General features: G+C 37.3%; 5 protein-coding genes and 1 pseudogene across 9 annotated transcripts; 3 read left to right on the top strand and 3 right to left on the bottom strand.

The window, feature by feature from the left end:
• Positions 1-2,506: 2,506 nt before the first annotated feature.
• LOC112004464 (24-methylenesterol C-methyltransferase 2) lies at positions 2,507-3,875 on the bottom strand. The gene has a single exon (XM_024036717.2). It carries the CDS (start codon positions 3,803-3,805, stop codon positions 2,723-2,725), a length of 1,083 nt encoding a protein of 360 aa, XP_023892485.1. The 5' UTR covers positions 3,806-3,875; the 3' UTR covers positions 2,507-2,722.
• An 11,476-nt stretch (positions 3,876-15,351) lies between these two features.
• On the top strand, positions 15,352-20,672 carry LOC136068207 (uncharacterized; annotated as a pseudogene).
• A 13,557-nt stretch (positions 20,673-34,229) lies between these two features.
• On the top strand, positions 34,230-45,652 carry LOC112004452 (uncharacterized). 5 transcript variants are annotated; one of them, XM_065775081.1, is made up of 14 exons: positions 34,230-34,701; positions 38,221-38,332; positions 39,827-39,939; positions 41,966-42,088; positions 42,164-42,375; positions 42,659-42,734; positions 43,066-43,152; positions 43,302-43,382; positions 43,555-43,587; positions 43,771-43,824; positions 43,905-43,946; positions 44,229-44,307; positions 44,385-44,455; positions 45,019-45,652. In XM_065775081.1, the coding sequence occupies exons 1-14, from the start codon at positions 34,537-34,539 to the stop codon at positions 45,106-45,108; spliced, it is 1,338 nt and encodes a 445-aa protein (XP_065631153.1). In that variant the 5' UTR covers positions 34,230-34,536; the 3' UTR covers positions 45,109-45,652. The 5 variants fall into 5 exon arrangements, with proteins under 5 accessions (XP_065631153.1, XP_065631157.1, XP_065631156.1 ...); XM_065775085.1 differs by lacking the exon at positions 34,230-34,701 and adding an exon at positions 36,690-36,971; XM_065775084.1 differs by lacking the exon at positions 34,230-34,701 and adding an exon at positions 37,402-37,693.
• A 4,033-nt stretch (positions 45,653-49,685) lies between these two features.
• LOC112004455 (phospholipase D delta) lies at positions 49,686-58,388 on the top strand. Its single transcript, XM_065775079.1, has 10 exons — positions 49,686-50,866; positions 50,983-51,099; positions 51,544-51,738; positions 52,102-52,383; positions 52,481-52,549; positions 52,716-52,863; positions 53,297-53,445; positions 54,641-54,811; positions 57,327-57,527; positions 57,820-58,388. The coding sequence occupies exons 1-10, from the start codon at positions 49,931-49,933 to the stop codon at positions 58,111-58,113; spliced, it is 2,562 nt and encodes an 853-aa protein (XP_065631151.1). The 5' UTR covers positions 49,686-49,930; the 3' UTR covers positions 58,114-58,388.
• Positions 58,389-59,037: 649 nt separating this feature from the next.
• On the bottom strand, positions 59,038-60,045 carry LOC112004456 (plastocyanin). The gene has a single exon (XM_024036705.2). The coding sequence runs from the start codon at positions 59,700-59,702 to the stop codon at positions 59,199-59,201; it is 504 nt and encodes a 167-aa protein (XP_023892473.1). The 5' UTR covers positions 59,703-60,045; the 3' UTR covers positions 59,038-59,198.
• A 3,412-nt stretch (positions 60,046-63,457) lies between these two features.
• Positions 63,458-64,786, bottom strand: LOC112004470 (uncharacterized). The gene is made up of 4 exons (XM_024036725.2): positions 64,435-64,786; positions 64,247-64,335; positions 63,906-64,166; positions 63,458-63,787 (listed from the first exon to the last, which is right to left on the bottom strand). The coding sequence occupies exons 1-4, from the start codon at positions 64,553-64,555 to the stop codon at positions 63,620-63,622; spliced, it is 639 nt and encodes a 212-aa protein (XP_023892493.1). The 5' UTR covers positions 64,556-64,786; the 3' UTR covers positions 63,458-63,619.
• Between the last annotated feature and the right edge of the window lie 6,997 nt (positions 64,787-71,783).

The raw sequence follows: 71,783 nt of genomic DNA, 5'->3' as shown, positions 1-71,783 counted from the left end.
TTACTGTAGCTTTGCATTTAATATTTTACTATTTTTTCCTCTCTCCTTCTCCTCACTCTCTCTTTTTCTCTCTAGTCCTTCTCACTCTCGCCTCACTCTAGTCATGCCACTGATCTCCGCTGCTCTCTCACCATAGTCGTGCCATTGCCGATTGCCTCACTCACTGAAGTTCTCGCCAATCGCTGTTGCTCTCGCTAATCGCCACTGCTCTCTTTTTTCTTTGTTTGATGGTTTTGGGATTTTGATAAGTGGTTTTGGGATTTTGATGGGTGGGTTTTGATGATTTTGATTAGTGGTTTTGGGACGAACCCTTCTAGTTGAACAAAACGAAGTAGAAGCTCCAAAGGAACACATAAACACAGGTTCAAAAGCACAAGATCATGGATTTCAAAAACGTTACACAAGGTCATTGAGTGCCCTTGTATTTTAATTAGTGGGTTGTGATGCTTTTGATTAATGGTTTTGCAATTTTGATGGGTGGGTTGATGATATGGCTGAATGGGTTGATGATGGCGGCTGGGTGGGTTGATGGTGGGTGTAGATTGATCGGTGATAGTGGGTAGATGTTGGTTATTTTGGGTAGTGTTGGGTCTATGAGAGAAAAAAGTATTGAGTGAGATAATAATATTTTATTAAATAAATGTGTAGAATAGACAAACTGAAGTGAGTATTTTATAAAAGTGAGCGTATAAAAAAGATATTTTTTTTACAAAATGGAATGAAATTTTGCATCCCCTTACGCGGATGCCCTTACAATTGGCAAGTGAGTTGTGTTGTGTTTATGCATTTTAAATAATGGTACTAGATTTTTTGCGAAACTAGTGGCACCGTACTGGCGGCAATCGTTGACAGATCCAAAGTGAGTGTAGTGTCTGTGTGGCTCATATGCGTTGCCCAAAGTTGTAGCTAATCAGAAGCTGAGAGACATAAAAACCCAAGACAAAGAAAAAAATAAAATAAAACAAAAAGGTTAAGATAGATTTTGGCGGGATTATGTGACTTTGTCCAGAACATGACAACACAGCATGCGTAAAGATCCAGCAAACTAGCAATGGTTTCAATTTAACCCCATGTGCGCCTCGGTTACCACTCCACCCACCAAGTACTAACTACTAGAAACTAGAAACCCTCACTCACTCTAGAGGAAGTTTCGCCTGTACTCACGCTCTCCAAATGTTTGTCCCGCCTTTTAATGTAATTTTTTTTTAATTACTTATTAAAGAGAAAAGATTCCTTTTTTTTTTTTTTTAGGAAAAGATTCTATTCTCATGGTAAACAACGTCTTATAAGATTTTTATGATGAACTGATTCTAACGGTGAACCAAGTCATTTTTATTCCCTATTTTACTAAAAATTATTTCCCATTTTACTAAAAAAAACTCCAACATGTTTAAAATTGTTGTTGTTGAATGAATTGCTGAGTGAATGTTATCAATTTATCAAGAAATTATACCATTTTTATAATGGACCAAGTCACATATCTATTATTAAAAGCAGCATATGTTCTATTAAAAGCCACAGATGTTTAAAATTGCAAAGCCGCAGATGTTTAAAATTGCTTATTAAAGTCAATTTCTGTTTTAAATTTTTTTTTAACCATAAACTGATTTAGCAACTTCAAATGGGCGAGAAGACCAAGTCCCTTTTTCACTATTCTATTAAAACTCTCATATGTCTAAAATTGTTAAGTAAAAGCCAATTTCTGTTTTTTTTTTTTTTTTCAGCAACTGATGGGAAATCTTATATTGAAATAATAGACATTTTTCGACCTGTACCGTTGATGTGGTGGTCACTTTACAAATGTAAATGTTTGCTTGTGGGGTATGAGAGAACAAAGACCGGAGTTTAAGTCTCCAGAATGAAGAGAACTCTTATATTGAAATAATAGACATTTTTCTACCAAAGGTGGATGTTGTAGTCACCCTGTAAATATAAATGCTTATGTAGATATAAATGCTTATGGAGGGTGTGAGATCAAAAACTGAGGTCACCCACACACATATAGTCCAAGATTTAATATAATTTCTACCACTTATCCTGTTAACTAAAATGCAAAGCAGATACCGAAACTTTCTTTGACGGAAAAACCGAGGAAGAGATTCTTCACATTAGATATTATCATATTAGATATTACATAAAATAAAATTAAGTGGGCAGAGATAATTAGGAAAAATTATAGAATATTTTCAGGTGGGCAGAGATAATTTCTATTATGGATAGGTCTCTCACCAGTGAAAGACCTATCACCTATCCATACGTGAGAGTGTGTGAACGTGAATTTAATTAGTGACATTCACGATTAATATGCGAGAGAAGAACATAAGTATTTAATTTTATAATCAACAGATAATTTATAGAGCTCCTTTGTTTTTATTTTTTTTTAATAATGTCTTTTCACTATCTTCTACAGTTGAGCTTGTCACTGAAAAGACACAGCTACAACGAGGACTCCACTACTAAACTAGCCCTTCAGTTAAGCCACAGCACACAAACAAGAAAACTAGAATAGAAACCGAAATCCAACCACGAGATTTAATTTAAAATTCAGAAACAAAAAATACAAATAAAGGAAGGAGTAGAAAATTGAAATTAGGGGCAAAAAAGAAAAGAAAAGAAAAGAAAAGAGAGAAAACTAAGAAAATAAAATTTAAAAAACTAAAGTAACAGGCGGTTGGCACAGGGGGTTCTTGAACCGAGTCCGAGGTGTTACCTCACCATTGGCTTAGGACGATGCTGGTGAGTCAGGCTTTCGGCAGAGAATCATGTGCATCGGACTGAAAATCCCAGAGTCACCGCCTCGAGTCAAAAAGTCAGCGGTGTTGAAAAGCATCTCGTGCACATCGAGAGTACCCTTTGGTGCGATTCCCAAAGCAGAGAGGACCATCACAAGAATGTGGTTCCTCCAGTAGGCAATCCTACCCATTTTCAACCTGGTCCACCAAGGTAGCGCCGGAGGCTGAGCCAGATCTCGCTCCTTAACAACCTCGAACCCTACTTTCCTAGCTGTCTCCGCTATGTCCAGGTAGTTTCTGAGACCAGGCAAGGCGTCACCTCGCTCGATACCTTGGATGATGTCCACGTGTTCTGGGTTGTCACCTCTGTACTTCTCTGTGGTGACCCATTCGTACGACACGTACATAGATCCGGGCTTCAAAACCCTGAAGATCTCGGCGTAGACCTCCTCGAGCTTCGGCGCGTGGCAGGTGGCCTCGATCGAGTACGCGCCGTCGAAGCTGTTGTCCGGGAACGGCATCTCGAGGAAGTTCCCGCACACGACCTCGCAGAGCGAGTCGAGCCCGGCTTTCTTGTTGTGAATACGGGCTCGTTTCACTTGATAATCGTTGATCGTGATGCCCACGACCTTCGCGCGCGAGTGCGCCGCGATGGCTCGCATGGGCCCACCGACTCCGCACCCGACGTCGAGGATTCGATCTCCGGGCTTCACGTCGATCAGATCCACGGCCATTTCTTCGTGGATGCGCGTGGCCTCGCGGTTGGACTTTCCGGCGATCGACGGTGAGAAATGGAAGGACTGGCCCCAACCCCACTCGTAAATGTCGGTGACTAAGTTGTAGAAAGTGTCGACAAAGTCTGGGACTTTCTCGGCGGTTTCGATCTCTTTTGGGCGGCGGAAGAAGGACCAGTATTGGTTGTAATTGTCTCGAACTTTCTCCGATGAGATTGAACCGCCGGAGAGATCGACGGCCCTTTTGCCCTTTTGTTCAGCGGAGCCAAGTACGCAAACGAACCAGTAGACTCCACCGGCCAGTAAAGCCCCAGTGCAGAAGAGAGCAACAGTGTCCATTGTGATAGAGAGAGAGAAAGGATAGAGAGGCTATTGGTGAGGGTAAAGAAAGCTGGAAAATGTGTCTCTCTTATATTCTCATCTTGTTTGGAAAAAAAAAATAAATAAATAAAAAAGTCATCGACTTTAATAGACCGTTTGATCAATGCACGCGCAAGGCGCGTGAATCGAGTTGATGAGTTTAAAGTTTAAACACGTGGATCAGGAGTAGAAGACAAAAAGACCTGGCCAAAATTTCGGGTTTCCGTTTTAATTTTGATTTTCTTTTTTCTTTAAACTAAACAAATATAATAAGAAAATAATCAAAATAACGAAACCAATTAAATGAACGAATACTTTTTCTTTTGATGGCTTTTATTTTATTTTTTTAATTAATGTCAATTGAAAAGAAATACTGTAATTAGAGTTGTCACAAATCTATATATAGCAGACCAGGTAATACAAGTTTGGCCGGTTGACCTTACTACCACGTAAGTTTTTATTTTATAAAAACAATAAATTTTCAAATTATGTAGTCCGTTACATGATAATTAATTTGTATCATCAGGTTAATATACGTGCCCTTAGAATATTTATTAATAATTTATTTTATGAAAGTTTTGACATTACTTTTACTCTTTTTTTTATAAAAATTTTCTTTAAATAGATTATTAACAAAAAAAAATTAACAATAATAGAACTCTATATTAATTGGTTTTGATGTAGACAATAATAGAACTCTATATCTCTTATTTAACAACAAAAATTTAGTTTCTCAAAAAAAAAAAAAAAAAACAACAACAACAAATTTTTATAAGTTGAATTATGCTCTGTTTGTTTTAACAATAATGTTTACTAGAAAATTAGTCATTTTTCAAAAAAGTATTTTCTATAAAACTATATTATTTTCCTATTTTTGGTAGCAACCTTAAATAAGTAGGAAAACAATCTTTTATCTTCCTTTATTTAGCTTACTGTGAAATATAATTATTTTCCACACAAAAAATAGTAGAAAATAATTTCTAAAAATAAGTCATACTTTTTAGTTGACCAAATATTGTTTTCCTTTGATCTTCCTTTTTTTTTTTTTTTTTTTTTTGTACTATCAAAAAATGGAAAACAAAGAAAATTATATTTACACATGATTTTACATCGAAAAAGATGGGGCATAATTGGAACTTACACCATGTGAGCTTTTCAAGGCCTTGTAATTATACATGATATTAAGCTCTTATATTCTTAACTAATTTTGAATTCTATTCTATATTTAAACCCTTCATTAGAGAGTTGTCTTCATTAGATAGTTGTACTTTTAGTCATGTTAATTGAGAATGTGACTTGTCCACTCCCTTGCCAGAAGAGCTGCTTCAATGTTTTATATGCAATTTTAGATGTTTGGGTAGAAAAACTACCTTCTAATTTGGAAATTGTATTCCAAATGGACTTTATTTAGCAATAAAACTCTACTTACCTTTTTCTAAAACGCAAGCACATGTGCGCGTGCACACACACACACACACACATTTAAATCCCTCATTAAAATCTTACCAAATCCTATTTTCTTTAAATTCTAGAATATATAGTCCTGATTAAAATCTTCTAGAGTTCCTAGGTTACTCTACCATGTAGAGTTCTTTAAATTCTCACAATCCACTTAAAATGAAATGCTAAAATTATGTCACATCATGAATCCACTAACATATTGGTTTAACTAGCATGTTTGTTCATATTTTTTTTTTAGAAAAAATTGTTCATTTATTTTTTAATCACCCATGGACATACCTAAAAATCTATATATGTTTAGCTTTTTGTAGTACTAGAGCCCAAAAACTGAAAACTTGGGGCTAGATCCACAATTAATTTGTTATTTGGTGATGTTCTTGGCCCATAATGGGAGATCCCATGAGTAGTTGGCTACTGCAATGGATTGGGTCTTTGTATTGGTTTGGATACAGCGTTTTGTAGCGTTGCGTTTTTAGTTTTTTTTTTTTTTTTTGCTTTCACGCGGTTCAAAGACAAAATTTACTGTTCATGAGACAAATGCTATTGTTCACGCACTGTAGCAATACTGTTCATGCACTGTTCATGGGACCCACAATCACTTTATTCAGGAATAAAAATATTAAAAATGGGTCCCATGACACTATTCATACATTTAAAAATTATTTTGCTACAGTATTTTCAGCAACAATCAGTTTTTAGCAAAAATAAGTTGTATCCAAACGGACCCTTTATGTTAACCCTTACTTGTTCCCTAGGGGTTGGGTCGAGGATATTATCCTCCTACCAAGCTTACCCTTTGAGTCTTGAGTTGTACCCCAGTTCCCTGGTGTTTTAACCTGTCCTTACTCTTGTGTTTCGCACTCTAATTTTTCCAACCCCCTACACCTTAACCCCCTTTCCCCTTTATACTCTCCTGTTGATGGAGTTCTCATGATGACAGAATCGCTTACACATGCGTGAGATTACCGAATTAGGGATTCAAATGATTATCCGGGTCTGTGATACTGTTTCCGCTTGTCTAATCAATTAACATTAGTGGGACCCATCTTTCTGATGTTGGGGGAGTACTTGATAACTTGTGTCTGATGCCAATTTAGGTGCTTGGGCATACATTAGTCTCTAGATGGGGCCATGGGTTTGAAGTCCGGGCCTTTTTATAACTTGCTTATCCTCGGGCCGAGCACGTTCTCTAGATTGGGTCTCCCAACATCTTTGCCCCAACTCCGAAATGGGCTTTAAAACCTATCCCACTACCGTGTTAATTTTTAATTGGATTACAACACTTATACATAGGACCACTATTACATGCTTGGAGAAAAAATAGATTTTGAATGCACCAATTACAAGTTGACTGATGTTATATGTTCACATTCTTTACATTTTTTTATATGCTTGAATATGTGTAAATTTGTAATGAAAATGTGAGAGAGTTTTTTGTTAAGTCAATTAGAGTTTTAGAATTTATGATAGCATTTGTGAGATTGTTTTCTTTGCAATGTAAATAAAGCATGGGCGGCGCTAGATGTATTTCAAGGGTTCAAATGAACCCCTGACTTTTTATTAAAAAAAATATATATATATATAATTTTTTTTATCGTTTAATTTATCATTAAAAATATTTTTGCATACCGTGGCTCAAATCTTGCACACTCTGATCACATATCAACTTTACTATTTTTTTTTCCTCAAATCACTAACTTTATAACAAAAAATTATTATAACATGATAACAATACACATACATGTATCAAACTCTCTGTATTTCCTGAATATTAGATTATATTAAGTTATATTATATTTACACTATACCTATATATATCACACACATATGCATATATCATACTCATACACATCACAATTCATACAAATTACTTTATAACAAAATAATAATAATAATGCACATATCATACACATACGCATAACTAACAAACACTCATTCTTTACTCTTAAAATTAGAGATATCGAGATAGTCAAATAGAGAAGAGAGATGAGATGAGATTCATGCGAGAGATTCAAGCATTTGATTAGTTAAATATACCTTAGTGTATTATTGATGTGTGGATGTGTGTGGTTGTGTTAGTTAATAATTCATACAATGCAAGTGAGATGAGTTTTGCCATTTAGTTTAAAATATTTTATAAAAACAATGACAAATAGATAGTGACAATTGCATTAAAATTAAAAATGTTATATAAACTCAATAAAATAAAATGGTCATATCTACCCACATTGACAATAGATAATAACGATTGATAATGAACTATCATGTAATGATTTTAAAATATGAAAACTTATAGAAGGATGTTGTAACATTTTATGTATTTGCGACCTTTTTTTTTTTTTGGTCGATAACTAAATATATTTAAGTTTTCTTTTTATTAAATTTTCTTTAATTTAACTTTCTAAATGACCCCCTAAAAAATATTTTTGGAGCCGCCACTAAAATAAAGGTAGTGGAAATTATAAAAAGAAAGCTTAAAAATGTAAGAGATGAACCCGGAATGATACTAACTGTTCTATGAACTTTTTTCCCCTAATAACATATTTGTTCACTCTATTAAGAACCAAATATATATATATATATATATGTTTAATATATATGGGTTCGGCGACACCTTGAAGATATATCTAATTAATTTACATTATATGTATGTTGGAATGCAATTTTATCATTTGAAACACAAAAAAAACAAGAATGCCATTGATTTTTTTTTTTTAAGAGGACTACATTAAAAAAAAAAAAAAAAAAAAAAAAGAAAGAAAGGGAGCACACACGTGACAGGTGCAATGAGACTAGTCTATAATTTCAATATTGCGCCATATTTTCAATCACATGTGCCCACATCTAACGAGTGTCCAATACTCAATTAACATTTTTTTTTTGGGTTCTAATAATGGGCTACCATGATCTCATTGGTCTACCTTATCTTAGATTCCACACAAATTATGAGTTTAATATTGGACCCCAATCTTAAATCTTTTAAAAATGACCACAAGGATATTAATTACTTGTCATTGATTTGCGGTAGTTCCCAAAAAGCCTAAAAAATTATTGCCATCATAAATGAAGTTCTTAACTTTTGAGATGCAGTGATGCACACTATCGCACATTTTTATTTGGTAGTACTCTATAAGTATAAATGCTTATAAAATGTTAAGATTAAGAATTAGAGTTCAAGTATTTAAGAAGGAGTTTTATATATATATATACACCTAGATTAAAATAGAGTATAAATTTTACCTTGTAAAAAAAAAAAAAAAAACGTTTGAGATGCATTAATTGTTAAAACATAGTACAGTATGTAATAATTCTGAAATTCTTTTACTAGGGTCTATTTTTAACAACGTGGACTAGTCTATAAAACCTCGTTTTTGCTCAAAATATGACTTATATTAATCTTTTTGAGAAAAAAAAAAAGTAATTTGGTGTCATTTCATGAAATACCCTTTTCTATTTGAGACTATCCAAAAAAAGATGACAACTATTGAATTCTATGAATTACTTTCAAAACTCAGAAGTCAAAACGACCCATGATTCCTAAGTTTAAACAAAAAAACCGTCTTAGCCGAGGGAGCTACACTAAAATAGATTTTTATTTTTATTTTATTATAAAATATTAAGTAATTTAACACATACATAAAGAGAGGGATAATGTCTTAAAAAAACTGACAATAATGTATATTATGTGTTCTACTGATACCTTTTATTATTATTATTATTATTATTGTTATTATTGTGGGGATAAAAGCTTAAATGTACATATTGGGCCTTAGGCCCTATTTGAAGATGTGAGTACATCCGAAGAGAAGTGAATTATTGGGAAAGGTTTTGGCCTGGAGAACCGCGCAAGGAAATGGTAGAGGAATGTAGTCCGAGGAGTATGTCCTCCTCGGATATGAAGAATATCGGTCAAACGAATACCTGGGTGGTTTTGGTGACCTCCCTGGAAGTTTTAACGATTAGGATAAACTTCAGGTACGTGGAAAAATGATAAGAACAAATAAATATCTAAAGGAAAAGCTGCTACCACCACATTAAATGCACTGTAGCAACTTTTCTGGTCGCATTTATGTGAAGAAGACCCTTGAACAGTTCAGTCTTAGCAACATAGCTCGTTGAGAACCAAAGAAGGTACCTGATGGGACATGTACTCAAGTGCATGCTTAGATGAAGAACAAGTGGACAATCAAGATGGTCTAAAAAGAAAACTATATAAATGTAAGAGACCTCTCATAAAAGGGGAATCGAAAAAAGAGAGAAAGGAAGAGAGAAATAAGGTTTACTGTAGCTCTAAGAAGTATATAAACAAAAGTTGGTCTCCTCGGACAACAATTTATTCAAGTTTCAAGTTTGTTCTTGCACTTATTTATCTATTAAACCTTGATTAACTGTTGTTTAGTTCACAAACCGCCTAGTTCTTTCATCCACTCTTTACAAATTCATTGTATTGGGCTTGTTGGGATCATATTACATACCTCTTGGGTTTGAGCCATAAATATAGACCCTACAATTATTATTATTAATTGTGTTCTAATGATACTTGTTTCCAAGTCATTGTGATTAAAATATACTTTTTGTTATGCAAAGCTCCATCATATTTGTTTAAATTATAAAAAAAAAAAAAAAAACATCTACAATATTTTTATAACAAATTTTAGGTGATAAGTTATCATTATTCAATAGTTCTAATTTAAATTTATCACTAGAATTACTTTTTTAACACACCATTAATTGCCGATAACAAATTAACAACTTATCATTTAAAATTTATTGTGAAAGTGTTGTAAAAATATTATGAACATAACATTTATTAAAAAAATATAATATAAAACTTTACCAATGGTATTGAAGTTTTTATTATCGCCCATAACTTTATTTTATAGTGTCCATTTGGTTAAATTTAAACTTGTTAATAAGTTCTAATATTAAAAAAAAAAGTGTGATGGTTGTTAAAATCTGAATAAGCACACACTTTTTTTTTAATGGGATAAGCGGTAAGCACACACTTATGGGAGGAAAATGCGAAAAAGGATGTAGTAGGTTGCATGATGATGATCTATCAGTGTTTGATTGGTTGTATTATATATTTTAAAAAATCTAGCTGTACAAAGCTGAGGGCCATGCATATGAATTAGTTTATCTTAATTTTTTGTATAATTAAATATCAAGGAAATAAAATATATTTTGAGTTAGCTGATTCCACTTTTTTTTTTAGATGGCAGAGCCAATACCTCCTTTTTACATTTTAGTGGGAAGAAAAGTTTGAGATGTGTTGCATTGCTGTTTCGGATTTAATATTATAAGATGACGAAAATTTTTACAATTTTTTGTCATAATTGTATAATGTGATAGTGTAATTGATAAATAAAAAATAATAACTATATATATAAGCGATGATTAACTACTCATAATTTATTATGTCTAATTTATAACAAAAAAATTGTTGAATAATTTATAGTTTTAAAATTATTTTATTGTTAATTCGCAGCAAGAATCTTACGATTTAGTATTTTACTTTTTTTCACGTGTTTTCGATTTAATATTTGAGTTCTATTAACTGGCGGTGGGCAAGGCCAAGATCCGACTCATAGCAAGTTTGCAACTCAGATTGGAACGGCTTGCGGGTGCTTTTTCCTATGCCATCAACCCTTTTTTTTTTTTTTTTTTTTTTTTTTTTCAGTCTGAAACCTTTTTACTTTGTGGTTGTCTTTTTATCTTTATCATTTTTAATACCTAACTTTAGTTTCTTTGTTTAGTCAAAATAAACAACAAGCTAGATAATTACAACCTTCTCAAAAAAAAAAAAAAAAAAAAAAGAAGAAGAAGAAGAAGAAGAAGAAGAATAAGAAGAAGCTATACAATTACTATACAATTACAATAATCTCCTACTTTTGTCGGCTAATTATGTTAGCAGCTCCACTTCCTACCTTATATCGTGTAGTTATTATTATTATTATTTTTTTTTATAAGAAACTTGTAATTTTATTAAAAATAAGATAAATTTAATACATCATGAGCAACAATTGATTCAATCAGCGATAAATTTTCTTCTATCCATGTTACATAACTATCAATATTATCTATTACTCTGGCATGTTTTGCCAAAAGATGAGTAAGTTTATTACCTTGTTGCTTCACATGGGAGACTTGTACTGATCGAAAATCTTGAAACTTGAGCTACACCTGTCAGAATATTGGAGACAACCACAAGAGAAGTACATAAACCCAGTAGAGTATCAGTCACTACATTGGAATCACTCTCAATTACCACATCTCTTATACCAATATCCCACATAAAAGACACCTGATTTCCATAGCTTTGGCCTCATTCTCCAACAGACCCAAAGGTTGAAAGAGCTTCTTACTCAATGTTGCTGTGACCCTTCTTTCATGATCACGAATTACCACCCCAACCCCAGACCCCCTTAAATTTGAGTAAAAATTGTCCATCCACATTTACCTTGTAGTTTGGAAACGTCAGCAGTGACCATGAATCATTCAACTCTATCTTTGGCTGGGCAATAACGTGGTTTGCAACCTGAAATTCAGCAAGCGTGGTTCGAGCTTTTTGCATCACCATTGGTGTCGACTGACAAGCACTCCCATATTCTATTGCAAATCTGTGATACCACATGCACCAAGCTACCAGAAAAATCATTTCCATCGTGCCATCTCTAGCATCTTGGACGAAAAGCAAGTACCAAACTAGGTCCACGAATTCCTGATACTGGACTCCTTGAGTTTAAACACAATACCTATTAGACCCCACACACCTGTTCTTCCCCACACTCCCAAAAAACATGCCACTAGTTTCTTCCCCAGATCGCAAGCTTCACACCTATCTTCATCAATGACTTGTCGATGATGCACGTTTGCTTTTATAGGGATGATATTACGACAAACTCTCTAGGCAAAAGACTTAATTTTATTTGGCAGATTCAACCCCCATGTTCTCCTTCAAAACATCTTGTGTGTTTTAGCATCTGAAACTCCTACTGTATCCTCCGCCAGATTCTCAACCACCGCGAGTTTTTAGGCACTACAAACTGTAAACTGTCCCTTTGATGTATAAGCCCACACTAGCCTATCATATGGGAGATAACACTTAAAGGATACTAAGAATGGAATGGACATCAACTGGAATAAAAATTTGACGTACTAGCTCTTCATGCCATGCACTTATTTAGGGATCAATGAGAGCACTCATAGTCGAATTAGCGGTACAGTTTTGACTGGGAGAACACTCTTAGAGAGCCTAAATCATTAGGCCATATATTTGTCCAAATTCCTATTGATTTCCCATCACCCACATGCCACTTACACCCTTTTTGAACGATATTTTGTGCTGCAATAATGCTACACCATGCAAAGGATGGTCAAGAGCCCAATTCAGCACCAAGAAAATCACTATCCAGGAAATACCTCGCCTTTAAGACTCTATAGACCAAGAAATGTATTTGTTTGGAGCCGCCACCCTTGTTTGGCTAAAAGTGCATGATTAAAAGTTTTAAGATTGTGAAAGCCCAAGCCAACCTCCTCCTTTGGATTACAAAATTTATCCCAACTAAGCCATGCCATCTTAGTTTTTCATTAGTTTGCCCCCACCAAAATTTGCAGACCATGCTTGTCAACTCATCACATAATGTGTTTGGTGGTTTAAAGACACTCATAGTATATGTTGGTATTGCCCATGCAATTGCCTTACTAAGAATCTCATTTCCAGCTTATGATAACATCTTTTCGTTCCAACCTGATAATTTATAATCTAGCCTCTCCATTAGTTGATGAAATGTATTGCATTTAGATTTGCCCACTAAAGATGGTAATCCCAAATATGCTTGTGTTTTTTTAATAACTTTAGCTCCAAAGTAGAATTTTATATCATCTTGAATGTCCTGTGGTGTATTATTGTTGGAAAAACAAAGAAGTGTTGTCCTTGTTTAGTTGCTAACCCAAAGCTTCCTTATAGGTTTCTAAGACATTTTCCAAGCTAGTGTAATCTTCCCTCGTGGCTCGGAAAAAAATAAGGCTGTCATCTGCAAAAAACAAGCGAGATATTGTTGGTCCTCTTGGGCATGTTGCTACACCTTTTAGTAAGCCTTCCTCCAAAGATTTCTTTAAAAAAGCGGATAGAGCCTTTGCACAAATAAAAAATAAATAGGGAGAGAGGGGATCCCTTTGGTGCTATCCCTGTGTGGGGGTAATGTGGCTTCGAGGTCTTCCATTAATTTTGATAGAGTAGGAGACAAAGCTTACACATCTCATCATAATAGTAATCCACTTCACATGGAAACCCATCTTAAACATAATTTTTTCTAGACAACCCCACTCAACCCGATTATAAGCCTTACTCATATCAAGTTTCACCACTATCTCTCCAACCTTCCCCGTTCTCTTTTGACTGATATGGTGCATTGTTTCAAAAGCAACCAGTACATTATCAATAATAAGACATTCAGACATAAAAGCACTTTAATTCTCACTAATATTGTGTGGAAAAATATGTTTTAACCTGTTGGCTAGAACCTTAGAGGCTAATCTGGAGACTCCATTACTAAAACTAATGAGTCTAAATTGGGTGATCTTTGTGGGTTTTTTAATTTTAGGTATGAGCACCACATGCGTTTCATTGAATTTTGGAGGACTAATACCATGATTCAAAAAGTCAAGGATAGTCTAAGTGGCATAGTTATCAACAAAAGACCAATAATGCTGATAAAACAAATGGGGCATATCGTTAGGACCCAAAGCTTTTTTAGGATGCATTTGTTTCAAAGCCTTGATCTGCTGCTGGAACTCTTGAATTAAACCAATATTCATAGAAAAAGATATTCAATTTTCAAATAAGAAATTTGGTATTAAATTTCACCTACATACAATATACATATACACACACTGGTGGAGCTAAGGTCCCCCCTGACTTTTATAAATTTTTTATTACAACCTTAAAAATTACTTACCAAATCTTAAATAATCTTAATATTTACATATTCCCCCCCCCCCCCCCCAAGTGGATTTTAAGGAAAATAAAACCTATTAGATTAATCCTCCAAAAATTCAATTTGAACTCACTCAAAATTAAAAAAATGGTTAGGAATTAAGATATACCCAAATAAAAATTACAATTAACCCATAAAAAATAGCATTTTATAGCTAATCAAACTAACTTTGCCAAATCAGTTTCTCAAAAAAAAAAAAAAAAATTAAGATTTTGAGGGGCTATGTGGGGGGAAAAGCCCAAAGCTACTTAATGGGCCGGAACCCCCTGTTAGGGGCCATGGTGTCTCCAGGATTAATAGATAGGTTGGGGCGGCCCATCTAAAGCAGGAGCAAGAAGCAGAAGGGGAGTGTCGTCCGAAAGGCCACCATTTGTCCGAGGTTGCCTTTCTCCTCGGCTGTGATGAGCCTAGATCAAACGAACGTGTGGAGGGTCCGACTAATCTTCCCAACGATCCCAACGTGATGATAGGTCCTGAGTGGATCCGGAAATGATCAGAACTAAAAAATATCTGAAGGAAAAGCTAGTACCACCGCATTTAATGCGCTGCAACAGCTTTTCTGGCCGCATTTATGTGGAGAAGACCCCTGAACAGTGCAACCTCAGCTACCGCCACTCACAAAGAGTTAAAGTAGACACACGACATGAATGCACTCGAGTGGATGCGTGGATGAAGAACAAGTGGACGATGGAGATGATAGGAAGGGATGCTATATAAAGAAGAAGGGTCCCTGATAATAGGGGATCGAAAAAAGAGGAGAGAGAGAGAGAAAGCTTTACTATAGCTCTGAACGTTGTAATCGCTGTTCATTCAATAAAACACCTCTTCGGACATTCATTCTTGGAGTTATTGAGCTTTAGCTCATGCTATCATTATTGCATGTGACCTAGCCAACTTTCTGTGCTCATAACCAGCCCAGCTTTTTCGCCCACTCTTACAAATTCATTGTTCTGGGTTCGTTGGGCCTCCAACCCATATCCTTTGGGCTTGGGTGACAAAAACTGACCATACAATTGGCGCCGTCTGTGGGGAGAGCTTGTGCAGGGGTGGAGACAACAGTAGGTGATGGCTGAACACGGTGAACAAGAAGCGGAGTCTAGGGCGCCTCAGCACGAGGACCCTTTCCTTAACCTAGAGCGAAGGCAGGACCGCGAGATTAGCGTGCACACCGTACCCCTTGGTCAGAGCCAATCACATGGCGGAAGCCACATGTCCCATGCAGAGAAGAACCGAGATTTGCAGCGGGAGGTTGAAAAACTAAAAAGGGAATTACGCTATGCAAAGAGGAAACGGGCTCCCTCGTATTCTGAAGAGGACCCTGATGATGAGCCGGACGTCACTTATCAACCCAAATCCAGGACACCGGCCAGCGAGACCTATACCTACGAACAGGAGTCTCCTCACAAGGGGCAACGCAGAAGTCCATCACGCAGAGACGTCGGAAGCGATGCCATGAGCAAGGCTCTAAGCCAGATTTCCAGGTCACCCTTCACGTGCAGGATCGAAGAGGCTAGACTTCCTAGGCGCTTTAACCAACCAGCATTCACCATCTACAACGGCAAAACAGACCCCGTGGAACACGTGAGTCACTTTAACCAGAGGATGGCTGTCCACTCTAGGGACGAAACACTTATGTGCAAGGTTTTCCCTTCCAGTCTTGGGCCAGTCGCCATGAGGTGGTTTGATGGGCTGAGCCCAAATTCCATCAGTTCCTTCAAAGAGCTCACCCAAGCATTTGGTTCACGGTTTGTTACATGCCGAAGAGTGGCCCGACCTCTATCCTCTCTGCTGTCTTTGACCATGAAGGAAGGAGAATCCCTGAGGCGTATTCGGATAGATACTGGGAAATGTTCAACGACATGGAAGGCAACTTTGACGCAATGGCCTTGGAAACGTTTAAGCTCGGCCTCCCTACCGATCATGGTTTAAGGACATCCCTGTCTGGTAAACCCGTTACTAGCATTCGCCAGCTAATGGACCGGATTGAGAAGTACAAAAGAGTTGAAGAAGACCAACAACAAGGGAAAGGCAAGGAAAAGGTCGTCCCCCAGGAAAGGAGGGATTTCAGGTCGGATCGATACACCAGCAGCAAGCCGAGGAGAGACTTTCCTGCGCAGTCAGGAACAACTAATCCCCAGACCGTCAACACCGTATTCAGAGACCCAGTCCACCAAGTTTTGGCAAAGGTCAAGAACGAGCCGTTCTTCAAGTGGCCGAACAAGATGGCAGGGAATCCTGACAGACGTAATCGCAATCTGTACTGCCAATACCATCAGGATCATAGGCACACGACTGAGGACTGCAGGGACTTGTGGATTCATCTGGAACAACTAGTCAGTGAAGGGAAATTGTGACATCTCCTACATCACGCCAGTGGCCGAGGAGGTCCGACGAGCGCGGACTCCCGAAGGGATGACACTCTGAAACCCTCTCTGGGAACTATCAACGTTATCTTTGCGGCCCTAAGGAGAATAGGATCCTGGCCGTCCAAGGTCTTGTTTGTGGATCGGTTACCTGCGGGGGAATCTGGCCAGGGTTCGAAGAAATGCAAACTTGATGATCAGCTGATTTTAGGCTTCTCGGACGCCGACAAGGTAGGTACTGTCCAGCCTCATGATGATGCGTTGGTCGTCACCCTTAGAATTGGGGGGTACGATGTGAAACGGGTGATGGTTGACCAAGGAAGTGCTGCAGAGATAATGTACCCTGATCTTTACAGGGGGTTGAACCTCAAACTTAGTGACCTAACACCATATCATTCTTCACTGATCAGTTTTGAAGGAAAAGTTGTTACCCCGAAGGGCTAAATACGACTGCCTGTGCAGACTGGCTCAGAGGTGGTGGAGGTGGATTTCATAGTCGTAGACGTCTTTTCACCCTACACGGCAATTGTAGCCAGACCTTGGCTTCATGCGCTGGGGGCGGTCTCTTCCACCCTGCATCAAAAAATCAAATATCCTTCCGAAGACTGAGTTTGCGAAATCCGGGGGGATCAATTCGTAGCAAGACAATGCTTAGTGGCTGCCATTCAACACGAGCCGGGAGCTGGGTCATCAACCATGGGTTTATAGCAACCAAAGCACCGGTCATCGCCCATTGAAGATCCGGGCCAGGGTGTGGGGTGCGAAGATTTGACGAAAGTCATTATCAGGGATGATCCCGAGAAATTCTTTCAACTCGGATTCCAATTGCCGTTGCAGGAAAAAGAGGAGTTAGTGCAACTCCTTAAGGAAAACCTCGACGTATTCACTTGGGATGCTTACGAAGCCCCGGGGGTGGATCCGGAATTTATATGCCACCATTTGAAAGTAAACCCCATGATCACCCCTAAGAAGCAGCCTCCTCGGCGTCCGTCTAAGGAACACGCTGAGACAATCAGAGAAGAAGTGGCAAAGCTCAAACAGGCTGGGGCTATTAAAGAGGTCTTCTACCCAGAGTGGTTGGCGAATACTGTGGTGGTGAAGAAAAAGATCGGAAAATGGCGAGTATGCGTAGATTTCATCGACTTAAACAAGGCATGCCCTAAAGATCCATTCCCCATGCCTAAAATCGATCGGCTAGTAGATGCCACCGTCGGACACCCCCGAATGAGCTTGTTAGACGCATTCCAAGGCTATCATCAGATACCCTTAGCCTTGGAAGACCAGGAGAAGACTGCTTTTGTGACCCCCACGGGTAACTACCACTACAAGGTGATGCCATTCGGTTTAAAAAATGCAGGGTCTACTTACCAAAGGATGATGACGAGGATGTTTGAACCACAGCTGGGGAAAAATATCGAGATTTACATAAACGACATGGTTGTGAAGAGAAAAGTGGTGTCCGAGCACGTAAAGGACCTGGAAAGCACCTTCGAAGTTCTCAGGAAGTACAAACTACGCTTGAACGCTGCTAAGTGCTTGTTTGGCGTGGGGTCAGGCAAGTTTCTGGGATATATGGTGACTCACAGGGGAATTGAGGTCAACCCTGACCAGATAAGGGCCATTAATGAGTTACAACCTCCTCGGAACCCCAAAGAGGTTCAGAAACTGACGGGGATGACGGCAGCCCTAAATCGATTTATCTCTCGATCGGCGGATAGGTGCCGGCCTTTCTTTTCCTTGATTAACAAGTGGAAAGGGTTCGAATGGACAGAGGAGTGCGCTGTGGCCTTCCAACAATTGAAAGATTATCTAGCTCGACCACCAATCATGTCCAGCCCTGAGCCCGACGAGGTCTTGTTTGCGTATATCGCGGTAGCTACCCATGCCGTAAGCTTGGTCCTGATCCGAGCAGATGGCGGCGTGCAGAAGCCCGTTTATTGTGTAAGCAAGTCGCTTCATGAAGCTGAGGTCCGTTACTTACCGTTGGAGAAGGCTATCTTAGCAGTGGTGCACGGCACGCGAAAGCTCCCACATTATTTCCAAGCCCATACGGTCATTGTCCTCACCCAGCTTCCGCTCAGAACTATACTCCGAAGTGCAGACTACACCAGGAGAATTGCAAAATGGGGGACGATCCTAGGGGCTTTTGACATCAGGTATATGCCACGCACCTCGGTCAAGGGCCAGGTGCTTGCTGATTTAGTAGCTGAGTTCACAGAGCCCCGACTAGAAGAAGTGAAGCTGACATTGGACATGGATGAAAAATCGGTTGGCGTGATTTCTCAACAAGAGCCCTCCCTTTGGGAGGCGTACGTGGATGGTGCTGCAAACCAGAGAGGCTCCGGAGTGGGGCTAGTGCTGATATCCCCCGAAGGAATCGTTATCGAAAAAGCCTTAAGATTGGGCTTCTCGGGGACGAATAACGAGGCGGAATACGAAGCCCTGTTGATGGGGATGAGTATGGTCCAAAGGATGGGAGGAAAGGCAATAAAAGTATTCTCGGACTCAAGGCTGGTCGTGGGTCAAGTCCAGGGAGTGTTTGAGGCAAAGGACGAAAGAATGCAGGGGTACCTGAGCCGAGCTAAGCGTCTGCAGTCAGGGTTCGAGTCTTTCAGCCTGCTGCATATTCCTAGGAGTGGCAACTCACATGCCGACTCTTTGGCCACTCTAGCCACCTCTTCGGCACAAGATTTGCAGAGGGTTATCCACGTTGAGGACCTGCATGAGCCTACCGAAGCGGAAAAAGGAGTGCTCCAAGTACATTAGGTCAGGGCTGGACCCAGTTGGATGGACTCGCTGGTTAAGTTTCTGAAGGAAGATATCCTGCCCGAAGAGAAGGGAAAAGCCGATAAGATTCGGAGGAAGGCAGCCAAGTTCTAGTTGTCCGAGGATCAGAAACTATACAAACGTTCCTATTCAAGGCCGTACTTGTTGTGCGTACATCCTGAAGAGGCTGAGCTGTTATTAGAGGAACTGCATGAAGGAATCTGTGGAAGCCACACCGGAGGAAGATCCTTGGCTCACCGAGCCATCACTCAGGGTTATTGGTGGCCGAACATGCGAAAGGAAGCCCTGGATTATGCCAAAAAATGTGATCAGTGTCAGCGATTTGCTCCGCATATATATCAGCCAGGGGGGACTCTCAACCCACTATCCAGCCCATGGCCTTTCGCCCAATGGGGCCTGGATATCGTGGGACCATTCCCTAAGGCTGCAAGAAACAAGAAATATCTGCTAGTCGACACTGATTACTTCACCAAGTGGGTCGAAGCAGAGCCTCTTGCGAATATCCGAGATGTAGACGTGCAAAAGTTTGTGTGGAAGAATATAGTTACTCGATTCGGAGTCCCATATGCTCTTATCTCGGACAATGGCCTGCAGTTTGATAGCAAAACATTTAGGAGCTATTGTAGCGAGCTGGGGATCATAAATAGGTACTCCACCCCTGCTTATCCCCAGGGTAATGGCCAGGCCGAAGCTGTCAACAAGGTCATTGTGAATGGCTTGAAAAAGAGATTAGACGACGCGAAGGGTAAATGGCTAGAAGAATTACCACATGTGCTTTGGGCTTACAGAACCACTCCCCGCAGGTCTACTGGAGAGACCCCCTTCTCGATGACCTACGGGGCTGAAGCTGTCATACCTTTGGAGACCGGATTCCCGACACTGAGAACTAGCTCGTTTAGTCCAGCGGGTAATGACGAGCTGCTAGAGAAGAGCTTGGATCTCATCTACGAAAGGAGGGAAAACACAATGGTCCGATTAGCACATTACCAACAAAAGCTCAGGCAGGGCTACGATGCCAACGTAAGGCTCAGGCCTCTGGAACCTGGCGATCTCGTACTAAGAAAGGTGGTTGGCACTGCAAAGAACCCAGCGTGGGGAAAGCTAGGGCCTAATTGGGAAGGACCATATCGTATTACTTCAGGAGCTGGCATTGGGGCATACTTCCTCGAAGACTTAGACAATCACGTGATACCACGCCCGTGGAATGTAAATAACCTCAAAAGGTATTATTATTAATCAAGCTCTTCTTTTAGTCAGCATATCGATTTGTCACGATCCCTTTAAGTGTTTAAACTTAAATCCATTCATGCCTGTAGTCCTCGGACCAGATGATTTGGGTTAGTTAACACTGTTACGATTCCTTTAAGTGTTTAAACTTAAATCCATTCATGCCTGTAGTCCTCGGACTAGATGATTTGGGTTAGTTAACACTATGTCACGATTCCTTTAAGTGTTTAAACTTAAATCCATTCATGCCTGTAGTCCTCGGACCAGATGATTTGGGTTAGTTAACACTGTTACGATTCCTTTAAGTGTTTAAACTTAAATCCATTCATACCTGTAGTCCTCAGACCAGATGATTTGGGTTAGTTAACACTATGTCACGATTCCTTTAAGTGTTTAAACTTAAATCCATTCATGCCTGTATTCCTCAGACCAGATGATTTGGGTTAGTTAACACTATGTCACGATTCCTTTAAGTGTTTAAACTTAAATCCATTCATGCCTGTAGTCCTCGGACCAGATGATTTGGGTTAGTTAACACTATGTCACGATTCCTTTAAGTGTTTAAGCTTAAATCCATTCATGCCTGCAGTCCTCGGACCAGATGATTTGCGATTAATTAGCACTGTTCCAATTGCATTGAATTTTTAAACTTAGTCTTTTAGGTAAACATTCTATCACAGCCCCCATACATTCTGCCTCTTTTCTAATATTAATCTCAGTCAGGCGAGTTGTTAACATGATATCAGGATCACAATAAATTTAAGGCACAGAACTTTAATAGTCATAATGAGTCACATTATATAGCAAAGAAAATGAATACAAAGGAAAAACTGCTTCATTAATCAGGAAAGTAGGCTACAAATCTCTTACAAAAAGAAAAACACAAAGAAGAGGGAGGCCCCATGTGTCTACTCTTGAGCTGAAGGAACCACAGCGTCGGCAACCTGGCCTGTCTGAACAGCAGCTCCTGGGGCTTGGCTCTGGGACTCAGCAGGAGTCTCCTCTTCGTCCAACCCTTGACCTTTGTCTTCGGCCGGTTCAATTGGCAGACCAGCCTCTTGGGGTGCATCAAGGGCGGATGGGGAAGCTACACTGACTAAGCTCTGTTCCGTGGCCTCCAAAAGCTGGGGAGCAGGAGGAGAGTCAGTCTCTGGGAGCTCTCGGATTTCTGGATGGTAGTATATGCTCCCAGGTAGCCTCAGGGGAGAGTCTGAAGGGACCCCAGCAACGTCTAGCGCTTTTTGCCAGGTTACGTCGCAGTAATCGCGAGCAACCAGAGTGAATTGTTCCATAAGCTGCTTACCAATCTCGTCCACCCCTAGCTGATATGCCGCTTTTCTCTCAGCTTCGACTGACTCCTTGGACAGTTGAACTGCCTGCTCAGCTGCTCGGGCGCCCTCCCGGGCTTTCTGGAGTTCAGCCCTGAGACCCTTCACCAGTTCCCTTTCAGTCGCCAGGTTGGTCTCTGACGCGCGCAATCGTTTGCGCTGCTCCTCGGCCTGGGTCTCGGCGCTTCGAAGGCCGGCCTTGTAGTTGTCCCTCTCCCGGGTCACGGCCTTAAGCTACTCAAATGCGCGAGCATAATCTCCCTTCAGCAAACCAAGAGCCTTCTCTGCCTCGGATTGGGACTGGGCTATTACTTGAGCCTCGAGGGAGGACTTCCTGTTCCATTCCTCAGCCACATAGATCTGCTGAGTAATTTGCATGACCACATTTTCAGCACAAGACGAGGAAGGGAAGCAATGCAAGTTAAAAATAGAATCTAAATTAAGGGAGCAAGTTCTTTTACCATGGCCATGTCCCTCTTAAGGGATAAGAAGAGCTCCTGCTGGCTGAAGCGCCTGAAGGACTCCATATCATAAGGGAGGAGGAGTGGCTGCTGCAGGGCCTCAGTAACGTATCCCACCCTTCCCCCATCATAATTCCTAAGGGACGTATCCCAAAGAATGGGGGCGCCATCCAGCTCAAGCCTTGGGGACCATGTGCGAGGCCCTACCCCTCGGCGGACCTCGGCCGCAACGTTTTCGTCGCGGTTCTCGGTGGAAAAGGCCCTCTTGCTTCGGTCCGTCGCCGTCCTCTGCTGCTTGTTCACCTTGGGTGGCACCCCTACCTCCCTCTTTTCGGGCTCATGGGGCCTTTTCTTCTGGTGGTTCGGCACGGTTTTCAGATCGACTCCAGGAGCCGCGGGAGGCGCTGGAGGCAGGATTTCTGCTGGTTGGGAGGTCGCAGCACCTTTCTGCTCGGCCTTCTTGCCTCTATTCTTCATCAAGAGTTTCAGATCCGCCATATCTTCGTCCGAAGAGTCGTCGGGAAGGGTAGTTACCAAAAACGGGTGGACACTGGAATGCCTGTCACCTCCTTCCTCGGCGTCCGAGGCCTCTACTACTTGGTTCGCCCTTGAAGCCTCCCCTCCGAAAGGAAACTTGTCTATTTGTTCTTCTAACGAGGAGGTGGAGGAGCCAACCTTTTCGCCCTCAACCTCTGGTCCGAGGGGAACTTGCGGTAGTGGCCGGACAAGAGGGGGTATAGCCCGGGGGTTCGGATATGGTAGGGTGGAAGGTCGTGCGGTGCCAAAAAGCCCCTGAATGAAACGTCAATACGGTTAAGACGTTCGTCTCCCTGGACTATTGCGTTGCCGACCGGTTGGAGGTCCTTTTGCCTCGTTTCGTACCCTAGGATATGGGGAGCCGATTGGAGTTGTTCGTCCTCGCTCACGAAGATCTCGGACCGCAACAAATAGTTGAGCGCGGCGAAGTTAGTGAGGCTGAGCTGAGGGGATATATTTCTTCTATCTGTGACAAGTTACAGCAGAGCTTTGTTAGAAGAAAAAAAAAACTGTTGAAAAGCGAAGGTCCTGAGCCTACGGTTAGTATGCCTAAGTCTAACGGGTCCCACCTGGCTCTCCTGCTCTGGTCGGACAGTGAGGACCGTCATACCACGCGCCCGAGATGATCATGTAGTCATCCTTCATCACTTTATTAGATTTGGGGAGGCAGGAAATGAGCCTAACGATGTCGGACCGGGACTTCAAATAATATCCCACCCCTTGCTGGCTGTGGAACTCATACATGTGCACCACGTCGTGCCAAGTGAGCCCCAATCCTAGGAGGCGGTTAAGGTCCTCAATGGCCCCTAAGATCCTAAACATGTTAGGCGCACACTGCCAATGGGTAATCCTATGGTTTACAAGATAGCTAGTGGTGATAGGGCCCATAGGAATCGTCATTCCCCCTTCTAGGAAGGCGATGAGAGGGATCACCACCTCACCCGTTTCCCGATCAGTTAGTATTTTCTCCGGAGGGCAATACTTTACCCCCACGTTTGGAGGTATATGGTATGTGGCCCTGAACTTCTCCAGCTGGGGGGGCTGTCTACCAGATACTCTAGTTTACCCATCACTCAACGGAAAAACAGAGGCACAATGTAGCAGTGAGGAAATGTTCGCCCAAACTGAAAGACAGACGGCCGAAGAGAAAACTGAAGGATTGAGATGGTGAAAACTTACAGGAGCGGAGCTAAAGACTGATCTCTGAACTCGTAGAAGGATTCCTGAGGACTCGGGGAAGAAGCAAAATCGGCGATTGGAAAGAGCTCTGAGCGTTTGTGTGCTTGCTCTGGCGAGGTGATTTGAAAGTTGCAAAGTGAGGAGAAGTGTCCACCTCTAGGATTTTATACCAAGTCAAACGAAAGGGCAGAAGTTATTTCTGCCAAAATCCCGAGGAAGAACCCTGTCTGTTCGATCAACAGCCCACCGTTGGATGCGATGGACAGGGCGCCCCCTGGCGTAATTAATGCAGCGCTTCGAGAATCAGGAATACAACGGCATTAATGATGGAACGCGCGCATCTATGCCTACACGCGTGCCAGGCCGAACTTTTGTCCGTTTCCAAGCTTTTACCCCGTAACAAGTCAAAATCCAATTTTTTCCCTTCGGATGCGAAGGAAAAATTAAGATTTTGAGGGGCTATTGTGGGGGGAAAAGCCCAAAGCTACTTAATGGGCCCGGAACCTCCTGTTAGGGGCCATGGTGTCTCCAAGGATTAATAGATAGGTTGGGGCGGCCCATCTAAAGCAGGAAGCCCAGAAGCAGAAGGGGAGTGTCGTCCGAAAAGGCCACCATTTGTCCGAGGTTGTCTTTCTCCTCGGCTGTGATGAGCCTAGATCAAACGAACGTGTGGAGGGTCCGACTAATCTTCCCAACGATCCCAACGGTGATGATAGGTCCTGAGTGGATCCGGAAATGATCAGAACTAAAAAATATCTGAAGGAAAAGCTAGTACCACCGCATTTAATGCGCTGCAACAGCTTTTCTGGCCGCATTTATGTGGAGAAGACCCCTGAACAGTGCAACCTCAGCTACCGTCACTCACAAAGAGCTAAAGTAGACACACGACATGATATGCACTCGAGTGGATGCGTGGATGAAGAACAAGTGGACGATGGAGATGATAGGAATGGATGCTATATAAAGAAGAAGGGTCCCTGATAATAGGGGATCGAAAAAAAGAGGAAGAGAGAGAGAAAAGCTTTACTATAGCTCTGAACGTTGTAATCGCTGTTCATTCAATAAAACACCTCTTCGGACATTCATTCTTGGAGTTATTTGAGCTTTAGCTCATGCTATCATTACTGCATGTGACCTAGCCAACTGTTCTGTGCTCCATAACCAGTCCAGCTCTTTCGCCCACTCTTTACAAATTCATTGTTCTGGGTTCGTTGGGCCTCCAACCCATATCCTTTGGGCTTGGGTGACAAAAACTGACCCTACAAGTCATACTGCCAAAATAAATACACACAATACATTCCAAATCTAATTCCTCTTCAATGCTCCTCAAAAAAAAAAAAAAACTATTTTATGCCACCAATCCACTACAACCATGCTGCCGGCCATTCTTTTCTGGTCCTTGTGACCATATTTTTGATGATTGGCTCTAGTGATGGCAGTTTTTCCCCACCCTACTTAACTCGCCCTTCCCTGCTTCATCCTGTGCAGGTTTTCCTCTGCAAAGGTGGCGGGGCGGGGATGGGGTAAGATTTTAGCCCTGCACCATAGGGTAGGACGGGGATGAGTTTAGATTTTTTAGACCCACCCCGCCCCACCCCTCCCCGTCCTCGCCCTATCTCGCGTTGTTAAGGGTTATAATTGTAAAATTTTCATACCCTAAAACCCTACTATTTAAACAAATATTTCGATATTAACTTATTTTATTTTACCCAATATGGTTCTCCGCCTTTATTTTGTTATGTGTTATACTATGAGTTTTTTTTTTTGGTTTTGTTTTGTTGTGATTGTCTTGTTAAACACTTGGATTTTATTATTCAATTTTTTCTAAAAATTGAATTGATTTGATGGGATAAATTTAATTGTAATTTCAAGTATATTTTTATAATGAAATAGGTTTCATTAAAAAAATTGTACTAGTTGTAGGGCAAATTAACAAAAAGTAGAGTTTTATGGGATGGGGTGGGGCTCTGCAGGGCCCCGAGGGGCGAGGATGGGGTGAGAAAATTTCCCCGTCATACGAGGCAGGGTAGGGATAGGGTAAAACAAAACCATGCGGGACGGGAACGAAAACCTCACCCTTTGGCCTCGCCCACCCTTCAGCCTCACCTCGTCCTATTGCCATCCCTAATCGGCGCTGCTGCTTAATGTTTATTCTCCCTCTAGATCTGAGTCATCTAATTAGTGAGTTATTTTTCTACAATGGTATTTGTGCGCGCCCAATTTTCCTCACTGGATGGGACCTAGTGTTGGGCTCATAATTTATTTATATGGTGGGTTATGGGTTTCCTACTACAAGTAGCTCCCAATCAGACTACTTAGCTGCATTCCTTTGCCCTCACGAAACTCCCCTTCTCATCTTAGCTCCCCGCTGTGGTTAGTATTATCTCTTTTTATCTTTCTCTTTTCGCTCCTAATGTCCAACCCCCTCTCTCTACTCACTTCCCTTATTTATAGCTTAAGGTTGGTGGAGTGTTCATGATTATGTTCTAGTCTCACTCGTGTGGGTGGTGTTCGATTTGATTATTCCTGACATTGAATATGCTTCTTTGGAAATGGTGGAGATGACTTTGGAACTGGTTCTTGCGTCCAAAAGGTTGCTCGGCAGAGATATTCCCAATGCAATACTAGGCTGCCGAGGTTATGGGTTGTTCCAGGTAAATACAGCCCAACCAACCCATACATGATCGGTATGGGACTATCTATCTTGTGATCAGTTGAACGAGCCTATTATTGAATTTGGGCTTGAGAATGTTTTAGTAGTGCGCTTAGGCCGAAGCCCGATGCCCAATGGGCTCAAGGTCTACGCCGTACAATATCTTTCTCATTTTCCCTCTCTCTAGCCCTCTTTCTATATTGTGTAGTGTAGATGTTTGATAAAACCTCATACTGAGTCTAAAGTGTGTATGATAACTTTAGCCATTGTAGCGTACCAGGTGTAGTGATGTACTGTTGTTTGGCTAATATTTTTTATTTTATTTTATTATTATTTATTAAAATGTCAGAAAGTGGTTTCCAGCTCGCATATTGCTAGTTGCATCTGTAATAATTTAATATATTTTTAGTTAAATATACTGATATAATGAATCTTTTTATTATAGTGATATGCTATTTTTTTTTTGGGTAAACATTATATGCCCTTATTTGTTTAGAATCAATTATAAATAATTTTAATACAATAAAAGAACATGAGACATAACTTTATTGAGTTAAAATTCAATCAGTAAAATAATGCATTTTTTTTGGGTGACAATTTTTTTTTGATACTTGGTTTGGCCCCCTATATTAATTTCCTAGCTCTGCCACTATATATATAATAATAGGCTAATAGCAAAACAATTATTATGACATAGAGCACGCCCACGTGGCCTATGGCAGCAATGTGGGAGCCACAAGGCATGCGTGGGATACGGGGACAGCTTTGAGGTCCTGTTGACACCTCGCAAGGAGCATCGGCTAGGAAGGAATCAATTAGAGAGGTGAATACCTTTGAGCAGGTATGCAACACAGGGACCTAGATTGCGACGTTAATTTAGATCATTTCATATCCATACAATTTTTTTTTTCAATAATACGAATTTATATTGCTAATATGGGAAACATCTATATTGAAAACTACACGTTGATATGTCAACAACCATTGTGCAAGGAACTTGGCTTGTGTCTAGTACTTAGTTCCGCTAGACACGTTAGAATGCAGACATGTATTCAAAAAATGGACACATGTTCGCATCTCAACATTTTCGGTAAAATTGGACACTGGACACAAGCTCATCCCTTATGCATGCCTTTCATCAATTAAACAATGGTAAAATTAATGAATCTTTGATTGTTTAGTTTACATATGCATGTTTGTAAAAATAATCGATTCAACTTATATATATATATTAAATTGATTGGGCCATTTGGGGTTTTTTTTTTTTTTAGTTTAATATGGAAGGCTGTCTTGGATGACCAATAGTTTCAAATTAGGGATTGAAAGGTACAATTCATGGCATCTAAAGAGCATCCGCATCCTTAATTTCAATTGAACTCTATTTTACCATCTTAAAAAGTCACTTTATCAATTATACAATCCAATTTTACAATACTTCCACATCTCAACTTTTATTTTCCTATTCTACTCATTAAAATAATATATTTACACATTAAAATATATTAACCAACAAAATGTACTCCTCCACAACCAAACTCAGAATCCACCTTGCCACCACCATGCCACCGGCCAGCAACCACCACCATAATCGAACTCACCACCATCAACAACCATAAGAATCAACGCCAACTTGCCGATCGCCACAAGCCACTGAGAGAAAAAAAACCAGGCTGCCGGTCTCTGATCTCCAAAACTTCCAGAAACACACCAAGAGAAAAAACCACTTCAAACCCACCACACCGACTCGTCGATCTCCACAGGCCATCGAGAGAAAAAACTAGGCCGACGATCTCTAATCTCCAAAATTGCCAGAAACGCACCAAGAGAAAAAACCACTTCAAACCCACCATGTCGACTTGGCGATCTCCACATGCGAACGATCAGTAACCCCAAGCCACTGATTAGCAAACCCATGTTGTCGATTTGAAACCCACACCATCACCGCCGAGAGAAACGCCATCACTGATCAGCAAATATCACTGCCTCGCCTTCGTTGGACCTTGTTTCGACCAAATACGAGTCAGAGAGTGAGAGAGGGTAGATGAGAAAACAGAAGGAGAGAATTGAGAAAGAAAGAAAATGTCTCAACCCAGAGAAAAGAGAAAGAGAAGACAGAGGAGAGAGAGAGAGAGAATAAAAGTGATTACAAAATTTATACAATAGTGCTACAGTGCCATTCTATATGTAGAATGGCACTGTAGCACAATTCTAAAATTTTTTACAATTCCTCAGTTTTACAATCCCAGATGCTAGCTTTTTCAGGTTTGAAATGCCAAAACTTCTTTCAATTTGGCATTTACAATTGCCAGTGTGGATGCTCTAAGGGTTTGTGTTTTGTGTGATATTCTAATGTTTTGCAATTTATAATATTGATATGCAGTTAGTGGGACTTGAAATTTGTTTTAGCGTACTATTTTGAATGCTTGCTGACATATGGGATATTGGATTTACAACCAAAAAAGAAAGAAAAAATTATGAGAGTTATTGGGTGTATTTTAATCCCGAACCAGTTCCCAAAAGAGACTATCAAAGCCAAATTCCTATAGAAACGTTTTTTTTCCTTCCAAAATCCAAACCTATTATTTGTTGTATCCAAGTGAATTTACATATGGCTCAAAAGAGTTGAAAGATTTTTCTTTCGGAGTCCAATAATATTGGAGAATGATAGATGAAGTTATAGTAACTTATCCCCTCTCCAAAACAACAATGTAAGAAATAGATGAGGGTTGTTATGAGAGTGACAAACGAAAATGACATCTTATAAAAGTTTGGAAGTATGTTCGATTTTCTTTAAAAATCAATAAATTGGATGTAATAAGCTTTAATATTTGATTTAGATGTTGCCACTTGTCAATGTCTTGATTTGAGGTCCTTTGAGTTTATTATCCCATTTCTTCTACTTCTTAAGAGAGTTATGTTATGAGTTATTGGTAAGTTACAACATGACTTGAAAAACTTATATTGCATTAAAATGTTTTGATAAGAAGAAAGTGACGCACATGGTTTAACTTGAAGCTTATCCACATGTTTGAAAAATGTCGTGGGTTCTAGTGAACTTAACTATTAAAATCTTTAATGGTTGTATAAGATATTTGAGGTTCAATCTCTACCTACACAAAAAATTAATTGATGTTTTGGTCTAATGATAAAAAGATATTACCAGGAATGGACGTTATATGTTAAAACTCTCTTAAAAAAAAAAAATTCTTTTGATTAATTTACATGGTTTATCTTGAAGCATATCCACAACAAGTTTGAAAAATGCTTTTGGTTTACATGAATTCATGCGTTCTTAGTAAATTCTCTCGCCATATAACTTCTATTCAGTTCTGTTAGCTCACCGTATTTTAAAAACTTCCTTTGAGCAGGTTTTATCCAAGCTTAGTGGAGTTTAGGAGGAGCTGATTTTAGTCTTGAATAGAATCGCTTTTCTACTTTGGTAGATTTTTTCTTAATTCTGTTGGGATTTTTTTTTATTTAAAATTTAATTGTTGATAGTTGAACTTTTGATGTTATCAAATATTTTTCGCCCTTTCGTGAACTTGTGTTATTTTTATATTTGGTAGATTATATAATTTCCTTATAATTTGTGGTGATTTCAAATTGAATCCTAAAATTTTAATTAAAACAATAAACTGTTTAAATCTTTCAATCCATGCTCTCAATGAGTCATTATCAACTAAAAGCAAATTAAAAAAAAAAAAATTATGTAAAATTATAGAGAAATGCTATATCCACAACATTTTCACAATAAATTATATGTGACATAATGTTATTGGTTGTTATTGTTGGGGCAAAAAACTAATCTTAGTAGTAAGTTTAAATTTGAACCAATAATAACGAACCACCTATGATTTGTTGTGAAAATATTGTGGATGTAGCACTTTTCAAAATTATATGATATTTGGTACACTATCTATCTTTTAGCTATTATCACTAAAAAATTCATAATAAAATTAATATCATATAAGCTTATGTCATAGTAAAACCATATCATATCATGTTGTTATACACGCCAAGGTTATCAAGATCAGGATCTTACGTAAGATCATGGAAGGTAGGTGGGATCGTGGATCGTAAGATCATACATATTTTTAGATTTAAAGCCAAAAAATAAAAAATAAAAAAATTGATAGTGATTTTGTATGTTGAATAATCAAGTAAATTATGAATTCATCCATAAAACAACAAAGATTTGCATCATATAATGTAATTTGCATCTTATACATCACTATATCTATACTAACCAAACAACTATATTTAAGTTTTGATCCTATGTATCTAAAAAGTTCAATAAATGTTTAACTAACAATCTAGTACAAAAATATTTATTTATCAACTCATATAGAAAATATTTTCCAAGTTCTAAGTTTCAAGTTTAAAATTCTAAATAAGTTAGCAAATGGAAACTAGCTAATGTAATATGAAATTCAAAAGCAAGATGAATATTAACGTGAAGTGAATATTTAATCATTCCCATTCTAAGGTTCTTATAACCATTGTTACTAATCATCATCATTCATTTCATCATATATTTGTATACTAGAGCTGCAAAAGACAATAAGATATAGCTTTACACTTAACTATTCAAATTATAACACTTAGCAACAATTACAGAGTATGCTAAAAAAAAAAATCAATCAATATACAAATATAAGTATAATTGATAAAAATATATATAAAAGCACTTTAGTAATATTAGAATATAAATTAGTCTATTGATATAAAAAAAAAATTAACAACATTATATCTTAAAAGGCAGCAAAGCCAACATTAGATTCTTCATTTAAAAATGACGAAGCATTCCTTATTTTTGATTACAAGTGAACTAGAAACTAGAAAGCATTTGCCCATGTTAACATAATTTTATAGAAAAAAATAAAAAGCCATGGAAAAATAAAAACCCTTAAAACTTCATCAAAATAAAAAATATATCCCTAAGAAAAAATCAAAAGTTTATGTTTTGGTAGGATTCCATACGATCCTACAATTCTATATGATCCTATGTACGATCCTATAATTTTTACAACTCTAAATGTTTTGATGAGGTGAGATTGTAAAATTATGCGATCCTATGATCCAGATTGCAATTTTCATAATCATGATACACGTTATGGATGCACCTAGTAATATTTTTTAATCATGCATTAAAAGTAATTAATATAATTACTTTAAGTGAAATTCTAGGTCAAAATTTAAAAAACTACTCTAATTATAGTTAGCGTGTCAAGAATCAAGATTTCATAGAAATTCAAAGGAGGTATCATTATTCTTTTTAGTATAACTCTATGACCAAATAAAATACCACTCCAATTAAAACTTGAAATTAAAATCGTTTATCAAAAGTCTCAAAAAATTTAAAAGTAGTTATATTTTTTAGTTTAAATTATTTTATGATCTATAGTAATATTTGATTTTTGATTAAAAAAATTGGTCTTATACAACAGGCATTCATGATTCGTCATATAGGTTAAAGTAATTTTTGTTATTATATTTTAATTATTTATTTTATTAGTCAATTTCAATTATATTATGGAAAATTCGAAATATGTTCTTTAGTTTACATAAGATTATTGATTAAGTTGTATATTGTACAAGCATAATACTAGTTTTAATATATTTATAGCGAACTACATAATAGAAACACACACACGCACTCGCGCACGCGCGCGCGCACACACACACACACATATATATCATATTAGATGTGTAAAGTTTATGTTAAGTATATATATATATACTAGCCTCATTACATTCGCTTTGCACGTGTGATGAGGCTCCTTTTTTTTAGTCTAGTGTATGTGAGAATAGGAATTAAGGAAACCGGAAAAAAAAGAAGATAAATTAAATAAAAGAAACCGGTGTAAGTAGAAAAAAGAAAAAGAAAAAGAAAGTTAAATCGTGGTCTTGAGGGAAATATCAAAGTGGATTGAGAAGTTTTTTTTTTTTTTTTTTTAAATAATTTTTTAATAATTTTTTAATTTTTGGATAAATTTGTTTTGAGAACATGGATTAGTAGGAGAGTGTCTAATTTTGTAAACATTTTATATGGAGTTGGAGATATATTTTTACTGAGTTGTCCTCAAGTTTTGTCCATATTAAACATAGGGTCTAAGATATTTTTGAATCACATAAAAGTCCAATCCAAAGAGGAGAATCCTATTATAGATAGTGTTTATATATATATATATATATATATTCAAATAGAAAACATCATGAGATGCCGCATGTTCAGTAAGCATTGGCTCTCTTCCAAACAGTAACAAAACCATCTTGAGAAGCAGTAAGAGTACTCTTGAACTCATGACTGGCCGCCAAGGGCGGAACTACACGCTGAAAAATTTTAAAAATATTTTTATACTATATATGAATATATAACATTTTAATAATTAGCCTACAAAAATGGGACTTAACCCCTCAATATTTTAGTTAGTCCAATGATGCTCTTACAAAAATTGTCAAATTGATCTAGTAGTTATTGAGAAATTTTTTTTTCCTCACATTAATTTTTTATTGTAAAATGTGTTTTTGTATTTGTTAAAATTTTGGACCATTCATGTCTTTGAAGTTTGAACACTTCATTAGTTCAATTAAATTTTTTTTCTCGTTTTGATAAACAATTTGTTAACTTATATTAAAAATGAAAATTTTAAAGATTCACTATAGAGGATACTATGTTATGTATGAGTATAGATGTCTTTGTTTTTGCATGTATACGAAAGTTTGTATACGCTAACAAATTAGTATCACAAGTTAGCTCCCAAACAAAAATTTCTGACTGTGCTGCTGAAATACCATAGATAACATAACAGAGACTATGAATGTAGGAGGGAATGTTTCCTAACAGTGAGTTTAACTACTGTCAAGCAATCACCTTCCAACATGGCATCAAGGATGTCAATGTGTCTAGCAAAAGACAATCCTTCTTCGAAAGCCTTATAGCTTCGCATTCATTTTCTTGTTCAAATCTCCAACAACTTTTCCAAGTGAGTCTCTAATAAGAACACCAATACCAGAAAGCCCAATTACACGTATTTTTATATGTATGGGCCAAGCCCAATTTGGAGCTATTGGGCCTGGGTTAACTATTCATTGCGGTGATAACCTACCTTAGATCTCGCTTACACGCTATTTAATGATTAATCCTACACGCGACAAAAATGGGCCCTAGATTTTCGTTACTTTGAGGTTTTTTTTTTCCTTGCATGAACTACAAGCTACGCATTGTTCACCTTCGGCACTTTGTAGTGTACACTTTATGGCTTTCAAAAACAAAAGTGTGGCTCGAGTGACAGTCCACGACGTTACAAACTTTGTATCTTATGGAAGAAACTGCCGAATCAACTTTCATTGGACCACAGACTGGGTTTTGGTTGGTCTGTCATTGCCAAAAATCTACTCGTGTGGTCACCCTATACGTACTGGCGCTAACACTAGCGAAGCTGACATGAATTGTATATATGTATGTATGCAACATAAGGAACAGCGAGAGCAATAATCAACATAAATATGTATAGACATTGCATTTGCAGTACTATTCCTTTAAAACTGAGTCTTTTTTATTTTTATTTTTTTTTGCTGCTGCTTTATAAGTGTTTTTTCTTGTAGTAGCTTAATTGGCAAGGTTGGCTTTTGCTTTAGCTGTTGTCTTTAGTTTTGGTCTAAAGAGAAAAAAAAAAAAAGATTGTGAGAGCGTGAGAAAGAGAGAGAGAGAGATGGAAAAGTTGTCTGGGTTGAGTCACCTCTTCATGACAATCTTTCTTCATAACTTCTCAACATTCATGGTGATACCAGCCATCACCGACGTTACTATGACTGCACTTTGTCCTGGATTAGACGAATGCTCACTCGCAATTTACCTCACTGGTTTTCAACAGGCGGTAATTTATTTCTTTAACCCATATATGCTTTTACTTATTTACTAGCTGTGCATGTCTAGCTCTTTCTATCTTAGTTTTTTCATTCTTTCTATTTACATTACCAGATTTTACTAGCTATTACGATTAATTAAGTTGCGTGCTATCTCTTGCTCTACGTTTAAGCTTTAAGGTAAGACGTCCTAGACAATGTTCTTGTGAATTCACCAACCAACCAACTTTCTATTTTGTTTTAGCAATTCTTCTTCTTCTTCTTTTAATGCACGTTTTCTTTTCTTTTCTTTTTTGGTGCTTGTTTTTGTTTTTGTTTTGAGGGATACGCAGCCTTAATGCTAGTTTGGATAGTTTGGATGGAGGGGTAGGGGGTGAGTAGAGTAATGTTGACAGAAAATTAGACTAATTTTCAGATTTTATTTTATTTCCCTTTACTCTCATTCCATTCAAACGGAGTATAACCTCATAAGTATTTTTCATTTGATAATCATGAATAAGGTGCATGTTAATAGTTCTTATAATTGAAAATCAGTTAATTCGAGAATGTGCAATTCAACTTACATGGTATTTCTAAAAAACACATTTAGGGTTCAAATTCTCATTCCCTGACTAGTGAATTATTAAAAACAAAAAATATTAGTTAACAAACAGAACTTTTAAAAAGCAGCTTGGCGCTCGCTGCAGGTGAACACAGTCTCTCTCTCATACAACGAAATTTCCCTTCAGCTTCATGAGGCTTCCTTAACTTGGATTTTAGGCAACCTCGCAAACTTCCAATTGAGATGACCCACACTCTATTTAATTTTCTGTCTTACTCTATTGGAAAATTCGTTAATTTGTCTAATGCACCATCTTTTCAAATAAATCCAGTCTCTTATAAACCGTACATAGTACATTTGTCTAATTACAATAATGATAATTAATGGCACAATCCTATTCTTTTGGCCCAATGTGGCACCTGCGGCTTCCAGCACTGGAGACCTCATTCTATCTTTAGGATATTCCAAAAAAATCTATTCTATTTTTATTTTTGTCATTACTTACTATGAGATTTCAGGCATCAAAGGACAAGTACTGTTTACAAACTATGGGAAATTATACCAAGTATATTCAATTGTTTGAAGGGAAAAAAAGTGAAAATTTGTATGCTAGATAATGTTGATTGAATGATTGTTAACAAGATTAACATCTCTCTCTCTCTCTCTCTCTCTCTCTCTCAAAAGGTTTTTATTTTATTTATCTAGCTTAAAAATCCTAATAGCCTAAACCCCACCCAAAACCCACTCCAGGCTCGAATGAACAAACATGAGCCCATAGCAAGCTCTCATGGCAATGGGAGATATCACTTCGCCTAACATGAGCGGTGGTACACAAAAGGTTTCTTTGCATCTATTTCCAGTGAAGGATTAAAAATCACAATCCTCTTACCATTAGTATCACATGTTGCAACACTCGTAGTAGCTCATGACCCCTGCATCCATAGACCATTCCACAGCCTCTGCCTTAGCCCTGCTTAATACACCAGCGCATCTTTGTGGCCTTGAAAGTGTCCAAGCCGAGGCCCTAATCATGTTTATAGTATAGTAATCATGGAAGGTCTGGCCCAATCCAACTATTCCAATATGCGTTTTTGTGGTTTATATTTATTTATTTGGTTAGTTATGATTTAAATTTAGCACATTGGACATTGCCAAGCCTAAGAGGACTACATTTTGGTTGTAAGGAGTGATCAATATTATTGGCTAGAGCCAGTGGCGGTTGTCAGTGTTACCAAAAAAATACATTTAAAAAAAGTGATGAGGTTTAAAAAGCTGTATTTTAATGTTTAAATATGTAGGATTTCAAAACGGGATGTCAAAGAGGCAAAGAAATATGGCTCCACGAGCAAATAAAATTACTGCATTCCTCTTCCCTTTTTTTTTTTTTTTGGGTGACAAATTACTGCTTTCCTCTTGAGGCTTATACACAAATCATATACTCATAACATATTCTTTAACGGACGTTAAGAGCTGCTTATAAGTATCTCTTTTAGCTTCTTAGGGGTGGCTTTGATTCGGGTTGCCCTTGAAATTGCTTTTGATTTTGTTCAAAGGCTTAATCTCTAGGGAGAGTGATCATGAAAAACCTGTTAGGGTTGAGATGCCTCTTCGTGACAGTGTTTCTCTATAGCTTCTCAATGTTCATGGGCTCCAGCCATCCCCGATGTTACGTTGTCAGCACTTTGTCCTGGAAAAGACAAATGCTCACTGGCCATTTACCTCACCGGATTTCAACAGTGGGTATATATATTTTTCTGTATAACTTAAGCTTTGCTTTCTTTCATTATTCCTACTTTCTTTTCAATTCTTCACCCACCATGACCATTGCCTCTCTTTTTCTTTCTTATTATTGTTTTTTAAGTAGATTTTTTGTTTGTGTTTTTTAGAAACAAACACTGTTTTTTTAAGAGGCCTATAGTTTTCTAAATTCTGAATCACAAATAGTCAAATAGATAGATAATCGTTGAGCGTTAAAAGTTGTTCTGTGAATTGCCTATTTGGTAAGTGTACCAGACGAGCCTCTCTCTTTCTCTCTGTCTCTGTCTCTGTCTCTCTGTTGGTAGTAGAAAATTAAGGTTGTCCATGCAATGTCTTTTTGGTTTGCCAAAAAGCCAAAACTTCAAGCTTGAGTACAGAATTCCCATCAAACGAAATTTCCTTTCGGTTTCCCAAGAAAGCCTTTTGGATTTTTCAATTTCAAGTAATCTAACTCCCAAACTCCAGGACCCACAATCACATTCTTACTCACCCGTGAAGTCCAATGCGTTTTGTGCATAGTTCCTGTTTAATTTCATTAGAATCCCGATTGTCTTTTTTATGATCCAATTCAATTCTCTGATCTTATTCTTTCATAGAATCAAGTATAGACACATTACAGAAAGTTATTTGGCCTTCTCTGCCCAAAGTCCCCATCCACCCACTACTCCCCAAGGCTTGAGGCAGCTAGGCCAAATGGAAGTGTGGTAATGAGTAGATATATATTATCACGGCTTATGCTGATTGCGTATGTAATCTTGTTAGTATTTCCAAAAGAGATATTCCAGATTTAAATTTTTCTTTTTTTAACCATTGAAAAAGTATTGGTTCCTTCGTGCACATATAATCAAACTTAACTAGTAATATGTATTACATTTTCTTTAGCTGGAAAATCAAATATAATTTTCCATAGAAAAAGAATTTGTTTGACAAAAGGCAATTAGGTTTTTCCTTTTATAATTAATCCTAATTCAGGTAAAATTCACGTCATTCAATTTGGAATTACACTGCACAAAATGGGGGGTAATAGTCCGAATCTCTCTATCTCTTCCTTTTTCAATCACAATTAATTTTGTAAATACCTTTTCTTAATTAAAGGAAAAGATAAGAATTTGTCCCAATTATATATAAATACCTTAATTTTTTTCAATTTAAAGGCAAGGATGGTAATTTGACACAATTGGTGTTCGAATTTGTGCGCAAATGGCATTACTTATGTTTGTGATTTATGCAGATCATAGGGCTGGGAACATTGGTGATGACACCTCTGGTGGGTAATCTCTCTGACAAGTATGGTCGGAAAACTTTGCTCACAGTTCCAATGATTCTCACCATCATACCTCTAGGTATGCCGTATGCATGCATTCTTTAATTTTACTGAAAATGGATTGGCCAGATAGGGATTTGTCATCAAATATTAATCATTGGACTTTCTCTGAATTGGGACCTTTCTATTAATTTCACTCAAAATAAAAAGAGAGTCAATATTAAGTTAATAAAGCAAGATTAACTTGCTTTACGTACATATTAAATTAAAGTAAGATTGAGGAAAAGAATCCTCTCCATTTCACTTGAAATAAATAGAATCTATTTCATTATCCATATTAAATATTATGAATCTAAAAGTGTACAAACAATTAACTTATAAAGGAGTTCATTAATTGTTGACTAATCTTTGTATTCTATTTTAGGTTCCACCAGTGCAGAATGTCATATTGATTTTTCTTTTTCTTCTTTTCCATCTTATACTTAGATGACTTTATAAAGTAAAAGAAAAAAAGAAAAATAGGGCTTGGCAAGTATAAAGTGGAATGCTCAGATTAGGATTAAGGATTTTTGTTCTTCTCAGCTATTTAGACTTCTATTTGCATTGAGATCTATTTTTATTGTTGAATTTAATTATCACTAAGAGAAGATATCAAATGTAAAAAATAGAGAATCTATTTCATGATCCATATTTAATATCAAAAGATGTAATCCACCCATCAAATATACTTTTTATTTGAGAAGAGGATGTAGTACCCTCTTTTGATGTCACCATGATGGATTTGTCTGAGTAGTAGGTCTCAATTAATGGAATCAGTGTTAGAATAAGTATCATTGTTAATGTTAATTTCAACAATAGATTTGGCAGTTGGCACTACCCACTGAAATTGGAATAAGTTGAAAATAAATCATTCCTCATTTTAGAGCTTTATACGAATATTAAGGAGTCAAAAAAGAAAAAAGGAAAAAATTAAATTAAAAATAAAGGAACTCACTTTTCTAAAAGAAAAAAATAGTAGGAGAATAAATCAAAAGCCCATAAAAGTCTTACAATATCGGATGTGAAGAGATGCAGGTCCCATTCAATACCATAAATTCACTTGATATGTCTCTCTTTATTTGGGACTTCCAGTTGGATTGGTCCAAAATTATTGCATGGTGGGAACTGGGAAGCAACAAAAATTTCCAATTGATGGGGCCTATAGTGGCCTATAATTTCTAAAGATGCTAACTTCTAATTTCTAAAGAAATATTCCTGATGCCTCATTGTATAATATATAGTATTTTTGTTTTCTCAGTTTCATACTAGGAAATTGAAAATTGAAACACCTGATTGAAAGCCATACCATTTGTATATGCCAAAAAGAAAAAAAGCTTATATGAGTGATAGTATCTTATGTCTGATACATGTCACAGAACTGATGCAGTGATTTATTTTATCTCAAAATGACTTCCAGGTGTTCAACTACATGACTACAATGACCACTAATGCTGATTCTTATTTTTAATTCAAATCACTTACAAGGATAATCATATTTTAATTAAATGATAACATTTGGGTTAAATTAATACAGGCATATTGGCCTACAGCAGAGCGAGGACCTTCTTCTATGTGTACTATGTGTTCAAGACCCTCACGGCAATGATTTGTGAAGGAAGCGTTCACTGCCTTTCCCTTGCTTATGTGGTAAATCCTTCTGAGCTCAATTCCAATTATGACAATTGAGATGGAACCAATTATGACAATTGAGATGGAACATAGTTACAGTAAAAACTTTAGCCAAACACTAGGTGTTAGAACATTCACCATTAGATTTTTAGAGTGTCTCATGAGTTTCAGAGTGTCTCATGAGTAGGGAGTGAAATAATTCAACCAAAGACTGAAACACCACTTCCTTATATAATAATAATAATAATAAATCTTATATATCAATTCATAATCCTTGCTTAGCCAAAAACTAACATTAAAAAATCATAATCCTAGAGTTATTATCAATTTCTGGTTTTGATCTTCCCGGATTTTATATTTTTTCCCTTAGGATAACTTAGACGGTGGGATAATGTGCATGTAGAACCTGATTTCACTTTATTTCATTTTCTTTTGGGCCAGAAACCCAGAAAAAATATATAGCTAACCTTAAAGCCCGTTCTACTTAGGGAAGGGAATCATGCACAAGCCGTTTTGTAGTTTGTATAGTGTACATTGAAAATTTTGTAATGATGGGCTTGGACTCACCCGAATTAGATGTTAAACTAACCTTTTATGGGCCTGGAGAAACTAAAAGACTAAATATATGGACTGAGCGTCAACAATTCACACCACCAAACTGTAATTGTTGATTCTGTTAGACCCAGCTTGATGACCCACATGCAATTTTAAGGTCTAGTTTTTATTTTTTATTATTTTTTTTTATTTTAAAAGAGAGTTTCAATTTATGACGTCTGCCCTTGATGATTGCTCATCATCAAACCAAAACATCAATTAATTTTTGGTATAGGCGGGGATTGAACACCAATCAATAGAAGAAAAGTCTGTTGCTAAATATTTATTTATAGAACAAACACTATTCTGATTTTTTGTCACTAAAGTTTCCCCCATTTTGCAATATGGTACCTAATCTCAAGGGTGGCAAAATTGGACATGACCCGCAAACTCGATATGACATGACACGAAATTAACAAATTATGAGTTGAGGCTTAATGAGTTCGTCTCATATTCAGGTTGACACGCCTAACTCGTTTAATAAATGGGTTGGGTTATTGTTTAACATATGGAACCCGTTTGACCTATTTAATTGAATGACATTTTACCAATATACTCTTCAAAGTTCAAACCCTAAGTATATATACTTATTAGTTGTTGTGGTTTATTTTCTTTGACATGTTGTGATTAATTATTTGTGATATTGAAATATGCTTTAATTTTGAATTATTACTTGTGATATAGTTATTCATTAGTTTTGAATTTTATATTAAAAATATTTATTTGCTTGTTTATATATATATATATATATATTATTTTGATAAAATCTAATAAATAAGTTGACATGACTGACCCGTTTAATAAATGAGTTGTGTTAGGGTTGATGAATCATAACTTGTTTAATAAATATGTCTGATTAGTGTTGACCATATAGTAAGATATTCATGAATTGATATGATATGAACCCGAAATGCAAACACGAATTGCCACCCTTACCTAGTCTTTCAAAACTAATCAAATTCTTAAAAGTTTATAAAATGACTCAATGTGGTCCCTACGAGAATTTGATACAATGAGGGAGAGGGATTCAATCCATGCTTCAAGGCTCTTGGCAAAAAGGACATATCTTGAATTGTGCATCAAATTTCAATTTCATTTTAAGCCATTGATTATGCCAATTTACTAATTAGAGTTGTGAAAGTGATTTACTTATATTTTTTTCCCTGCTTATTCTCAAATTTTGGACATGTGCCTGTAGCCTACCATGTTCAGTGCACTGGACACAATCTTCACCTTAACTTTTATTGCAAACATCATACACATCATTTTTTTGTTTGAAACTTTAAATTCTTTGATCAGTCGATCTGAAAAAACAAGTGTACAGATATTCCCTCCACAATCCAGTAGAAACTAGAAAGCAAGTACACTTAACTTCTACATATCGTATAAACAAGTAACAATACAACGTTGTAATTTAAGTTTGAATGTGAATTGTGCTTTGAATCTTCAGGCAGATAATGTTCCAGAAGGACAACGAGCTTCGTCATTCGGAATTTTATCAGGGATCGGATCAGCTGCATTCGTTTGTGGAACCCTGTCCACTCGTTTTCTTTCCACTGCTTCTACTTTCCAGGTTCACATTTATCTTTTTCTCTATCAAAATAACCTCATTATAGTGTGTGCACATATTGAACTTCCTTGTTATCAGGTTGCGGCCTCCGTGGCAGTAATGGCAGCTGTGTACATGAGAATTTTCCTCCCTGATTCAATCGCAGACGACGCTCTTTCTGTCCCAATACTCTCAAAGGAAAAACTCAATGTTGTAAAATCAAAATCAGATGGAGATTCAGCTCCCAAGACTGTGCAGATTTTCAAACCAATGCCTTCTTTTGAGGATATGCTCTCCTTGCTCAAGACTAGGTCTGTTAATTCAGTTACTCTTTTATTAGTAGGGGTTTGAACACAGTGAAACATATAGTGATTTTATGCCTAAAGCTGTTAGGAAATTGTGAACTTAATTATGGGACAATGTGAAGTCAAGAATTGAACTTAGGATCTCCTGTTCTAACAATTTAACATGGAATTAGAGCTAGTGGTCTTAAGTTTGATCATTGTCTTCTTCACTTTAAAACAAGCGCTTTAACTTTTCTTTTTTGAGATAATTTTACTTATATATATATATATATATGTATTTGATTTGCAGCTCGATATTTTCCCAAGCTGCAATTGTAGCGTTTTTCAGCAGTCTTGCAGATGTTGGACTTCATGCTTCTATGATGGTAATTCTCCAATTCCATGAATTAACTATGTGTTTAGATTGACTTATTTGCTAAAAGTGGGTAAAAGTATAGTTGTATCTAGAAAATGTGAGGTTTTAAAAAGCTGATCAATTTCGTGTGCTTGATTTTTAAAAGGCTCACCTAAAGAGTCCCTGAAGTTTATTGATTTTTTTAAAATTTTAAGGAATAGGTAAAGAAAGAATCATGCATTAAAATTTCTTAGTTCTTTGCAAAGCAAATGGTCTATATAATCAAAGAAAAATTTATGCAAGTGAGCCTTGTGAATATACATAAGAAGATGTAGCATTGAAATTTATAATTCCCTTTGCAGTATTACTTAAAGGCCAGCTTTCACTTTAGTAAGAATCAGTTTGCTGACTTGATGGTCATAACTGGGATTGCCGGGACCATTTCACAGGTATGTCTGAGATTGTTTTGTTTCAGTGCTACTTGCATTCCTTTGTAACATTGGTGATATGACCTTAATTGATTTGGTTCTATCTAAAAATTGTAGCATTGCCAAAAGAAAAAGAAAAAGAAAATCTAAAAATTTGGGCATTTGTGCAGTTGCTTCTCATGCCTATGTTAGTTCCTGCTCTAGGAGAAGAGAAGCTGCTTTCGATAGGACTCTTTTTTAGCTGTGCTCATGTAAGCATCTTGTCTCTCTGTTGTGATTCTCTTTCTCTTGTATTCCACATTGGCTTGACAATGAGCACTTCTGTCAATAGTTGGTATTGTCACCTACTTATTACACATAAGAAAAAGTAATCATAGCATCTGCCTCAAGTTCTAATTTATTAATTTATGGTCTTGAATGCAGATGTTTCTTTACAGCGTTGCATGGTCCTTCTGGGTATTTCTTTGCAACTTTACTGGCAAATACAAGTTTCTTTCCTTTAATTTTGGAGAATTTGCCACATTCCATAATATGTTCCAAGATTAATTTTCAAAATTATACCTGTTATACTTATATGCTTTAGCTAACTTCCGTTATGTTGTAGTATGACAATATGGCTAACATTTTGAATGCTGATAGGTACCTTATGTCGCTGCTATGTTCTCCATATTGTTTGTTTTCTCCCAGCCATGTGTGAGTTTTTATTTTCTAGTTTCTATCTATAACATTTGATTGGATATAGTCTGTTGTCTAAATTATTTTAAAATTTGCAGATGAGGAGCATTGTTTCTAAACAAGTTGGGTCATGTGAACAGGTATATTTCTGTAAGAGTTCCTGCAATCTTTTGGTTGGTTGGTATCAATTTTTACAGTATGCTGGCGTTAGGCTATTAACAACTATGCTGCTCGTGAATTGTATTTCTTGTAGTGAATTTTTTTAAAGATCAAATTGCCCAAAAAAAGAAAAAGAAAAAAAAAGCTGTCTGTGATGGACTAAATATGTGTCCTGTTTACTCTGGATGAAATCCTTTTTTTGGACTGGTTTTGCTTTCTACAAATGATTATTCTTAATTTCCTTTTGTTCCCTTCTGTTTCAGGGAATGGCTCAAGGGTGTATTTCAGGCATATGTTCCTTTGCCAATGTTGTTTCTCCCTTAGCTTTCTCTCCTCTAACAGGTAATTGGAATTTCAATTTAATATCTCATTTGGCCCAAAAGCCAACCAAAATTAACAAAGTTAAATTCTTCTTCCAGCTTTATTTCTATCTGATGATGCACCTTTCGATTTCCCTGGATTCAGTATTATGTGCATTGGATTTGCTTCGGTAAGAGATAAGTTTTCCTTTTTCGTTCTATATGCATTTGGCTGGTCTAATCAATTAATATTTATGAGTTTACACCAATACATAAACTTCCATTTCCCTGGTATACGTGCTAGTTTAATCAATGGATCTATAGGTGATTTACACCAATGTGGAGACTGCCATATGTTCTTTAGATGAAGCTACCTATCAATCTAAAGCTGGCCTTAATGATGAGAAAATAAATGACAGGATGATGCTGAAAGCAGTATATTGTTTGTGCTGCATATGAATCATATAGTACGCATATTTAATTATATTAATGAGCTCCTATAGAAGGGCATGAAAGCACCACAGGAATTTAGTTAACTGCAAACTAGGTTAGCTAAGCACGAATTTCATTTCAAATGCCAAATGATTTTTCCCAATTCAGATAAGTTCCATATAAATTATTTATATCTTAATTACATTTTTGAGCTCTTTAGCCATGTTTTTTGCTAATCAATTTAAATGTTTTCATGTATAATTTGAATTCTTAATGCTTTGCGCTGTGGACTCGATTTCTAAGACAACTTTTATATGTGTAGATGATAGCTTTTGTTCAGAGTATGACAATAAGGGCGGCTCCTCTCATATCAAGTCACACAGTTAACAATTGCAACTATGCAGCGGTCTAGTATTGAACGATTTTAATGCTCAAAACTGGAAGCATGCTCCTTAGCATTCTAAGACCTTCCACTTATTCATACGCATATTTGAGCAGAAATATCCAAGTTTCAAGTTGCAACAATTATCTTGCCCCGGTAATCATGAGAAGCCGTAAATTATTTTAGACCATTTGCTAGCTGTTCCCGTTGTCCGAAATTTGGCAATAGATTTTACTTTTCATGAAAGTTGCTCTCAAAGGTGACTAATTGAAGAAACAAAGCCTGAGCCTATTTTTGAAAAGCACAACAATGGTAACAATCATTGTAAGGTCATAGTTTAAGGACATACGTGCCCTTTTTCACTTTCTAGCACAATTTGGACCTGAATAAATAGGGTAAAAGAGAAGGGCATAGTTGTTGATATGAATGTATTGGATGGGTTACAACTAGCTCTATGTTAGTGAAAATTTTCTGCCCCATCTGTTTATTGCTTACTCTGTGATTTTGCAATTGATCCATGACTTTTGCATTTATATTCTAAAGAGTAGGAACTCTATACCTTGTGGGTTCATCATTTAATTGGATTCACTGTGCTTCTAAAAGCTTCCTATTGGCTACTCCATGCTGGAAGGACTGATCAATATACTGTGATCAATACTTTTTTCAGAGAGAGATAATGGATAAGTCTCTTCCTTTGTTCCCAAGGGGACAGTAGACTTTACTGAGGTGATTAGCAGTGAGGTATTACTTATTAGACGTCACTCAAATATTCATTTGAAGTAATGCTAGTAACATAACTATTTACACAATTTTTATCACAACTCGTTACGTGATAAGTTGTGACAAAAATTGTGAACTTTGTTGTGCTTTAGCATTTTGTTGTGACAAAAGTTGTGAATTTTGTTGTGCCTTAGCATTTTTCTATGTATATTTGCTTATTTAGCAACTCAGACGAGTTGTGATAAAAGTTGTGAACTTTGTTGTGCCTTATTACTTTTCTATGCATATTTGCTTATTTAGCTGCTCATCAAGTTTTGGCCTGTTGAGTTCATTTTCTTACTTTCATAGCCCAAAAGCGACATGCCGTTGATATGAAGAAATGGCTGCCGAAGTCCAAACACTTAAAAAGGAAGCTGTATAATCATTTAAATATCTCAACAACCATGAGAATAATTGGCAATGCTGTCTAGTATCCTTTTTGATATCGAAAAGTTGCGGCAACCCCCAAAAGTGTTTTATCTTTTTAATTATGAGTACTCAGTATCAGTAAAGAACTAATTAAGAGGGGGCACGTAATGAGAATGGGCATAGACTTTCATAATTTTAGTACTAGTTATAAGCTAAGTGACAAAAATTTAATTCTAATGTGAACTCATTCAAACCCATACGACCTAAAGAAAAGTGCTAGCCACATCTGCACTATACCTCAAAAGTATTAGTCACAATTGAGGCTCTTTGTAGTTATTAATAAAGCCCAGTTCAACCCAATAAATATTCGATGTGGGACTCATTACATAATCAATCAATCAAATTAAAACATCACACATTATATATTATTATTATTATTTTTGGTTATAGAATTGTGTATATATATATATATTTATGGGAGTTAGAGTTATATATTACTTTTGTGATACGAGATGATCAGACTTGGAATAAGATTTGTGGCCCAATAATGTGAACAGCTTATAAAAAATAAAAGGCCAAAATAAAAATAAAATTGTATTAACCTTTGAATATTACTCTGTAGAACACCTGATTGCTCTTGACAGTTGACACAAGACCTACCAACTACTCATCAAAAAAAGACCTACCAACTAATCAAAAAAACACGTGACCGTCACGTAAATCACAACTGTCTGAACATAAAAGAAATCGTCACGTCCATGTTCAATTGTCCGCCACATATTGGATGGGTTACAACTAGCTCTATGTTAGTGAAAATTTTCTGCCCCATCTGTTTATTGCTTACTCTGTGATTTTGCAATTGATCCATGACTTTTGCATTTATATTCTAAAGAGTAGGAACTCTATACCTTGTGGGTTCATCATTTAATTGGATTCACTGTGCTTCTAAAAGCTTCCTATTGGCTACTCCATGCTGGAAGGACTGATCAATATACTGTGATCAATACTTTTTTCAGAGAGAGATAATGGATAAGTCTCTTCCTTTGTTCCCAAGGGGACAGTAGACTTTACTGAGGTGATTAACAGCGAGGTATTACTTATTAGACGTCACTCAAATATTCATTTGAAGCAATGCTAAGACCACAATTATTTACATAACTTTTGTCACAATTCGTCACGTGATGAGTTGTGACAAAAATTGTGAACTTTGTTGTGCCTTACCATTTTGTTATGACAAAAGTTGTAAACTTTGTTGTGTCTTAGCATTTTTCTATGCATATTTGCTTATTTAGCAATTTAGACGAGTTGTGATAAAAGTTGTGAACTTTATCGTGACTCAGTACTTTTCTATGCATATTTGCTTTTTTAGCTACTCATCAAGTTTTGGCCTGTTGAGTTCATTTTCTTACTTTTATAGCCCAAAAGCGACATGCCGTTGATATGAAGAAATGGCTGCCGAAGTCCAAATACTTAAAAAGGAAGCTGTATAATCATCTAAATATCTCAACAACGATGAGAATAATTGGCTATGCTGTCAAGTATCCTTTTTGATATCGAACAGTTGTGGCAACCCCCAAAAGTGTTTTATTTTTTTAATTATGAGTTCTCAGTATCAGTAAAGAACTAATTAAGTGGGGGCACGTAATGAGAATGGGCATAAACTTTCAGAATTTTAGTACTAGTTAAAAGCTAAGTCACAAAAATTTAATACTAATGTGAACTCATTCAAACCAATACAGTATATTATCTTCACTACCTAGAATCCTGTTTGATTTTTTATTTTGGAATAAAGCTGGCTTTTGTTGTAGTAGTACACCTCTACACTAATACAGGGATATGCAAGTGTCACTAGTAAGACAAGAATAATTGTGTAACGATCTAAGAAAAAATGCTAGCCACATCTGCGCTATACCTCAAAAGGATTAGTTACAATTGAGGCTCATTGTAGTTATTAATAAAACTCAGTTCAACTCAGTAAATATCCGATGTAGAACTCATCACATAATTAATTAATCAAATTGGGGCATCATACATTGTATATTATTATTATTTTTTGGTTATAGAATTGTATATATATATATATTTATGGGAGTTAGAGTTATATATTACTTTTGTGATACGAGATGATTAGACTTGGAATAAGATTTGTGGCCCAATAATGTGAACAGCTTATAAAAATTAAAAATAAAATTGTATTAACCTTTGAATATTACACTGTAGAACACCTGATTGCTCTTGACAGTTGACACAAGACCTACCAACGACTAATAAAAAAAAGACCTACCAACTAATCAAAAAAACTCGTGACCGTCACGTAAATCACAACTGTCTGAACATAAAAGAAATCGTCACGTCCATGTTCAATTGTCCGCCACATTTATCAAGGGACCCCCAATTTTCCCAAACGCCCGCCACAGAATCTGCATTCGTGGAAGCCATTTTAGGAGTTGACTCCAACATGTTTATATATATTTTTCTTTTTTAAGAAAGTGGGGTTGTACTGATCATTACTCCAATTCCTTTTTACGGCACATCCTGAAAACTTTATGGATCGTGGATGAATTCTAGAAGCTTCAGATATTTACGCTTTCTTTCTTAAAAAAAAAAAAAAAAAATTTACGTGTCAGACCAATGAATTCACTACTAGGCTACTACTGCTACAAGTTGAAATAAGTAAAACTTGTAATTAATGTAACGTGAGCTTCAACTAAATTTTATTCTCTCTTTATCATCGGTGATAGGTCCGTTTATATTAAAATTTGTAGAGCATTCACACTATTTTTATTTAATTATTTAGTTTTATTTTTATGAATTATCTAAAGATCTAGAACATATATTAATCATCTATTTTTAAAAATATTTTATGAAAAATTAAAAAAATTATTAAAAAATTAATTTTTTTTTATTTTTCATAAAACATTTTCAAAAATAATTTATCTCTAATCTTTCAATTGCTCTGTACGTGAAGATTGGTGATATAGGTTTGTTCTAAAATTTGTAGAATGCTAGCCCTAATCTTACACTTATCTTTAATTGCTCTATACGTAAACAATAAGTCGTACCGTATAGCATAAAAAGTTTGATATATTTCCATTAGTAGGTGAACCACTCATTGCCACTTTGACGGAAGCCGCCCCGTTCTTCCATTGTTTACAGTTTTCCAAACATAATTTAATGACTACTACTTTTAATGAAAAGACCAGAAATTCATACTTCAAAAAAGGAGGGTAATAAATCACTAACAATTCGGAATATTGTAGAAAGATTAACTACCCCCCTGAAATTGCTTCAATTTATGCCCACAAGAATACAGTATCCTCTTATAGTTTTATTCCACTTCCATAAATATATATTTTTCAAAAAAATCTTTACCCTATATAAATTATAGTGTAAGAATATCCAGTACCAAAAGTACCATGGACCCAGAGTCTTAAACATTTACTGCTTTCCACGTGGCCATTACTTATATAAAACTCAGCACATATAAAATAATTCCCTATTTTCTCGAGCCCCTCTCTCTCTCTCGGTTTCAACTTTCTTGCACGTATCGCCTGCGGTTTTCTCTGTTGGCGTCGTCGGGGAATTCAAAGCAAAGAAAAATGTTTTACATGGAAAATACAATTCCAAGCACCGTTCGTTTCTTCCGGTGATAGCCAACTCGAGCTTTTTACATACGTATACAGCTGTCTCTCATTATTTATCAGGCTGCGCGCAGATTCAATCAATGGCGGAAGTTATATCAGACGAGGCGGGGGTTGTGTACCTTCACGGCGACCTCGATCTGAAAATCATCGAGGCTAAATGCTTGCCAAACATGGACTTAGTCTCAGAGCGCATGCGCCGATTATTCGTTTCGTTCAGCACGTGCCACGCGCAGTTCAACAGAAATAAGCAGCAGCAGCAGCAGCAGAAGCAGCCTGCGCACCACAAGATCATCACGAGCGATCCGTACGTAACGGTGTGCCTCGCCGGAGCCACCGTGGCCCGCACGCGCGTGATCTCCAACTCCCAAAGCCCCGCGTGGAACGAGCGATTCAATATCCCCCTTGCACACCCGGTCTCCGAAGTCGAGTTCTACGTCAAGGACAACGACGTGTTCGGCGCCGATTTAATCGGCGTCGCCACCGTCTCCGCTCGCCGGATCCTCTCCGGCGAAACCATCAGCGAATGGCTGCCGATACTCAACTCACTCGGCAAGCCTCCGAAACCGGGCGCATCGCTCCGACTCGAAATGAGGTTCACGAAATGCGAGGACAATCCGATATACCGGATCGGCATCGCGACCGATCCGGACCATTTCGGAGTCCGAAACTCCTACTTCCCGGTTCGGAAAGGCGGGTCGGTCACGCTCTACCAAGACGCGCACGTGCCGGAGTCGCTGTTGCCGGAGATAGATTTGGACGGCGGGAAGGTTTTTCAGCACGATAGGTGTTGGGAAGATATATGTCACGCGATATTGGAGGCGCACCACTTGGTTTACATAGTCGGTTGGTCCGTTTTCCATAAGGTGAAATTAGTTAGAGAAGCAACTAGGCCTTTGCCTTGTGGTGGTGAGTTGAGTCTGGGGGATTTGCTCAAGTACAAGTCTCAAGAAGGTGTGAGAGTTTTGCTTTTGGTTTGGGACGACAAAACTTCCCACAGCAAATTCTTCATTAACACGGTATTTATTACAACTACTCCTTTACCACAATTGGCAAAGAGTTCTTACTGTACGAAAAAAAAAAAAAAATCAATGAATTTAAGTGATTTTGGGCTTAATTTGGATTGGATGTGCAGAATGGAGTAATGGCAACTCATGATGAAGAAACTCGCAAGTTTTTCAAGCACTCTTCGGTTACATGTGTTCTGTCACCTAGATATGCCAGCAGTAAGCTTAGCATTTTCAAACAACAGGCATGCCTTTTTTATATACTCCTATGGTTCAGTACTTATTGCTTTCTTTATATGGTTATTTTTGACTAAATCACATTCATTGTTACGGTCATTCATTTTATTTTATGAGACAGGTTATAAGCTTATTGTAATGTTTTGATATCATAGAAAACACCTTATTTTTAATATTAAAAATAGATGGCCATTTTAAAATTTTAATTGTACTTAAGAGAGGTAACTTCACTGTTCATGTAGTCTATTTCTTCACTTGTTCCTTTTAATTTTCTTCCTTAGTATTCAAATTTAGTCAACTACAAGGGCAAAAGAATGCATTGTCTTTCTTAATTTTATAACGAAATTCTAAAAAAATCATTTCTTGGTATGCAAGGAAGCCTAAATTTTATTTTTTAGTTGGATGGTTGAACAAATTGATGACAATATTAATCTTGTGGCATCTATCTTCAGGTCGTTGGAACCCTTTTTACGCATCATCAGAAATGTGTGATTGTGGATACACAAGCGTCTGGAAATAACAGGAAGATTACTTCTTTTATAGGAGGTCTAGACCTTTGCGATGGCCGCTATGATACTCCTGAGCATCGACTATTTCGTGATCTGGACACTGTATATGAGAATGATTATCACAACCCAACATTTTCTGTGAGTATTTGCATCCTTGGAACTTTTAGTCTTTTTAACCATAGCAGGCTACTTTTTGTGTTCTTCCTTGTACCTTGTTCATTTTAAGATTTCTTTTTCATTGTCAGCAAATATATTTTCCAGTCGGTAATAAGGAGAATAAGCTTTTGTGAAAATCTATTAATGAATGGGCTGTATCATTCCTTACCTGTTCTGGTCATTGACATACATACATGTCATTGCCATTTATGAGTTATTTTTATGTGATATTCAGGAAAAAAAAAAAAAAATGCCACATTATGATTATTGTGATTCCACAACTTGGAGCTGTGTAATTATTTTTGGCAACTTACAGTTTGGATGAACTTTCTGTTCAAATAATAGGCGGGAACTAAGGGTCCAAGGCAACCGTGGCATGATTTACATTGTAAAATTGAAGGGCCTGCTGCATATGATGTGCTCACTAATTTTGAGCAGCGTTGGAGGAAGGCAACAAAATGGTCAGAGTTGTCGCAGCGGTTCAAAAGGGTATCTCGTTGGCATGATGATGCCTTAATAAAGTTAGAACGCATCTCGTGGATACTTAGTCCTACCAAATCAATTCCAAATGACGACCCTATAATATGTGTTTCCAAGGAAGATGATCCTGAAAACTGGCATGTTCAGGTTAACTAGTCTGCACTTCCTTAAGTGAAGCTTATAAAATTTTACAATATTCATTTAGTTCTACAAAGTCTGAGCTATTTTATTCTGAAATTGTCAGGTTTTCCGCTCAATTGATTCAGGGTCTTTGAAAGGATTTCCTAAAACTGTATATGATGCTGAAGCTCAGGTTTACTATTTTTTAAGTGAAAATGAACAGCTAATTGATGATTTATTTATTGACTCTAGATAATTTGCTTTTAGTGTAAAATAATTACAGTGGCACACCTCATTGAATTTCATGTTTTTAATATTCTGATAATTGGGAAATTCTCTGGCTTTCACTTCTGTTGCAGAATCTTGTTTGTGAAAAGAATTTGGTTATAGACAAGAGTATCCAAACAGCATACATCCAGGCAATCAGATCTGCTCAACATTTTATATATATTGAGAACCAATATTTTCTTGGATCTTCATATGCATGGCCAAATTACAAATATGCAGGTCAATATACCCATCTCTAAAATTAGTATGTTCAATGTCACATCGTCATACTCTATAAAGTGCTCAAAGTCAACATTCTATTGTAAACATGTGTTATCTGAGTGAAAAGTTCATGTGTCCAAAGCATATCATTCTGTACTTTCAACTGGATTTCACAACTGTATGTACTTTTTACATTCTATAAAATTTTCCTTAACAGAACTAAGATGGTGTGAGTTTATGTTATATTTCCATTTATGAATTATAAATGTAACAACTGCTTCCCTAATTATGCAAACCTTTTGGCTGATATTATCCTTCTCAAATTTAAGCTGACGTGATGATTTACTTAATGATCATATCTGCCTAAGATTCTAGTCATAAGCACCTTGTTTTCCTTCATTTCTCATCCATCAACCTCTTCCTCAAAGTCACTCTTTTTGCATTCGATCAGGTGCCGATAATTTAATTCCAATGGAGCTGGCATTAAAGATTGCTAGTAAGATTCGAGCGAAGGAGAAATTTGCAGTTTACATTGTCATACCTATGTGGCCTGAGGGTGCCCCCTCATCTGCCTCTGTGCAAGAAATTCTCTTTTGGCAGGTAATGCATACAATTCTTTGACTAATAAATTACAAAGCAGATTAATAAGAAATTCTTGTGCAAGGTAAGAGTAAAAGTTGGTAAGGGAGACGCCAACAAGGAAATCGGGCTTTGTTTCTTTTTTTGGTAATACATCTCATACTAGTCTTGCTTAATTATGGGATCATGGTCTAGGTAAACATTGTCAATTTATGTCCAGGAGGGTATCTCTTTATAATTTTTTGAATTGTAAACATGTGTTATCTGAGTGAAAAGTTCATGTGTCCAAAGCATATCATTCTGTACTTTCAACTGGATTTCACAACTGTATGTACTTTTTACATTCTATAAAATTTTCCTTAACAGAACTAAGATGGTGTGAGTTTATGTTATATTTCCATTTATGAATTATAAATGTAACAACTGCTTCCCTAATTATGCAAACCTTTTGGCTGATATTATCCTTCTCAAATTTAAGCTGACGTGATGATTTACTTAATGATCATATCTGCCTAAGATTCTAGTCATAAGCACCTTGTTTTCCTTCATTTCTCATCCATCAACCTCTTCCTCAAAGTCACTCTTTTTGCATTCGATCAGGTGCCGATAATTTAATTCCAATGGAGCTGGCATTAAAGATTGCTAGTAAGATTCGAGCGAAGGAGAAATTTGCAGTTTACATTGTCATACCTATGTGGCCTGAGGGTGCCCCCTCATCTGCCTCTGTGCAAGAAATTCTCTTTTGGCAGGTAATGCATACAATTCTTTGACTAATAAATTACAAAGCAGATTAATAAGAAATTCTTGTGCAAGGTAAGAGTAAAAGTTGGTAAGGGAGACGCCAACAAGGAAATCAGGCTTTGTTTCTTTTTTTGGTAATACATCTCATACTAGTCTTGCTTAATTATGGGATCATGGTCTAGGTAAACATTGTCAATTTATGTCCAGGAGGGTATCTCTTTATAATTTTTTGAATGTGCTTTCATATTGGTAGTGATAATCTACTTTTTCTTAAGAGTACTAATGAAAACCAGTGGTATAATCCACTTATTTTCCTCACTTAGCTGGCTTGGCATGGTTGTCCAAAACATTAAATCAAGTGGGTTTTAATCCATGAGGGAAAATGCGACTCATTTTTACTAGTAAAATTCAGTTTCATTAATATTTTTAAATGCCATTATTTTTTTTAGTAATCTTGGTCTCTTGCTTTCCTCAGGCGCAGACAATGCAAATGATGTATAAAATAATAGCAGGAGAGTTGAAATCCATGCATCTTGAGAGTTCACACCCCCAAGACTACCTCAATTTCTATTGTCTTGGTAATCGAGAAGAACAACTGAAAGAAGCCTCACCTTCACCAAATCAATCATCCAAGAATGGAGATACGGTAGCATACACTTTTTTCCCCTTTTGATAATCAATAGATCTTTTTCATTGAAACAAGCTGGTGTAAACCAGCAAACACAATACATACAAGATGGATAAACTAACAACAACCACTATGCAGCAGGAATTCTGGATAAAACTAGAGAAACACAATACAAACAAGCTGAAACTCAGCCTAAAACAAAGAAAGGAAACAACCACTCTATCTAACACAAATACATCCACATAGATTTAGACAATTCACAGAGACTCCCTAACCGTTGCAAATCTGCACATTTTCCAGATTCTCTTAGAAACAGGACACTTGAAGAACTGCCATTACTTGACAGCAGAATCTTCAAAACCCCATATGCTGCATATCTTGAAGTTAATATTGGATCTAGCAAATGGTTGACCTCCCTCTATATGGATCTTGACTTGTTTTCTAATGAGGCTAACAATCTGGTCTTCAGAGTTAATCAACCCTTGGAAAATAATTGCATTCCTATGGCTCTGTGTATGATAAGCAGCAGTGCTAAATCCCAATTTTCTGCATACAGAACTCAATAATTTACCTTTCCAATGCTTCATTTCCTACGCAACAATATTATCCCAATCATCCCCCATGGATTCTTGACAGCACCCATATTTCATCCTCATCCAAATTCTCCTGGAGAAAGCACAAAAAGAAAAGATGATATCTACTCTCACTGTAGCCCTGCACATTAGACACAGAGCATCAATTGCTAAGCCTCTATTCACTAACCTTTCTTTGGTGGACAACCTGTTTCTTATTGCTAGCCAAGCTATAAATGCACATCTAGGGATGGCCTTCAGAAACCAAATAATCTTCCACCAAGCCACTATAGGTCTATGATGTCGTAATTGATTCCAAGCACTAGCAACATAAAAAAATCCCTGTTTTAAAAGGAATCCACCAAGCTTTATTTGCATCACCAATATCAATTGAAAGTAATTGACTCAAGATAGTAACTAAATTCTCTGATCTAGCAGACCCCCAGTTCCAATATCCATCATGAATGACACTAGCCAACTTAGCAGTTGTAGAACTAGTGGAATCATAAACTACTCTATGACCAAATTTCTGGGTTAAAGGACCTTCAAGGTGCTAATTGTCATACCATAGGTAGATTTCAGAACCAGACCCCACTAGGAACTTGAGATGAGGCCTAAATAAGTATCTAAGTTTTAGAATTTTCCTCCACCCCCTTGAACAATCATGAGGGACCTTAACACTCCAAAGACTTTGGCACTTTAAGTCGATACAATTTTATCCAAGCCACTGACAAGGAGCCTGCTTGAGTGAATAGGAGCAAATAAACTTCATAACTGCAGCTTTATTCCACTCTTCTGAGCCCAAGACCACCCTCTTTCTTAGGACAACAAATGGTATACCAAGCTACTTTTACAACCTTCACTGGACCATCTGAACCACTCCAAAGAAAGCAAGCAAGCTTTTGTTTTATGGCTTTTTTAACCTTCTTAGGGATAATAAAGACATTAGACCAAAAAGCTTGAATACTGAATAAGATAGATTTAATCAACTGAAGTCTACTTGAAGAAATTATGGCTGTCATTTTATCTATTAAAGGAACACAATCTTGGTATTTCAACTTTCCAGAAATAAGAGGAACACCAAGGTATCTAACAGGATAAGTGACCTTCTTTGAAGTGCAAAATATTCAACACTTGTTCTTTTATTGTAGCCTGAACTCCACCAAAGAAAACATCACTCTTCAAAGGATTAAGACATAATCCAGACATTTTACTAAACTCAGCAATACCTGATTGGATTAGCAGAGCAAAAGATTAAAAGGTCATCTGCAAAACACAGATAAGTGAGCTGCAACTCCTGATTGGATAAAGTGCATTCTTTGACCCAATCCAAATACATTACAGGAGCACCAATAGTGTGGAGACATTGCAGAACAAAATCCCAGTCAATTTAGTCATAGGCCTTCATAACATCAACCTTAACTGCACATCTAGGGATTCCCTTTTCCTTATGATAATTTCTCACCAGTTCTTGAGCTAGGAGAATATTTTCTGCAACTAAATTATTAGGACCTAAAATTGCGAAGGGTGCAACTAGGTGACTACTGCATTCATAATTAAGGACTAATGTAAACAAAGTTCCTCCCAAATTATAAGGACCTAAAATTGTGAAGGGTGCAGCTAGGTGACTACTGCATACATAATTAAGGTCTACTGTAGACAAAGTTCCTCTGTGTTGTTTGTTTATATATTTATAAGTATAGAGACAACCTGTGTGTCTGTGTGCGCATGTGTGCATGTATTGAGCAGTACACATAAACAGTGCCATTGACAAGTTGCACATTTGTAAGTTTATCCTACTGGATCAACGATATGTTCATGAAATTGTATATTTTATGATGATAGATGAGCATCAGCTCTATTCATTGGAATTCTATGAGCAAACATAAAGACAAAAAAAAAAATTTCTATACTACGCAAAAGATTGTGCAATTGATTTTTTTTTCATGATCTACTTTCAGGTTTCCGCCTCACAAAAGTTCCAACGGTTTATGATTTATGTACACGCCAAGGGAATGATTGTAGATGATGAGTATGTGATATTAGGTTCTGCCAATATTAATCAACGATCTTTGGCTGGTTCAAGAGACACTGAGATAGCCATGGGTGCATATCAACCCCATCATACCTGGGGCAAGAAGAAGGGTCATCCACATGGGCAGGTTTGTACATTCATTAAGTCCCTGGATGTATTGTACTGTACTTCTGTTGCAATCACAATTTAATGCCCTAGTTTAACTGAATTCTACATCTGGATGCATACATTGGGAAAAAGAAGAGAAAAAAAAAAAAAAAATACTTGGTTTAATTGGCCATTCAATGGACACAATATAATTATATGCTTATAGCATGAATGGTTTTTTAAATATTCATTCTTGTAAAAATTTGGTAGCCATTGTTGTGGATAAAAGAAGTTGTTATGTAAGCTGACAAAATTGATCAAAACCTTTGCAGGTATATGGGTATAGAATGTCTTTGTGGGCAGAACATTTGGGGATGCTGGATGATTGCTTCAAGGAGCCTGAAAATTTGGATTGCGTGAAGAGTGTGAACCAGATTGCTGAAGATAACTGGAGGAATTTCACGGCAGAGGATTTTACACCATTGCAGGGGCACCTTCTTAGATACCCTGTCCAGGTAGATGCCAATGGGAAAGTAGGCCCCTTGCCTGGACAAGAGACTTTCCCAGATGTTGGCGGTAAGGTGCTTGGATCCCGTTCTAATCTTCCTGATGCTTTAACTACATAGGTTCACAATTTTATCTTTTTTGTTTTGTTCATAACATAATTGTGCATTTACGTGGGCATAGAAGAGGGTAAAAAATGGTTTAAAGACGACGAGCCTTGCTGAATTGAATTTAGGCTAGCTCATAATCTGACACGAACGTTGTGGAGGATGCAATTTGTTTTGCATTGTAATTTGTAGAATACTAGAATGTATATCATCAATTCATTTCTGATTTTGTCAGTTAATTCTTGGAATCAAAATTTTATAATTAATGAAATTGACCTGGATAAAGAATACTTGTAGGGGTTTGGTGTGAATGTATTTGCGCTGAATAGCTCTACCAAGGATTGCCAAGCATTGATTAGGCTTGTAATATTAAGTTATTAACCATGTGATATTAATTAAACAGTAGAGAGGAAAAGAGATAGGGCCATAATCAAATTACATTTTTTTTATAGATATATTTAGATTGTGAGAGAGGGAGAGATAGGGTTCGAAAGTAAGTACAAAGGATGTCACTTGCATCTAATATGAAGTTATTAAATAGTGTAACATTTGAAATAATTCAATCAAAGAGAGAAAAATCCTTATTTCCTTTGTTGGAAGGTTTTAATAAATAATAGGTATCTCTATTTTTTTGGTTCCCTTGCAAACATCAGAAAGTGTGAGTTTACAAGCTCTTGGCTCTTTTTATGACTCAAAAAGAGATAAAAATGATGGTAACGATGGACCAATTAGTGATAAAATTAACAATGAAAACTTATCACCTCCTCGACAAGTTTCAAAACAGGTTTATGACTATCACCTTATGTGAAAGTGAAAAAAGTTATGAAAAAGAATTGAGATAAAAAGGTATTACATTACTTGCATCCTAATTCGTCAAAAACCAAATCAAAATCACGCAAATGCTTAAATTAGACCACAAACAAATCTGCCAATTTCAAATGAAGAAAATGAAAAAACACCAAAGCATTTATATTGGTCCACAACATACAATCATACATTCCCTCACGTTCCCAACATTGATTATTAATCTCTACTACCTCCCAAAAAAGTTAAAAAAAGAGAAATATGAAATTATCCTTACAAAGAGTGTTCAAACAAACTTAATTAACAGTAACTTTTCCCACCATCCCAGCTCCCTGGTGGGGTGAGCAGTAGAAAGTGTAGCTTCCTTTTTCAGTCAAGGTCACAGCGTATGTCTCTCCTGGAGCATTGAGGAGGTCCTCCTCACTCATGGAGATCTTTCCGGCATCGACACCACCGGGAATTTCGTCCTCATCGAAAACAACGTTGTGGGGGAATCCTGCATTGTTCTTGAACACTATCTTCTCTCCAGGGGCCACGCTGAAGGTGCTGGGAATAAAGGCCAATGACCCATCATCACCACCAAGCAAGACCTCAACAGCCATGGCATTGCTTGCAAGCATTACACTTGCAGCAGTGGCTGCAACAGCAACACCCACATCCTTGAGTGAAGCCTTAATGCTAAGCCTTGGGACTGGAGAGACTGATGAGACTTTAGCTGTGGCACTCACTTTGGCTGCACCAGCTGCCTTAAGGCCTGTGAACGATGGGATGGTAACAGCTGCAGAGGTGACAGTAGCCATGGGATAAGGATTTTTCCTTTTACTTTTTGGTCTAGTTTGAGAGTTGGAGGGGGATCAAAAGAAGAAGATAAAAGGGCTTGATTTTAATAGTGTGAAGTGTGAGGGGAAGTGAGGATATTTTTGTGTGGTATGAATTTGTGGAGGGATTTGTGGTTAGATAATGGATGGGTATGGTGTATGTATGGGTGGATAAATGGGTTATCTGCAGGGAATAGCTGCTATTGGCTGGGTTGGATACTATCCTATGACGTGGCTTGGATTTTATGATGTGAGGTGGATATTGTGAGAACAAAAGTATGCCAAATTAGTGAAAGAGGATAAGTTTTGCATGAAGAAAATGGGAAAACAGCCCCTGAATAAGATTTGCATCAAGTATTCTTTGGCCAAGTAACCTGTCCCCCTAGGAAGACTTTTTATTAAAAAAAATTGTTGTAACTTATAACAAATGAGAGATGGATTTAAATTCTAGTTCTCCTTAAAAAAAAAAAAAAAAACAATCTTTGAACTATAAAATTCAGGATTGTTTGCCAAGGGTTGTGTAATTGAATTGACACCTCAACATACACAAGATGCTTGAGGGTCTAGGGAGAAAGGGTTCAAGTTGCAGGTTAATAGCACTTATAAGTTGTAACTATCTCACAAAAAAAAAAAAAAAAAAAAAAAAAAAAAAAAAAAAAAAAAAAAAAAAAAAAACCTCAGGAGTCCTAGAAGATTTTGCATTTGCATAATGGGAACATTTGACAGTGATATTTCCCTCTATAAAGTATGTGAGGTAATAAATCAGCCACGGCATTCGTCTTTCTTCTTGAGATGTGATAAGCTTTCGAAGGTTACTTGTGCCAGTTTTCAAAGAAATTCATATTCACTAATCCACATTCTTTTTCCTTGACCACTAAACCCGAATACCATAATAGGTTGAATGATAGAAAAGTGTTAAATTTCGTTATATGTGTGCTTTGCAAATGTTTAAGCAACTGTTTCTGTATCTTGCTATCGCAATTCGCAACCTTGAAAATGTGTGGCACATGTAGCATTTCTGCCACAGATTTTATTTTAATTTTTTTGCCGAGAAAATCTGTTACAAACTTACAAGATATTGAGATAGTGGCATTGTCGCTACAAATTCTTTTGGTAACACAACCTATGAAGTGCTGATGACCACAAAAGCAAATGATCCAAGTGTAAATATAAATCTTTCTTTGATTATTGATATCAATTTAAATTTATGGAGACAAATTCTCGTACATCACCTATGGTTGCTTTTAGCGAGTGGCTTCTAATTTTCCTCTCTCTGGGCAGGCATAATTTGTTTATGCTTCTTTTTCTTCTCAATTTTAAAATAAAGGTTGAACCTTATTTAAACTTGGCAAAAATGAGCCGGACCCATTAATCTACCTGAAGCCAAGCAGAAAAGAGTATGGATAATAAGAATAGTACCTTTGTTTCAATGGGCACGATAGGCCTCCCTTGCATAGAAGACTTTCCTTCCAAACTCAAGTTTTTGGCAATCCCTTACCTTGAGTATCAAGGAGATATTATAATATACTAGGATATTCTCATTAATAAATAGACCGTGATTTTGTTAAATGTCATAGGATACTGTAATTTTGTAATATCATATGTTATTGTGCTTTTAGGATTATTAAATCTAATGTATTCTTATAAATACCTTATATTGAGTTTCTTGTGACATGTAATTGAGTATGGTAAAAATATTTCCATTAAAATATATAAAATAAAGATGTAGTCATTGAGGACTCTTAATTGTATTTGTAAGTTGTCAATATCAATATGGTAAATCCTTGCATCTCTTTTTATTTTTTTTTAATTTTTTTTTTTTAACTTCTTTTTCAATGGTTACAAAACTTCATACCACCATCTTAATAATACGGGGCATTCTAACCACATAATACGTTTTAAACAATAAACCAATGAAGAAAATAGATCTTTTCATGTATGTTAATTTTGATAAACGATAGATGCACAACTTCTTCCTCTAAGTCTCTAACCTTCCTTAGGATTATATAACTTATGTAATTTGCCCTATATGACAACAAACAATGAAAGTACAGGACTGTAAACTCACAATGGTTCAAAATTTTTGTGATATATATATATATATATATAGATATATATGATTCTTCAGCAAAGCAGCAAGTTTCTTTAGTGTAAAGCTTGTTCTCAGTGATCGATGGAGAAGCTAATTGCTAAGAACTGTCTAGACCCGCTACTCCCTAATGACTTCTCACAATAATGTAATTAGCAATATTTTGGGTTTCAAATCTTGTTTTTTAGGATGTCTATTTCGTTGGGTCAGAAAGTAAACTCACAATGGTTTAAAAATTTTGTGATATATATATATATATATATATAGATATATATGATTCTTCAGCAAAGCAGCAAGTTTCTTTAGTGTAAAGCTTGTTCTCAGTGATCGATGGAGAAGCTAATTGCTAAGAACTGTCTAGACCCGCTACTCCCTAATGACTTCTCACAATAATGTAATTAGCAATATTTTGGGTTTCAAATCTTGTTTTTTAGGATGTCTATTTCGTTGGGTCAGAAGGGATTGCAATGTAGCTGCTCATGCGGCAGCAAATTTATCTCTCAGTTTTAATGAGTTTTGGTTTTCAACAAGGACAATCTACCAGGAGCCTCAGCTGCTGTCTGAAGGTAGATTGTCCAACCATTTCTTCTTCTTAAACAGAAATTGCAGGTTATCCAAAAAAAAAAAAGTTTCTTTGAAAGTTATTCATCTTGTAAGAAACTGAGAGCAGGTAACAAAGGATCCTTCCAAACAATATATTGACAGAATAGCTTGTGACATGAATCCTCCATCCACACCTTAAGAGCAACTGTCTAGTAACTCATACTCCCAAAGGCTCCAATTAGACACAAAGTTCAATTTTATGTTTTATTTTGATCAAGATACAAGAGTGCAGCAACAAAATCTACTTCCACTTCTTTCAAAGTATACTAAGTACCATTCTGGCTCCACCATAACCCCTCAAACCTTTTTTTCTAAAAATTTATCATGAAACGGGATAGCTCAGTCCACTAATTTTGTCGCTCATCCAATTAACAGCAATCAATCCTCATATATTGCAACAAATATTTCCAATAGAAATTTATATAAAATAGCTCAGTTTTCTTTGATAAAAGGAATCTTTCAACTTGTACTCCCCAAATTTAAACTATGTACACTGGACTAAGTAGCATTGCATGTGTTCTACTGCTGTAAGACATAAAAGACATCCTCAATAGCTAATCAATGTATAGCTTCCTAGATTAACATCTCTCATCTACATGCATAAATAGCCAGACAAACCATGATTACAAACAAACAATCATTGTATGAAATTATGAATAACCAAATCAAACAACCCCTTTTTTAGTTGGATGGTTTTACACTTGAAGAATTGCTTCCCAGAGAAATAATAAATCTTAAAACAAGCTCCATTCTTAGACCTCTCATATAGGGCAATTCGTCAAATAAATAACCTAATTTGTGGGCTGTATTGTTGTTTAAATGGTAACATTGGTATACAAGGACCAAATAATCTACATCCAGCCTGTGCCCGACAAAAGCATAACCATAACTCTTAACCTCAAGTAAAAGCCTAAAACAGAGTATATTTTCAAATAAAAGGTTGTTATAAATATAATTATCTCTATCAAAATTCCAATCTCCAAGGCTATCTAGAGATTACCCTCTAACCAAGAGGAGTAAAAAACAACGTATAGGAGTCGATCACTAACATGTAAGTGTAATTATTATAAACATTAACAACATTGTTTTGACGCTTTACATTTGATCAATTTCCATTGATGAAACTATCAGTATGAAACTAAAAAATAATAATATTAACAACAAAATATTCACAAATGTGACACAAATATTTACACCACTCTCATTATCATTTCACCTCATCATCATCATCATCATCATCATCTATATCAAGGTAATTGAAGCCCAAATCCCCATTAGAATCTCGATAATTGAAGTCCGGGTTCACATAGCACTTCATCTCATGAAACAAGTTCAAATTATCCACCAGCTTATGAAATACATTACATCCACAGCACTGCCAACAAGTCAATTTTTAATTTTTCTTAAACGCACATAAATTCACTTTTTTTTTTTTTTAACGAAATAAATTTTTTTAAAGAGAGAGAGAATTGAATAATGAAATACGAACGAACCTGAACGAAAACGGTGCCGTCAGTGTAAGCGTGGGGATTGATAGCACGAGTGGTTCTCTGCCCACAAACGTTGCAAGTGAAGGCAACGCGCATACGCCTACGTGGCGACTTTGTGAAGAGAGACCACGGGAAGGTCGATATCCTCTCCGTACCTGATCCACTCTCGGCGGCTCCCGCTGGAGCCGACAGACCCTCCATACCCGACCCGGTCGTCCATCCTCTCACAGACGCCGCGCTCAACACCAATCCCATCGCCGCATCCTATTTTCATTTCCCAAATTACCCCCGAAAAACACATGAATTTACCAATTCTTTGAAATTCCGATAACTAAATAAATTACCTTGGAGAGAATGTGATTGTGGAAGAGAGGGACTAAGCTGGAATCTTTGGCTTTGGAGTCGGATTGGAGATCGGAATCGTTACCTTCCTCTGAATCAAAACGAAGCGTTTCGGTTAGAAAAAAAAAAATTTTGAGGGAAAAAAGAAATGAATGAAAGAAATAGTAGGAGAAAGGACGAAATGTTGTACTTTTGGAAGAGATAGGGAAGGGGAAGCGGACGAGTCTTGGTGAGTCGGTTCTCTTTGGGGAGAAGATTGAGAGTGGAGAAGAAGATGAGGAGAGAATGGCAGAAGAGCCAAGGGCTTCCATTTCGATCACGCTCAGGCTCAGATTCTAGACGGTTCTGTTCTGTGGGGGCTATTGATCATAGATCAAACTCTCTCCGTCTCCGATGATGAAGATGAGCAACGATTTCACGTGTTACGGTGTTTTGTGTAGTGTTGTGCGTACCCACAGGATGAGCTGATTGGAAGGATTACGGAATAGTACGGAAGTGTTGCGTTCAAGAAACTTTAGCATCAAATAGCTGTAAGTTAAGTTATTATTTATTTTGATTTTAACTTTCGGCTGAAATTACATTTTTTCCTACTAATAACAACTACAACTATTGACTGCCATTTAAAATTGAGAATACACTCGGTCAGGCTATAGCCTAAAACATTGATTTTACGCCAATCAATAGATTTCTGCCACGTCATTTTTATCACTTAAATCCCTCTCTAGTCTCCAAACACAGAACGAAATATAGAAAACCCACCGCCCTACTTCCTCCCTCTTCCATCTTAGCTTGTCCAAACCTCCACCACATCACACACCGAAGCTCACCACCACAGAGGTCGCCAAAGCTGTGCGTGGAGCTCCGAAACATACCGAAGTCGAAAAATTCATGCTGCACAAACGGTCATGGCCCTTGCTTCAATTTAATAAATACCATGGCTTATCAAACTCAAAACTTGAGTTTCTAGTTCATTAATTTCTAGTTTTTCAGCATTCAAACATGAACAAATTGAAAAACCACACAAAGCTACATCTGTAACAAACTGCCCACACAAAAACTTATACAAAATAACATGGAAAGAAACCAAGAAAAAGAAAACTATATTATGGGTAGTATTCAACAAAGAGAGACCAAGAATAGTTCAACCAAAACTTTCACCCAGAAAATTAAAAAAGGCTCAGAATAGAAAACTCAGGTTCAAAAAATAAACAAAAATAAAAACCCCACACTATTGCCTTCAAGAACAGATAAAAAAAAAAATACTATCTTTTATAAAAAATTAAAAAAAAAAATCTAATCCCCAATCCTAAATTCAAACCAACAAACCCAGATTGATATATTACTCATTGAAATGAAAATGAAGTGAGAAGTGAGAAGGTATCTTCCTCTTGGGGACAGCCATAAGCTCCATAGATCCACCAAAGGAGAAACTTGGGAACTCAAATCCGAATACAGATGAAGCAACTTGCTTTCCAGATGAGTTTAGAACCAAAATACAGGAAAAAAAAAAACCATAAATCATTTGGTTATGAGGCTCCAAAAAAACCCATAAACCCAAAAAAACCCATCAATAATTCAAAATCCAAATTGGGGAAAAGGGAAAATCATGAAAAACAAACTTTTGGATCGTGGTTCACAGCGGCTCCGGTATGTTTCCGATCTCCACGCATAGCTCCGGCGACCTCTGTGGCGGTGAGCTTAGGTGTGTGGTGTGGTGGAGGTTTGGGCAAGCAAAGATGGAAGAGGGAGGAAGGAGGGTTGTGGGTTTTCTGTATTTCACTCTGTGTTTGGAGACTGGAGAGAGATTTAAGTGATAAAGATGACATGGCAGAAATCTATTGGTTGGCGTAAAACACTTTTACGCCAAGCCTGACCGAATGTATTCTCTTTAAAATTTGTTGTGAAAAAATTGTAAATATAGCATTTCTCACAATATTATCAAAATTTTCATGTAGGGACATGAACAAATTTGACTAACATTTTTCACATAATGTCAAGGTGAGTTTGCTTATCTTCAGTAGGAAAAATGCTAAAATCACAAACTATTTAAAATTGTTGATGCAGTAAGTAAAAATGTAATATTAATAGTAGATTCATATGAGAATTAGTAAGAATTTCCTACATCAATAATTTGTAAAAATATTATAAAATAGTTTGGCAAAAACATTATTTTGATTCCTACATTTTAGAGTTATAATCAATTTAGTCCTTACATTTTAGTAGTAATCATTTTAGTCCCTGCTATTTTCAACTTAGAGTTAATTTGGTCTTTGCCGTTAATTCACTAATGAAAAATATCTACGTGGCTAATGGATTGTATAGTTGGCACATTTGTTGCTTACGTGTCTACTAAAATAATAATAATAAAAAATTTATTTGATATTTTAAAAAATTCCATGTCAGATCTAATGAAAAATATAAAAAACAAAAATTTATTTATTTTCTCAAATTATTTATGTGAGGACGAGGATGCACATCAGACCTCGAGGCTGAGCACTAGCTATGTAAAATGCATAAAGTTAAAACATTAAGAAGGAAAGAAAGAAGACTTGGCACGGAATACGAGAATGATGAAGAAAGAAGGGTGTAGAAGCCATTCTCTCCACATTAAATATAAGACAACCAGTCATCTAACCACATTAATGAGAAAATGACTATGAACAATGGTGGCATAGCTAATATTGCAAGGTAAAGCTTATTAGTATGTTTTGGATGAGACAAGAATCCTAGGAGTACAATCTCAGCCCTCCAAGTGTAAGATTAAGATGATACGTGGCTGGGTATAAAAGGAAAAGGGAGAGCTTTGTAGGGGGGGGGGGGATGGAATCATTTGTATAAGTGAGAAAGAAACACATATATATCAAGATATACCTTTCTCGGGCTTGACCGATGGGTGTTTTTCCTTTCAAACTTGCTTGTCTTAATCATTTTCTTTGCTATCTATCCCATTGTGATTAACATTTAGCTTATTGAACGTTCGTTATCCAACCCACTCTCTAACAAATTTGTTAGGACATATGTGAATCATGTTAGGAACATATGTCAATATAGAATTGGCTAATCCTTTGACAAAATGCATTTTACTTGCAATTGGGTAGATTTAGGATGTGTTTAATACTTCAAGGAATAATATTTCAAGTTTAAGTGTTAAAGTCATGCAAGTCTGTCCAAGAATTAAGTGAAGAAGTGTTGAATTTTAAAACTCGACAGTTAGTATCTATTGAGGTTTAAAAGGCTGTTTAAGCCTGATGCTCGATAGCTGCTCGATAGACCCTATCTATCGAGATTTAAAAAAGGTCAAATTTTCAATTCTAATTTTAGAATTATCTCCCTATTAGCAGAACCATTTTAAGAGTAGTATACAAAGCCATTTCTAGTCAAATACCTTTAGGACACTTTGATTGGAGAAGGCAAAATAAATCAAAATAATTGAAGTGTGGAACCCAATAACTGATTTTAATGTTCCAAAATCCACTTATGGAAGTTGGTCGTTGTTGTATCATTTGAATTTTTTTTTTTTGGGTGTTGAGAAACGTATGGATTATATGTTAAATCTGTAGAATTTGCATGAAAACACTTGCAAAATGAATTTCTCTATCTTGACCATAAGTGTCACTTCGAAGGCTTTTCACAATTCAATAGTAATTGAGGTGGGAGGATTTAAATCTTGCATATTTTTATTGGAAACAATAGAATGTTTAGGGATTGGGTTTGAGCACTTCTTTTATTGGATGAGCGAACTCAGGCCCAACTAGCCCAATACAATAAATTTATAGAGAATGGGTTCAAGAATTAGGCCTTAGTGAGGGTTACAACAACTAGACATGGTTATAAGTAAATTGAATAACAAGGACGTGGATTAAAGTGTGAAATTCTGTCTTCAGCCCTTATCTGAGGAGCTTGTTGTTCTTATTATTTCTTCAGTGCTTGGTTACAAAGGTTTCAAAGATGATACAAATTGCTATAGTATTCTCTGTTTCTAATTCTCGATCCCTTCTTCTTAGTGGATTTCTTGCATTATATATCCCTTTCAGTTGATCTTGGCCTTCCATTTATTGATCATGCAGGTCACTACTCGAGTGCTTGTCCCATCAGCCGCCTTCCCAAACCTTCTGTGAGTTGCAGCAACTAAGGCAGTACTGTTTAGGGGTCATTTCCTCATTAATGCGGCCAAAACGTTAGTTGTGAGCATTTAATGCGGATGTGACAGTTTCTCATTGAATTGCTCCTCCATCATGCTCTCATGCCTGACCCATTGTACTTGTCCTTTTTCTTGGGATGCTCTGGGAGGCTGCCTTTGATGGCGTGTTGCTCTTCCCTTCTATGATCTCGGTTGGTCGAGAACAGGATTGTCCTCGGCGATGTTTCTTGGTAATTTGGACTTTCTTTGTTCGTCCTCGGACATTTCTTCCTTATCTACATAGGTCTTGCGCTTAGTATAAAATGGGCTGGGGTTGCCAAATTTTTGACCCCACAATAGCTCTTAAAATCCTGCTGTCCGGCTCCTCGAACGGAAAGGAGAATTTTGATGTCCTCGGCCTTTGTCATGGCTTGTCAAGTCTTGTCCTTCGTTAATGTCAGAGTCTTTTCACATGTCCAAGGCACGTTCCTGGTGCTTCGGTATACGGAGTGCGCCCTCATTAAATTATGGTGGCTCTGTGCTCCCCACTTTCAACGGTGTGATGGTAATCTAACGGTGGGGATTTCTTTAACTTTATGGGTGGGAAAACCCGCACAGTTATTTTTAATTGGAGATATAAATACCGATTTGCCTCTTTACTTTTACACTCAAGAGTTCTTGCGCACATATCCTAAGTTCGGTCAAATCTCCAACCACTCACGTCTCTTTTCAGCATAAAAAGCCTGTTCGAGGAGTTTTTCCTCATTTTTGTAAGTTTTCTTCTCTCTCTAACTCATATTTTCTCTCTTCTAAGTTTCTTTTCTTCTTATTCCTCTATTTTTTCGTCCTAGGGATGGGTAGGTATAAAAAGTTGGTTGAGTCTGAAGAGGCAATGGAGAAATTCATCACTGATTATAGGATACCCAGTAATGTAGGTTTGAGATACTGTAAAGAAGGGAGTGGCATTTCAGGAGGAAGAGGGTGAAGTAGTGATTCCTATAATCGCCTTTATAGAAGGTGGTATAAGAATCCCTATGGGGCGGTGATGAGGGACTACCTTAGGCATTTTTATTAGCTCCCACCCAGTGCACCACCAACGTGTTAGGATCCTGAGTTATGTGGATGCCTTAAACGAAAAAATAGGGTTGAGGCTAACCCATCACGATGTAAACTGGTGCTACAACCTCCAACACCTAAATGGTAAATCCTATTATATGAAGATGAGGGATGATAAGGTTCGGCTTATTCAGTGACTCCCCAAGTCCAGCAAGGGGTTAAATAAGGACTTTCTCATCTTGTCCTGGGAGTGGTACGACGGCCTTCATTGTCCGATAGAGGAGGGGGCACCAGGTGGAGTATTCAGAGTAGGAGAGGGTTGATCTTTTGTGTTATCACAGTTTGCATTGTTCCGTTACTAATATGAATATGCTTTCTTTTTTGTAGATCCACATGCCTTTGAACGACACCTTTACTTGGTCATCCGAGAAGATTTGGAAACCATCCTTAAAGTGGAGGTCTTTATGAACGAAGCTGACAACCAAATCAGAGCCGCTCACAAGATCCTCAGGTACGATCCCATCCAGAAATCATTCTTAGCTCTGAAGTATGTGATCAGAGCCAAAGATCCTCAGCTTCATAGAATCACCGTAGCAGAACACGGGTTCTTGCTTCTCGAAGGATCTCCTATCCCAGAAGGCATTCTGTTGGCAGGCCCTCTTCATCCCATCAGGCTGCAAAGGCTGAGGGAGGAAGAGTAGAAGGAGAAGAAGAGGTTGCTGATCTGGGTCTATCCGAGGACGAATTTAGTGTATTCAACCAAGTTAATCTATCAGAGGATCTCTCTGGTGACTTGGGCGACCCCAGTTTGACTGAAGCGGATATCCCATCAATAGGGACTTCTTCTTAAGCGAGATGGGTTTTAAGAGAAAACCTCAAACCAGCTTGTTCGACTTAATTGAGGGCTAACCGGGGAAGACGCACCAGGGAAGCCACAATCCAAGCTTCCTTTTCCTCTACCCAAGCTTCAGCCTATTCAGACTAGGTCATCTTCCACCCAATCAAAGCCACCATCTCCATAGTCCAAACTTCCTTCTCTTCCTCAGTCGACTTTGCCTCCTCGGCCCGAGCCCACGATCCAAAAAGGAAGAGGGCTTCCAAAGGCAAGAGCCAATGGATGAAAGAAAATCTCGCTCCTCTCAGGAGGAAGATGAAGTCCGATAAGCTTCAAAGAACTAAAAACCGGGCACTAGGGCCAAGAAATAGAAGTCGCCATACAATTCGAGCCCCAGGCTTGGCTCCCTGCCCGAATGCTTCATGGGAAACCTTTGATGGACAACGCCTCCCTCAGGGACTTTCGAGGGGTGAAGGTTGTGGTCGATGCACTGGAGAGGTCCCTGTTACTCCCTGTCGACATGGCCGAGTTAGGGGAGTTGAGGAGGAGGAGGTCTTCCTCAACCTCAAAAGGTACTTGGGCATGGTAAGACTTCTAACACTTGTGACTCTGTTGATTTTTGTTCTTTGATTTCCAACTTATCGTGTGCTTGTTTCAATTGACAGGCTATCCAGACCACTTATAGGTTGGAGGAGGCAGCCAACAACCAGAGTAGGGCCTTGGAGCTCGAGCGTGACAAGCGCCTGAATGCTATGCGGACCCTTAAAAACTCTGAGGCCGATCTCTTAAAAGTAAGGGAGGATCTGAAGGAGATGACAAGGGCCAGAGATAGCACTGATTTAGGCCTAGCTAGCCTCAAAGACAGGTTGAAGACCAGACAAGGCGCCTACTCGAAACTGAGGATCAGCTGAAGATTGCCAAAGAGCAAATCACTAATTTGAAGAAGAAATTGGCCTAGCAGAGGGGCTAAGAATGTTGTGGAGTGGGCTAGGGATGAAGCCTTGAGGGCTAAGGAAGAGGCAGAGTTCGCTAGGATAGAGGCTGAGAGCTCTAAAGAGAAAGTGAGGAGGAGGCTTTTGCCTTGGGAGTGGCTGAGACCCAGGCCACTCTCAAGGCTCAAGTATCTAGGGTATGCAGGCTCTATTTTCCCAGGTTTGGAATGAAGCCATTAAACAAGCTGAGGTTGAGGTGTCATCAGATCTATGGAAGGTGGAGAATGTATACTACCCTCTCTACCATCTGAGAAACTGCCTTTTCTAGCTCCGAGGTTGAGATTGCTTCTAAGGAGGCTGAGACTACTCGACCTGAAGTTGCTCTGGTTATAATTGCTATTGATAAGCTAGCCAAAGAGAGTGAGCTTTTGGGGCAACAGAAACGAATGAAGGCCTGAACCTTGAAGCGCCCAGAAGACTGCAGAGTTTACAACTGATGCTCAGGCCCTTCACACCGAGGAGGCCCTTCATATCGAGGAGTCCTTCAGACTGTTCCCCCAAGTGAGGCTTCAAGGATCCTAAGATCGTTTCTACTC

The sequence above is a fragment of the Quercus suber genome, unplaced genomic scaffold, assembly GCF_002906115.3.
Source record: "Quercus suber isolate HL8 unplaced genomic scaffold, Cork oak 2.0 scaffold_104, whole genome shotgun sequence".
NCBI lineage: Eukaryota > Viridiplantae > Streptophyta > Magnoliopsida > Fagales > Fagaceae > Quercus > Quercus suber.
This window is presented reverse-complemented; position numbering and strand designations above follow the sequence as displayed.

What these genes read in the sequence shown, in the direction of transcription:
- LOC112004456 (XM_024036705.2), bottom strand. Translation starts at nt 59,702, where the DNA reads ATGGCTACTGTCACCTCTGCAGCTGTTACCATCCCATCGTTCACAGGC.
- LOC112004455 (XM_065775079.1), top strand. Translation starts at nt 49,931, where the DNA reads ATGGCGGAAGTTATATCAGACGAGGCGGGGGTTGTGTACCTTCACGGC. An exon ending in TATATGATGCTGAAGCTCAG is followed by an intron (nt 52,550 to 52,715) that starts GTTTACTATTTT and finishes CTTCTGTTGCAG; the next exon opens with AATCTTGTTTGTGAAAAGAA. An exon ending in AGGGTCATCCACATGGGCAG is followed by an intron (nt 57,528 to 57,819) that starts GTTTGTACATTC and finishes AAACCTTTGCAG; the next exon opens with GTATATGGGTATAGAATGTC.
- LOC112004452 (XM_065775081.1), top strand. Translation starts at nt 34,537, where the DNA reads ATGGAAAAGTTGTCTGGGTTGAGTCACCTCTTCATGACAATCTTTCTT. An exon ending in GCCTTTCCCTTGCTTATGTG is followed by an intron (nt 39,940 to 41,965) that starts GTAAATCCTTCT and finishes TTGAATCTTCAG; the next exon opens with GCAGATAATGTTCCAGAAGG. An exon ending in TGTGCATTGGATTTGCTTCG is followed by an intron (nt 44,456 to 45,018) that starts GTAAGAGATAAG and finishes TTATATGTGTAG; the next exon opens with ATGATAGCTTTTGTTCAGAG.
- LOC112004464 (XM_024036717.2), bottom strand. Translation starts at nt 3,805, where the DNA reads ATGGACACTGTTGCTCTCTTCTGCACTGGGGCTTTACTGGCCGGTGGA.
- LOC112004470 (XM_024036725.2), bottom strand. Translation starts at nt 64,555, where the DNA reads ATGGAAGCCCTTGGCTCTTCTGCCATTCTCTCCTCATCTTCTTCTCCA. An exon ending in ACAATCACATTCTCTCCAAG is followed by an intron (nt 64,167 to 64,246) that starts GTAATTTATTTA and finishes AAATGAAAATAG; the next exon opens with GATGCGGCGATGGGATTGGT. An exon ending in ACGGCACCGTTTTCGTTCAG is followed by an intron (nt 63,788 to 63,905) that starts GTTCGTTCGTAT and finishes ACTTGTTGGCAG; the next exon opens with TGCTGTGGATGTAATGTATT.